The sequence below is a fragment of the Scyliorhinus canicula genome, chromosome 13, assembly GCF_902713615.1.
Source record: "Scyliorhinus canicula chromosome 13, sScyCan1.1, whole genome shotgun sequence".
Taxonomy (NCBI): domain Eukaryota; kingdom Metazoa; phylum Chordata; class Chondrichthyes; order Carcharhiniformes; family Scyliorhinidae; genus Scyliorhinus; species Scyliorhinus canicula.
This window is the reverse complement of record NC_052158.1, coordinates 12,343,958-12,416,046: the sequence shown is the minus strand read 5'-3', so window position 1 is coordinate 12,416,046 and position 72,089 is coordinate 12,343,958. Positions and strand designations below refer to the sequence as shown.

Below are 72,089 nucleotides of genomic sequence, written 5' to 3'. Positions count from 1 at the left end.
ACCGAGAGAGTGACTGTGCAGAGCCCCCGGATCGGGACGGAATGGGATTCGGAGGCCAGAGAGATTCTTTGGTTGGCGGGGTGGACCGCACGGGAGCAGCACCTTACCTGTCCAGGTGGATGAAGCTTTTGGTGCTCCCAGAGTCCAAAGGCAAGAGGCCGTTGATTTTCACCGTAGTCGAAGCAGTGGCCAGGTTGTGTGGACGAGACTGGTCGAGCTTCATCAAGGCGAGCTGCGGTTGATCGTCACTGGTGTCAGAAGACAGAGTGTGGGGGGCCCCGATCGTGGAATGTCATCAGCGTCCATGCCCCGTGGGGAAGACAAGATGGCGGCGACTGAAGATCCTGTGGGGGACAAAATGGCAACGCGCATGGGCCGCATGTTGCTGAACAAGATGGCGGCGCCCATGGGCTGCACAAGGACTGAGGGGGGAGGATGGCGGCTCCCACTGGCCGCGCATGGCCCTGGGGGTGAAGATGGCGGCGCCTACTGGCCGGTCGTGGCCGCGCATGGTCCCGGACGAAGATGGCGGCACCCATTGTGCGTGTGTCAGGAGGCGATCGCGGCGACTGCGCAGGTCTGGCACACTGCGGCAAAATGGCCCTTTTTGCTGCAAGTCTTGCAAATGGTTGTGCAAGCCGGGCAGCATTGGCGAGGGTGCTTCTGTTGGCCGCATAAGTAACATCGGGGACCCCTGGGGTGCGCGGGTTGGCATGTGGCGCAGGTGTAATGGCTGGGTAAGGCCTCAGCTGGGGCAGCCGTTTGCGGGGTCCACAAGGGATAGGAGGGGTGGGCCGTGCAGCCAGATGGGTAGGCCTGAGCGTTACGTGAGGCGACCGTCATGAGAGATCGCTAGCTTTTTAAGTCTCCGCTAGGTCGAGCGTGGCCCCTTCAAGCAGTCTTTGGCAGATGAGGTCCGACCCAATCCCCTTTACAAAAGCATCGTGCATGAGGAGATTAGAATGTTCGGTGGCCGTGACGGCCTGACAGTCACAGTCCCGGATGAGTGGGATTAGGGCCCGCCAGAAGTCTTCAATGGACTCACCAGTGAGTTGAGAGCGAGCGACAAGTACGTGTCTGGCGAAGAGGGAGTTAGCTTTCTGTGTATAGTACTCTTTGAGGACGGCCATGGCGTCCGCGTAGGTCGGGGCATCCTGGATCAGCGGAAACATGCTGGAGCTCAATCTGGAGTATAGGATCTGTATCTTCTGAGCCAAGTCGGTGTGTTGGTCGCTGAGTTTATGTAAGCCTCGAAGTAAGCTAGCCAGTGATTAAAGTCTCTTCTGGCATCGGTCGATTGTGGATGCAGCTGCAGGCGATCAGGTTTGATTCGGAGGTCTATCTTGTAGAAAATCTTACTGCAATAATTTGATGCACGATCAATTGTACAATGACTCAGATTGGGTACAACTGTGGCTTTATTGCAGTAAGATGTGTAGCCTCCCACAGCAGCTGGCAAAATGGCTGCTGAATAGAGGACATGCATATTTATACTCTCTTCCTGGGCGGAGACAGCAGGCAGGGACTACCGGCGAACCTGTAGTACAGGTCCTACCTTACATCATCTAATACAGGTGTAACAGTGGTTTACCATAAGGACCATCGCTGGTTTAATGAGGATGGCGTAACAGGAGCAGGAATGGACATCCCTAAAAATGTTGTCAATGTGTTGAAGCAACAATAAATGAGATAGGAGGAGTCTCAAATGAATGGATTGGATTAAAGTTCTGCAGTATCAGTTATGAATGGACTGGATTGAAGTGGATTTTGTTTATTGTCACGTGTACCAAGGTACAGTGAAAAGTGTTTTTCTGCAAGCAGCTCAACAGAACATTAAGTACATGAGAAAAAAGGAAATAAAAGAAAATACATAATAGGGCAACACAAGATATACAATGTAACTACATAAACACTGGCACTGAATGAAGCATACAGGGTGTAGTGTTAATGAGGTCAGTCCAGAAGAGGGTCATTTAGGAGTCTGGTGACAGTGGGGAAGAAGCTATTTGAGTCTGTTCGTGCGTGTTTTCAGACTTTTGTAAGTCCTGCCTGATGGAAGAAGTTGGAAGAGTGAGTAAGCTGTGTGGGAGGGGTCTTTGATTGTGCTGCCCAGTTTCCCCAGACAGCAGGAGATGTAGATGGAGTCAATGGATGGGAGGCAGGTTCATGAGATGGACTGGGCAGTGTTCACGACTCTGAAGTTTCTTGCGTTCTTGGGCCGAGCAGTTGCCGTACCAGGCTGTGATGCAGCCAGATAGGATGCTTTCTATGGTGCATCTGTAAAAACTGGTGAGAATTAATGTGGACATGCCGAATTTCCTTAGTTTCCTGAGGAAGTATAGGCTCTGTTGTACTTTCTTGGTGGTAGCTTTGACGTGGGTGGACCAGGACAGGTTGTGGACAATTAGACAACTGGAGGAGGAGGCCCCAAAACCACCCCCACCCTAAATTACACAGGGAGCCCAGCCCATCAATGCAAAGGCAAGGCTGACGCAAGTATTATCAACCAGAAGTGATGAATTGACGATGCATCTCACCTTCATCCCAATGACCAAGCATCACAGATGCCAGTCTACAGACAATTCAACTCACTGCACGTGATCAAGAAACAGCATATTGGATACAGAAAAGGCAACAGACCCTATTGCAGAGTCAAAAAAGCTATTCAACTGTAGTGTTCCTCACTCCCCAACTGACCAGATGACACTCAGGATTTCAGTTCAAGAACTTTATTTGGGCTATAACGAGGGAGCTAAACATCCACCAGGTGACTTCTCAGCTCTCCGACCAGAGAAAATACAGCGCAAATATACTTTTTTGCTTATCTTCCAAATAATTAACATATACCAATCAAAGTAATACATTTGTTTAGAAGTTATCCAAGTCCACTAACAACTAATAATGAGAATTACATAATGCATAACACATGAATTTAATTTACCAATCATATTCTGGGCACATACTTAATTATAATATCACCATGCACATATTTGTCTCTCCTTATTTAGTAACTGCTAGAAATAAGTACGGTAAAAATATACCTAACCGGTGATGTACCTTACTGTCTTCCCATTGTTCCTTGTGTTAATGGACAGTCATGGCCTGCAGCTGCATAATGACTAATTTATGTTTTTGTGTGCAATCTGTGTGAATACAGTCTCCCTATAATTAATATATTAATGGTACTTGAATGGTCTTTGTAGGCAGTCTGGGCTGAAGCAACTGGTTTCTCATCACGTTATTCTGTCATTGAGAATTTAGTAGCTGTGAGTTTGTGTGATTTTAGCTTGTATGATTTTTTTTAAAACTGACTTTCAACCCTTTCAGACCCCAACAAATTCCTGGCAGTAATACCGAAGACTTGCGCTTCAGAACTAGCCATGCTGCGCAGCATGTGGCGCAGTGGTTAGCACTGGGACTGTGGCGCTGAGGACACGGGTTCAAATGCCACCCCTGGGACACTGTCCATGTGGAGTTTGCACATTCTCCCCATGCCTGCATGGGTTTCACCCCCTCATCCCAAAAGATGTGCAGGTTAGATGGATTGGCCATGCTAAATTGCCCCTTAATTGGAAAAAAATAATTGGGTACTCTAAATGTATTTAAAAAAAGAACTAACCATGCCATTAGCTAAGCTGTTCCAGTACAGCTGCAGCACTGGCATCTCCTCAACAATGTACAATATAGCCTATGCATGTCCTGTCCACAAAAAGCAGGAAGAATCTAATCTGCTCAGCTACCATCCCATCAGTCCACTCCTAATCCTCAACAAAGTGATGGAAGGTGTTGTTAATGATGCTATCCAGTGACACGTTCTCAACAATAACCTGCTCTCTGATGCTCACTTTGGGTTCTGCTGCCGCACTCAGCTCCTGACCTCATTACCCCCATATCCAAACATGAAGAAAATTCAACCAAATTCAAAGGTGAGGTGACAGTGACTGTACTGGATATCAGGCAGCAATTGCCCGAATATGGCATCAAGAAAGCAGCAAAACTGAAGTCAATGGGAATTGGAGAAGATCCGTCAATGGCTGGAGTCATACCTATTATGAAAGAAGATGGTTGGGTTTGTTGGAGGTCAATAATCTCAGTTTCAGAACACCATTGCTGTTTCTCCAGGTAGGTGGTGGTGGTGGCCACTTTGAAGATTTGGAGTCAGTTTAGGCAATATTTTAAGCTGGGGGCCAGGTCAGGGATGATGCTGATTCGGGGGAATCTTGGGTTTGAGTCGGGGAGGATGGATGCGAGGTTTCGGAGATTGGACGAGAGCGGGGTTAAGGAAATGAAGGATCTGTTTCTTGGGGGACGATTCACAAGCTTGGAGGAGCTGGGAGAGAAGTACGGGTTGTCACAGGGAGAAGGGTTTAGATATCTGCAGGTTTGAGATTTTATCAGGAGGGTTTTCCCAACCTCCCTGATGGCGCCGGCCTCCTTGCTGTTGGAGGCGGTACTGTCAGCAGAGGTTTGGAGAAGGGGTTGTATCAGCAATTTACTGGAGGATCCTGGAAGAGGACAGGGTGTCCATGGAGGGGGTTAGGTGAAGTGGGAGGAAGTGCTGGGGGTTGGCCATGGACGAGAGGCTGTGGTGTGAGGTGCTGTGAAGGGTGACAGCCTCAACCTCGTGCGTGAGGTTGGGGCTGATACAAAGCAAAGATAAACCGGTTGTTTCAGGGGGGTGGGGGATGTCTGAGAGTGATGAGGGAGGGGCCCCACGAATCATGTTCATATGCTTTGGTCCTACCTGACGCTGGAAAGGTATTGGCGGGAGGTATTTAGCACCATCTCGGAGGTTGTGAATATTGATGTGGAGCCATGTTGCAGGTGGGTGCGGGGTCAGACGTTATAGCCTTCGCCTCGCTGATCACTCATAGGCGGGTCTTGTTGGGGTGGAGGTCAGCTTCTCTGACCTGTGCCTCAGTGTGACAGGGGAACCTGCTGCAATTTGTGACATTGAAAAATAACCAGGTATTGTGGCAGCACATTCATTTAACCGCCTGTACTCGACCCGCCAGTGACAGAGGGAGACCATCCCACCTTGCCAGATCAGCTTTTACCCTCCCCACCAAACTAGAAATGTTGTAAATTCTGGATTTTATTAAAAGAATTTAACTTCCACTATGATGGGATTTTAACCCGTGTCCGCAGAATGTCAAGTCTGGGATTACTGGTCTAGTGATGTTATTACTATACCGCCTCTTCCCCCATAATAGTCCCTCCTTTTAAACCTGAGTACAATCACTCTAGATCAGTTTTCCACTTCATAGAGAAAGAGGCCCTTCAGCCCATCTGTGCCAGCCATCAAGCACCTATTACTCTAATCCTATTTTACAGCACTTGGTCCATAGCCTCATATGCCATGGGAAAATACAGAAACTTTCTTTCTGTCTTAGTTTACCGAGTCTCCCAGCAGTTAATTTTACATTTGTACAAACATGTACGACAAATATGCATTGCTCAAACAGTCTCTTTGGCCTTATCTGATTTGTTGATAAGGAGGTCCCTTGTACGTCACACTTGGGAGAGCTCGCAAGAGACCCAGATCCTTGATTTGCTCTTGCATTTTGACTGGGCGCGATAAGTATATGATAATCGCAGGTTAACAATACCAGCACCAAATTGCAGCCCTGAAAAATAACAAACAGTTATTATCCATGGGTGTATTGAGATGTTGCTCAAGTGCTCCCATTATTTTCTTCCTACATCCATTACACCCCTTCCCCCACCACCCTGATTTTCCAGATTTAGCTGAGATCATGGTTTATTCAGTGTCTGAGGGAATTTTGTTCTGCACTATGATGCTAGACGACATCATGTCTCAAGGTCCATCTTTATAACATGGGTCAGTTCAATTCAGCAATAGTAGCTCAACAAGGAGGGATGAAGGGTCCATATTCACAGAGGGCCACAATTGCAAGCCTGCCAACATAACAATGTTCAGTTGTCCTGGATGCCACTTCATCACAGGCATGATGCAATTTGGGTTCCTTTATTCCACGCAAATCAAGATGCCATAATATTTATTTCTATCAGATCATGTTGAAATACCCAGGTATCTATGATCAATAAACACCCTGCAAGGTCTGATACTAACTACGTTTCATTGATTTAATAGAGAGCTAAATGGTACAACTTTGGAAGGGGGAGGGTGCAAGAACAGAGAACATGGAAATCTTTTGAAGTCATTGCTTCTCGGTCTTTTGGCTAAGGTGAGCGTGAGGTCAGGTGTAATGGCTGGATCTGGTATGTCTCTCTTGTGGGGATCATGAATTGGATTCAATTTGAATTGTTTTTTGGACCAGACATGGAGCTGGATTAGGGGTTTGCCACTGTCCGCACTGTGAGCTCTGGCATTGTAACTCTGATAAAGTAATTTTAAAAAAAGAAATCTTTGAAGTCAACAGGACAGATTAACAATACCAGTTAATATATCACAGTGTGGGTGGGGAGGCAAGGAAGGCCTAAGCTTTATAAATGGACAAACAGCCAAGATGTTGTGTTAGACCGATATAAAACATTATTTTGGTCTGAACTAGAGTTCCATGCCCCATTCTGGGCACTGCACTTCAGAAAGGATTGGAGAAGGTAGAGGAGGAATTTACCAGAATGGTTCCAGGGATGAGGAAATGACTGGAGAAGCAGTTCATCTTACAGTTAAGAAGGCTAAAAGGAGATGTGGCAGTGGTAATTAAAAATTTGAAGGGTTTAGATAGAGCATGGAAAGAGAAACTGCATCCTGTGGTTGATGGATCAATAACTAGAGGGCATATAGTTAATGGCAGGATGAGTAGATACATTTTTTCACAATGAGTGGTTAGTATTTAGATCTGACTGCCTCATCAGGTGGTAGATACAGATCCAATAGTACCTCAAAAAATAAATGGGATAAAATCTTGAAGGGGAAAGGGAAAAGGGAAGGGTGGAGAGAGTGGAACTAACTGTACTGACTGCCAAAAGGCCAAACACAGACTTTGTGGGCCCAATTTCCTCCTTCAGAGATGTACCACTTTATGATTCCAAAGATATTCCTTTAGCATTTGCCCCATCCAAATTAAATTTGATTCTACTGTCCATCGGGGCTGTTTAGCACAGGGCTAAATCGCTGGCTTGTAAAGCAGACCAAGGCAGGCCAGCAGCACGGTTCAATTCCCATACCAGCCTCCCCAAACAGGTGCCGGAATGTGGCGACTAGGGGCTTTACACAGTAACTTCATTTGAAGCCTACTTGTGACAATAAGCGATTTTCTTTTCATTTCATCTTGAGAGCCATGTGGTTCTCTTACCAGAGGAAGAATTATCCTTCTTGACCCATGACCTTATCATTGGTACAGGTGAATCAAAACCCATAAAAAAGTCATCTCCCATTTTATGAGGTGCTTTTAAAGTCAGTCATTCGGCCGTTCTCGATATTGTTGGCATTCTCTCTTGCAATTGGTCAAGTCTACTGAGTTAGACAGATTTTTTTGACCTACAAGGGAGTCAAGAGTTATGGGAGAGAGCAAACAGGAAAGTGGAGTTAAAATCACAATCAGATCAGCCATGATCTTTTTGAATGGCGGCTGGACCAAATCATCGAATAGAATAGAATCATAGAATTGCGACAGTGCAGAAGGAGGCCATTTGGCCCATCGAGTCTACACCGACCCTCAGAAAGAGTATTCCACCCAAGCTCACTTCCACACCTTACTTACAAATCTTTTTTTTGAAACCGAGGGGCAATTTAGCAGAGCCAATCCACCTAATCCGCACTTCTTTGGACGGTGGAAGGAAAATGGAGCACCCGGAGGAAACACATGCAGACGTAGGGAGAAAGTGCCACCTCCACACAGATAGCCACCCAGGGTTTAACTGACCCCATGTGCAATTCATTGCCGTCTGGACCAGTCTATGGTTCCTCCCCCTTCCCCGTTGTATGTGGTCTCATCCCCCCCCCCCCCCCTCCTCCATTGAACCCGGGTCCCTGGCACTGTAAATCAGTAGTGCTAACCACTGTGCCACCGATAAGATCCGGGTTCAATTCTGGCCTTGGGTGACTGTGGAATTTCCACTGGGTGCCCCAGTCTCCTCCCACAGTCCAAAGATTAGGTGAATTGGCCATGCTAAATCTCCACAGTAATCACATATCCCCAGCAGAATAACATATCCCCAGATTAATCACATATCCCAAGAGTAATCACATATTCCCACAGTATTCTCATATATCCAGAGTAATCACATATACGCAGAGCAATTGCATATCCCCAGAATATTCACATATACCCAGAGTAATCACATATCCCGAGTAATACACATTTCCCAGAATACTCAAGTATTCCCAGATTAATCACACATACGAAAGAGCACCCTACCTAGGCCCACTCCCTGGTCCTATCCCTGTAAACCGATAACCCGATAACCCTGCCAAACCTTTGGACACTTGGACAATTTAGTATGGCCAATCCATCTAACCCGCACATCTTTCGACTATGAATGGAAACTGGAACACCCGGAGGAAATCCACGCAGACACAGGGAGAACATACAAACTTCTCAGTCATCCAAGGTCAGAATTGAACCCAGGTCCCTGGTCCTGGGGACAGCAGTGCTAACCACTGTGGTCCCATGCCACCTCCTCCTGTTCCTATTATGATTTTATTACTCCACAAATTATACATGCAACTGATCCCTTTCAGGCATCATTTCAAATGTTCTCTTGGATGAATGCATTCATTTTATTGTGGCGTCCATGATTGTTCGGTCTGTCATCGAGAACAGCATCTATTTGATCTCCTGGCATCTGGTTCTCCTTTCGCAACAATCCACTTGTTAAAGCTTTGCATCGCTCTCAGCTAAGGACTCAATGTCCATTATCTTGGTTCTAATACTCTGTCATTTGGCTACTTTCAACCCCCCCACCTCACGCCATCCCCTACCCCTCTTCCCAACCCTGTTTTTTAAGCTGTGGAAAGAAGGTAGAGCAGCAGACTGGTTAACCTCGTTTATTGTACTGGGGCTGGAGATCACATTCAATCCCGCAGTTTCTGGAGCACAAATCAACTGTCTTTAAAAGCTACAAAGGTCGGATGGCAAATATTTCTTGGCACGACACACCACTAAAATCAGGGGAGGCAGTGGAGTGGTGGTATTGTCGCTCGACTAGTAATCCAGATACCCAGAGTCATGTTCTGGAGACCCTGGTTCGAATCCGGCCATGGCAGATAGTAAAATCTGAATTCAATAAAAAGAAATCTGGAATTAAAAGTCTAAAGGTGATCTTGAAACCATTGTCAATTGTTGTAAAAACCCATCTGGTTCACCAATGTCCTTCAGGGAAAGAAATCTGCCATCCTGACCCAGTCTGGCCTACACGTGACTCCCGATCTACAGCAATGTGGTTGACACTCAAATGCCCTCAGGGATGGGCAATAAATGCTGGCCCAGTCAGCAATGCCCACATCCCATGAAATAATAAATGACAAGTCACTGGAACAATTTCATATCATATCTCATTATATCAATATTGTCCAGTTTCTCTAGCTATTATTCATCTAGTGGGTCTTATTTCCACAGCTTAAGTCATCAATGCATAATGGGGTAACAGGGATTATGTTTGTTCAGGACAGCACAGCGGTTAGCACTGCTGCCTCATAGCGCCAAGGTCCCAGGTTCGACCCCGGCTCACTGTCCGTGTGGAATCTACACATTCTTTCCGTGTTTGCGTGGGTTTTGCCACCACAACCCAAAGATGTGCAGGCTTGGTGGATTGGCCACGCTAAAATTGCCCCTTAATTGGAAAAAATGAACTGGGTACTCTAAATTTATAGAAAGAAAAAAAAAAAGTTTGTTCTGTTGGAAGGCGGCTTGGTGGTGCAGTGTTTAGCACTGTTACCTCATGTTGCTGAGGACCCGGGTTTGATCTTGCCTCCAAGTCACTGTCCGTGTGGAGTTTGCACATTCTCTCCGTGTGTGTGAGTCTCAGCTTCACAATGCAAAAGATGTGCAGGGTAGGTGGATTGGCCACATTAAATTGCCCCTTTATTGGAAAAATTTGGGGGAAAAAAAGTTTGTTCTGTTGGTATTACAGGTGTGAATAAACATGCCCTTTTTCAGTCATCAGAAACTGATGTTAACCTGGTCTGTGAACTGGGGTCTCCTGCTGTCTCCTCAGAACTTCCACTTGGTCCCCCACCTCAGCCTCTTTTCCAGAATGCGGGCGGTGGCTGTAATTTGTCTGATGTTTCCAGTGAGGTTCTTGCTGAACCTACAAAAAGGCAACTACATTTAACACATGTCCATTTGGCACTTTGTAACTGGTCCTAGTGTGAATGTGAATCTAATTCACTTGTTTCTCAGTCCGGAAGAAACAATCTCGAACACGTCCGTACTTCAGAATATTCTTTATTGCGATCGGGGCCGCTCTCTAGGTATTCCAAAGAACCACCTCTCTGAGAGTGCCAAAGTCTTGCTCAAAGCACCTTTCCTTTATATGTTTTTTAAGGGGTTGTCTCTTACATTCACTTGAGCTGGCCCCAATACAGATTACAGCTTGTTTTTATCAAATGTCCAGTACATGACATGATTAATTTGTTATTGTCATATATTTTCAATACATAATCTTACAGACATTGAGATAGACATTTTGCGGTTATCTAGTGGCACAAAAGGTATAGCAATTTTAGCAAAACACCAGGTGTCCAGCCATGATTTATAAATGGCTCTTACATTGGTTATCACAATAATTCCAATACATGATTTTACAAACCTTGAAGTTATCTATTGGCATATGATAATGTAGCAGCTCTAGCCTAACTAGTAGCTTAATTGGTAAATGGTAGTTATAATTGCAAGCGGCCTCCATTTTTCATATCTCATCATCCGGCCATTCGCCTTGTTTCTCAAGGTTGTGTGGCTTATAGTCGCACTCCCTTACTTTGAACATCCTGCAATGGCTTCAATAACATATTCTTACATATTCGTTTAATTTGTGATGTCCCACCTGGTTCTTTCTGTTTCTGGCTATTAACCCTTACTTCACATACTTCCCTGCTTCACATTCTCACTCCCCCCTTTGATCATTCCATGATCACACAGCCCTCAGAAACTTATCCTTGAGAGTCTGAAGAATGCCTCCGGGAAATCTAGCTCTACATCCTCATACACATTCTCGGCACGTGCTAAGTCCTGCGGGTCTAATGGGGAAAGCCGCTGCATCATCTGTGGCATCACAGAAGCACCTAAACGATTACAAAAGCATTTAACACAGGTTATAATAATACACAGCAAAATGCAAAAAGCGATAAAGATAATAAATCCATGAAACTAGACCACAGCCATCCCCAGTCGTCTGAGGAGGACTGACGGAGTCTCTCTACCCCATCCCGAATGTGGTCCACTAGGTGAGTAATGTTCTCCGAGCTATCAGGGATATAAGTACAGCACTCGGAACCCACCACAGCACATGTACCTCCCTTGCTGGCGAGGAGGTAGTCTAGAGCCATGCGATTCTGTAAGGCAACCGTCCGAACAGCTACTAACTCTGCGCTGAGCTCACTGAGTCCTTCTGCAGTATCATTGGCCACCTGCTCCAATATATCCCGGAGCTGGGTGACTTTTTGGAGAGATCTAATACTGCCGAACTGTGGCCAAAGGACAGTAGCTATTGCCTCCCAAGGCACAATGGCCCTAGTGGATCGGGCATGGGGATGGTCGGATAGGTCTGTATAATGGGCAATACCAGGGACTACAAAGCCCATATAGCAAGAACCCGACCAATTTTCCGGCAACCAGGGATATGCTTTATGTCCGCATACAAAATAGGTATCATTGTACGAGCTCAAGTTCCCCTTGGCATCCGTCATCATGATTCTAGTCAGTTCCCCCCTCCAGTGGCCGCCACTAGTCTGGTTCTTCACTGCTGACCAATTAAAGGTGAACAAGCCCTTTTGTGTAAGATTAGTTATGGGTGGTTGCCAAATCAGGGCCTGGTTACATTGGCTAGTACCTACTGGGTAGGTCCCATTGGCATGATCCTTTTTAAAACATATACTGCCTTTTGGAAACTTAGCATACTTAGGAAGGATCAGGTAGGGCGGCTGATGGGTTGCATTAAATTTTGGCCACCACCCTTGAAACCTGTTCATATTGAACCCGGCCGATTGCCAATCTTTCATATCTTGTGTATCATTATCAGAATCGGTATGATTACGTCGCAAAGCCCATTCTGCAACTTCCTCGATCAAATAGGAAAGAGGGACCAAGGGAATACCCCCATGGGCATGGCTGGGAACATGCGTACATACCCAACAAGAGGAGATATTCAATTTCTTTGCATAAGTATAAGACATAAACAGGAATGAATTTGCAGTCACATGGTGCATTGCCCGCTTCCTCCTGGTAGGCGGGTGAGTATGAATAGTCTTATACTCAGGAACTCGTGGCTTGCCTTTCCCTCGTACACCGGTAATCCCACCGGCAAGCGTAGCGATCGCAGGTCAGGGATCCGCGGGTAGTCAGCAACCGAGGCTTCTGCTCATCTTGATGAATGGTGGTACAGGTATCCACCGGAGTTGCCGTCCATAAGATCTCATCTGTGGTGCTGTTAACACAGCTAAAAGTGTCCTTACGACAAAGGTGCAGAATTCATCCGCCGGGTCTACATCGTCGGTCTCGAGTGGTCGCACACAGTAGTGTGCTGGCGAGGATCGCGAGTACAAAAGGCAGCCTCATCCTGTAGTCGAACGATCAGCCACATATACCTAGAACTTGAAATGAGAGTTAGTGATCACGCAAATTTTATAAGTTTACAATGGTGCATGTGAATCCATGCATTACGTCCTTCAATTTTGACTGCTGTGGAGGTGGTTAGGAGAACTTGAAATGGTCCCTCCCAACGTGGTTCCAACCCCTTCCGTGTCCAATTGCGGATCATCACATGATCTCCCGGTTGTACAATATCGGAGCTAGCTAAGGGTGGCACTTCCTCTTGCGTGGCACGTACTCGCAAGTGGAGACTCTTTAATACTTTAGTCAAGGCTATTATATAATTAGCCATTTCTGTAGTCATGTGGTGGAACTGAATGTCTCGGGATGTATGACAGTCCAAGGGGGTGCGAAGGGGTCTTCCGTACAAGATTTCAGCGGGGCTCAATCGAGTCTTTCCCGCAGGGGTGGTTCTGATCTGGAAAAGTGCAACAGGTAAAAGTTTGAGCCAGGTGGCTCCAGTCTCTGCTTGCAGCTTAGCAAGTTTGGTTTTTAAAGTCTGGTTAGCTCTTTCCACGATCCCAGCTGCCTGGGGTCTGTAGGCGCAGTGTAACTGCTGTTTAATTCCTAGTTGAGTGCAGAATTCTTTATTAATCTGTCCCACAAAGTGAGGTCCATTATCAGAGCTTAAACGATATGGAAGTCCGAATCTTGGTACAATTTCACGCATAAGAACTTTTACAAAACTTTTACTACAGTTGAAGCCTTATTATCTACAGTAGGATAGGCCTCTATCCATTTACTAAACATATCAACAATCACTAATACATGCTTATAACACTGGCATCTTTCTAACTGAATGTAGTCCAGTTGCAGGGTCTCAAAGGGACCCTCGGGCAATGGTGTTTTTCCCTGCTCACAGGGGACAGCCTTCCCAGGGTTATACTGCTGACATATCAAGCAGCGACTGCTAACTCGTTGGGCTATCTCCTGCAGTCTGGGATGCCACCAGGTTTTTAACAATATATCACCTGTAGCGCGAGCACCACAGTGAGTTGCAAAGTGTACACATTCGGCCACCCAGGCTGCCAAAGCATCGGGCATACATGTCTGCCCTGCTGGGGTGACCCACAGCTTACTTTCTTTATCATATGTACATCCCAATTCTTCCCATAACTTTATATCGCTAGCAGGAGCGTCCTCCTGTAGCTGGATTACATCAGTAATGGTCGGCATAGGTTTTTTTAGAGGGAGACTTGTCTTTTGAGCTTTTAGTCTGGCTCATCATTGTAGGCGCTACCATGGCCTTTGACTTTGAGGCTTCTTTTGCTTGGTGGTCGGCCTGCCTATTTCCTTCATCTACTGGAGTTTTTCCTTTCGTATGGGCAGTACACTTTATCACTGCTACCTTTTCTGGGAGCATAAGAGCTTGGAGTAACTGGGTTACTAGCTGTTGATGGGGAATTGGGGTGCCAGCGGATGTTAAGAATCCTCTGTTCTTCCATAATTGTCTGAAATCATGACTCCAAAAGCATATCTGGAGTCTGTATAAATATTTACTTTTTGCCTGCTCCTAGTGCGCATGCGCGTATTAGTGCGAACAATTCTGCTTGCTGTGCTGAAAACGGAGTTTCAAATGCTGCTGATTCTACTGTCTCCCCACCCTGGTTGATTATAGCATATCCTGATAACCGCTCCCCCCTTTCACCGATGGAAGCACTTCCATCTGTGAACATGGTTAGGTCTGGGTCGTTAAGAGGGTGAAAATTCAAAACTTAAGATTTGTAAGTTCCAATTAAAATGCATCTTCAGCTGTGTGGACTGTTCATTACTTTATCAGAATTTAAAAGACCAGAGTTCACAGGCAAACCCGCATGGGAGTGTCAAGACATCTTCTGGATTACACACAAAAGCTTGTTGAAAGGGTTAATTGTCTTGCAGAGACAAAAAGGGGCGTATAGTGGGTGGATAAATTGGAATGATGCCATTCGCATCTCTAAACTTGTTTTTAATTTTTCACTCAAATGGCTGGGAGTAAAAGTTGGAGTGCTGCCAAATTCCCGTTATCAAGTTTTTCAAGGAACACAATATGTTATTGAAACTCATGGACATATTTCATTTACCCATCTGTTGTTTATAAGTCATTCTGCAATCTCATAATTAAAACATCTGAGTTGTGAGACAGTTTTGTTTCACCCTACTGAAGACTATCTGTGTCAGGGAAGTTCCAACCCTGAACCAATGAAACACGGCTTGATCACACCTGTCACATGCACTTCAACCATCCCATCCTCCGCTGAACACCACAAAACCAATACATTCCTATTCCTACACACGTGATCTCGCACCCTGACCAAAATTCTCTGTGTATCAAAATTACCCTTCAGTGACAATGCGCAGACAACCCGAAGCTTTCAAATAATCACAGCTCGTAAAAAGTCAAGGTCTGAAGTCAAAGTCTGAAGTCAAAGTCTGAATACAAAGACAGTGAATAGTTCAGAACAATGTTTAAATGCCTAAAACTCTCTCTCTCTCTGTCTCTGGAACTCTTGTCGCTCTTTCTCTTTATCTAACTACCCCTGCCCTTCTCTGTCTCTCCCTGACTCGCTCTCTTTCGCTCTCTCAACTTTCGCTGTCTCTATCAGTCTCTCTCTCTCTCTCTACGTAACTCTCTCTACGTAACTCTGTCTGTCTCTCTTTCTCTAAAATGGAACAAAATTAAAATACTGAAAACTTTATCTGTGTCATTCCATTTAAGTCAATTTCCACTGATTAATTTTAGAGGCATTAGCTTTTCTTAGAGATGTATATTTCTTTGTGCAGATGACCTGCTTGCTGAAATGGTTAAATTTTTGTACAGAATCAAAAGTGTTGGAGAACTTGGCATGGTGCCATCTCCGTCTACTATGTGACCTTAGACATTACCCGTCCTTTCTTTCAATTTTCAATGCTCGTTGTTTAACCGGTTTTTGGGAAGAGACATTACTGGATGTTTATTTTTCTTTTATTTCAAATGAGTTGAATTACTGCTGAATTTATCTGGATGGCTTGAATCGATCTGAAGTTATTCTCGACATGTATCCATTCTTAAGTTTCCAACCGTAACCTTGTATTGATTTTCCTCCCCATTTTTTCGTTTTGGGAGGGGGGGGGTTAGTCATCCTCAGATATTCCTGAACAAAACTAATTGAGTGTTTTAGCCCCTTTCTGATCTTTTGGACTTCACTTAATTTGATTTTTTTTTCTCTCCTTGAGACATTCCGGGACAGTTGTTAGCCGTAATTGTTGGCAGTTTTGTGAGGTCTTTACACTATCTTTACCCACTTGATTGCTTTGTTTAAAGGAGTTAGAGCTCAATACCTTTTAACCAGCCTGTCTTCCAAATGGTGTGAAGGTTGAATTTATCATTTGTGCTTCTAACTTTATTTGTCTTATCTTTACTTCTGTGTATCTCACCATTTTTCTCTGTTCCACAGAAATCACAACCATCTTTGATCATTGTTTTTTTTTACCAGTGTATTTTGCTCTTCAAAAACCAAAAAAAAATTTTTTAAACTGACTTTTTTACTAATTTGGCCTTGATACTAGATTTATTGGATGTTACCTCACCGTCTGTCCGCCTTGCCAAGTGATTCTAATTTTAGGCGGTCAAAGGTTTGACTACTCGCCTTGTCCACCGGCTCGAGCGGTGTCCAGCTCAGCAAATCCTTCCAGACTTACACTAAATGTTAGGGGTGAAAATATTCACACGAAGGCCTGAATATCAGTAACAAAGCAGTTTACTATGTCAGAATTCTGGGAGATAAGATTTGGGAACTCCGCAGTCCCGGACAGCACCTTATCTCACTTAAGCTTAAACTCACATGGATTAATAAACAGATTGAAGGCGGATAGCCTAATGACTTGGATCTTTTCCCATATGTGCCTTCCTTTTTTTAAGACCTTGGCTGTTTTAACTATTCATTTTTCTGTCAATTTTATACCCAATTTTAATGCATTAGTTTTCCCCCAGTGGCCATTTTTCTTCTAAATTTTTATACAATTCTCCTGACAATTGTCTCAGTTGCTTGGAATATTCCGGATATTGTTTACACAAGGTTTGAAGCGCGCTTCCACTATCAGAGGTTGTATCTAACGTATTACCCATCTCTACACTATTGGCAGTTAATGATCTTTGCGATTATTGTTAATTTGGTGAAATGGTCCTGGACCACTTTATTCAATCTTGAATTTAAACGGAGTTATCCTGCTCCGTTGCCCAATTCAGGCAGGCTCATCCGTGCCTGCAAGCCTATCTAACTACAAGGTTATAACGTCCTTGTTATAGTTTTAACTTAGGGTTGATCACGCACCCTCTAAAGCCTCTTATCGCGGGGGCACTTTTAAACAAAAGCAAGGATCATGATAATGCCGAAACCTCTGTTGTGGCTATTAACTACCAGGGCTACCACCCTTCCTTACGACACTAGTCCCTGACTGTGTCCATGGCTATAACTGTAGGGGCCAACTCCCTCCCTTAAACGGGTTCGCCGGACTGACCTGGATTTCGTAGGAGCGTCCCTGAGCACTGGCAGCGGGGCTGAATCGCGAACGGTACAGCGGAGGGGAATACCAAAGTGGCAAAAATTCTACTCACAGTGGTGGCCCAATTCCTCCTTCGCTCCCGAACTCGACCAGTCGCTTACGCCGTCAGCCTCAGCGGAGACTCTTTGAAATCCCACTTCTGACACCAAATGTGAATGTGAATCTAATTCACTTGTTTCTCAGTCCGGAAGAAACAATCTCGAACACGTCCGTACTTCAGAATATTCTTTATTGCGATCGGGGCCGCTCTCTAGGTATTCCAAAGAACCACCTCTCTGAGAGTGCCAAAGTCTTGCTCAAAGCACCTTTCCTTTATATGTTTTTTAAGGGGTTGTCTCTTACATTCACTTGAGCTGGCCCCAATACAGATTACAGCTTGTTTTTATCAAATGTCCAGTACATGACATGATTAATTTGTTATTGTCATATATTTTCAATACATAATCTTACAGACATTGAGATAGACATTTTGCGGTTATCTAGTGGCACAAAAGGTATAGCAATTTTAGCAAAACACCAGGTGTCCAGCCATGATTTATAAATGGCTCTTACATTGGTTATCACAATAATTCCAATACATGATTTTACAAACCTTGAAGTTATCTATTGGCATATGATAATGTAGCAGCTCTAGCCTAACTAGTAGCTTAATTGGTAAATGGTAGTTATAATTGCAAGCGGCCTCCATTTTTCATATCTCATCATCCGGCCATTCGCCTTGTTTCTCAAGGTTGTGTGGCTTATAGTCGCACTCCCTTACTTTGAACATCCTGCAATGGCTTCAATAACATATTCTTACATATTCGTTTAATTTGTGATGTCCCACCTGGTTCTTTCTGTTTCTGGCTATTAACCCTTACTTCACATACTTCCCTGCTTCACATTCTCACTAGCCTTAGAACATAGAATGATACAGCGCAGTACAGGCCCTTCAGCCCACGATGTTGCACCAACATGGGAAGTCAAAAACTAAAGGCCATCTAACCTACACTATTCCATTATCATCCATATGCTTATCCAATAAACTTTTAAATGCCCTCAATGTTGGCGAGTTCACTACTGTTGCAGGTAGGGCATTCCACGGCCTCACCACTCTGTAAAAAACCTACCTCTGACCTATATCTATTACCCCTCAATTTAAGGCTATGTCCCCTCGTGCTAGCCACCGTGCTAGCCACCTCGTGCTAGCCTTTGCTGTGTTGCAAGCAGGGTGGCTAAACCAGATATTGTACCAGCTATCATAGGCCATGGTAAAACAGAACTCTGACTGATTGAGGTTGGAGGTATTAGTGATGGTGTAAGATAGGGTATATGGAGAGGTACTGCTCATGTGTCCCTGGCTGATAGTCACTGTCCAAGCTTATTCACCCAGGCAGTCATCAGAAAAATCACTGCTGTTACTGCCGCCATGCATTCTCACACCATTTCTAAACCTCAGTATCAGAGTATACATTACATATTTACAGAGCCTTTCTTTAGATTTTTTCTTGATACAGTCAAGGGATTGTCAGGTTGCAAACATACTCAATGGAGGAAAGCCACTTTCCATGTCATATATCATGTTCAAGGGTCAGGATGTGGCCATCACCCTTCTGTAATTTCCAGTATTATAATGCACCTGCTGCCTAATGTTGGAAATATAAAGGGTTTGCGTAATTACTATGAGTTAGAAAGTGAGTTAGGCTTGTGAACGTTGCCCTCTTTGCAGTACTTTTCCATAACCCTTAGCTTACACACCTGGCCTATCTTTTCTAGATGTGTTTTGTGTGAGATGAAGTCACTGCAGTTGCTACGCCCAAGCTGTTTTCTATTTTTTAAAAATCTTTTACTTTCTCATTAGCTGGCAGACAAAATGTGTCCAGCCAGCTGTAGCTGTATTGTATCAGACCATAAGAGAGGAGCAGAATTAGGTCACTCGGCCCATCGAGTCTGCTCCGTATTGTGTATAAATGCATGTTATTGAAGCTGCTGTTTGAGAGATTTTGCAGTTTGAATCTTTTCTTTACATCTTGAAATAAAGATTTTCTTGCTTTGAGCAACTTTGGACTCAGAGTGACATTGTCCCACAACACAACCTGTAATAATCCACAGGAGGCAGGAGTCCCGTCACCACACCAATATTTATTGCCTATAACTAGATACAGGAGCAGCTCCATCAATGCTGCTAGCATTCCAGTCAACTGAAGACTGCTCACAAAGCCTACACAGGTGTTTATATGGGCCCCCTCAATGAGCTATCATTGAGGGAGCTCATACTCCAATTGGCCAACCAATAATGCTAATTGGAGGTCATTACACCCCTCCCCCCCAAGGTCCAAGGAATTCCTGCCAGCTGGCATTCCTCTGAGCTTCTTACTGCTCCTCATGTACGGGTCTGTCCCCTCTGTGTCGTCCGCCGGGTCGTTCTCCGACGTGGGCAGGGTGTACCTTATAGGTACCCGTCTTTTTCTTGAAGACCTTGGAAGTTGTTATTCCTCCTCCTTGGGGAGAGGTGTCGCGGCGGCCTCGTCGAACGTGTCCATCTCCGACTCTGAATGACAGGGCCTGGAGAAATTGCTCGGGGCTGGGGTGTGGGTATCTTTTCCATCTGGGCTATCTCAGCTTGAGGCGGTCCTGCTTCGCCTGCCTCTAGGTGTGGTTCCGCTGCCCCTATTTGGTCTAGGTGTTTCTTCAGCACCGTACCTCCTATCGAAACTTCATAGGATATGGGCCCTATTTGGGACTCTCCCATGCCTTTGACCCACGTTGGTCCATTCCCATAATTCTTGACCCAAACCGGTGCCCCCACCTGGAAATGTCTCTGCTGCCGACTATTATCATGCCCCTTGCATTGGGCCTCCTGTTGTTTCTCCACTTTCTCCGTTAAATTTGGGAAAAGGATACTCAACAGGAGGCCCAACTCAGGGGGCATGATAATAGTCGGCAGCAGAGACATTTCCAGGTGGGGGCACCAGTTTGTTTCAAGGTGCTCTTTCACCAATTCCGTTAATTCTTGGAAAGAATTCATGTCCGGCACATCGGGATAAGTTACACTACGTATAATGGCAAAAGCTGAGGGCCCGCACGCCAACAGTAGGATAACCCGTCTCCTTTCGTCCGTAATTATATCATTGGCCCGGAAGAAGTAACACATTCTCTCCACATACTGGGACCAGTCCTCAATAGTCGGGTCGAATGCATCTAACCTCCCAAAAAACGGCATTTTTGAAATAGCAAGGCTTACCCTCCGAGTGCAGCAGCTGGTCTCCGCAAAGTTCTTTGTTTACCTCATCGCCACTGTAATAATCCGCAGGAGTCCTGTCACCACACCAATATTTCTTGCCAATAACTAGATACAAGAGCAGCTCCAAACAGTGCTGCTAGCATTCCAGTCAACGTAAGAATGCTCACAAAGCCTACAGAGGTGCTTATATGGGCCCCCTCAATGAGCTATCATTGAGGGAGCTCATACTCCAATTGGCCAACCAATAATGCTAATTGGAGGTCATTACACAACCTCTGAGATCTTTTAGCTCTGGTCCCTTGTGGGCTCTTAATTGATGGATGTAGACCCACCATTTGTACTTTGGCTCACTTTGAATGGAAATTATAGCTGCTCTTATGTGTTGGATAATAACCTCAGGGTGAACAAAATGGCTTAAGCTGGGCAGGTCTCCTGCAGCTAAGCTGATATTTTCACCTTACATACACGACATTATTCAGGTCTTTAAATCTGGGCTGCCAATTGCCCGAAGATGGGTCGATGTTTCACCTGGTCTCCTGAGTTGCATCTGGTGGTGATGCGTTGTGGGGTTATGTGAAAGGATTTGCTCACCTGAACCCAGGGTTCTGGCCACCACAACCTACAATGGTGTCAAAAGCTGTCCCTCACTGAAACGAGTTGGCAGTGAGGGGATTTACATCTAATCAACTACCTGCATATTAGTTCCCTCTAAGTGGACACCCTTCTTCAGATTATTATTCTTATATCTTTCTTAAGTGTACAAGGGTAGAGATGGCTGTTAGGGCAGTGATATACTTCTCCTGTTGGATGAGGGAGGTCAGGGAGTTTTCTAGCGTCCCTGACGACTATGTCTGCGGGAAGTGTTACCAGCTGCATCAAACCATGTAGTTTGGTTGGAGCATCAGCTGGACATATTGCAGAGCATACAGGGGGAAGAGAGTGTGAGACACTAGCTTCAGCGAGGTGGTCGCACCACATGTTCAGACAGGCACATGGGTGACAGCCACGAGAGGCAGGCAGGTAAGGCAGGGTCCACCTGTGGCGATTACCATCGCAAACAGGTATACCGTTTTGGGAACTATTCGGGGGAATAGCCTCTCAGGGGAATATACCAGCAGCAGCCAGGCCTGTGGCATGACAACTGGTTGTGCTGTAGAGCAGAGTTGGGCTAAGTCCAAGTGAGCGATAGTGGTAGGAGATTCAATAGTCAGGGGCACAGACAGGCGTTTCTGTGGCCACAAATGGGACTTTAGGATGGTGTATTGCCTCCCTGGTGCCAGGGTCCTGGGTGTCTCTAAATGGCTACAGGGCATCCTGAAATAGGAGGGTAAACAGAGAGATGTCATTGTCCACATTGGTACTAATGACATAGGCAGGAAAAGGGAAGAGGTCCTTCAAAGACAATTCAGGGAGTTAGTTCGGGAGCAAAGAAGCAGGACCTGTAGGTTAGCAATCACAGGCTTACTCCCCGTGCCACGTGTTAGTGAGGCTTGGAACAGGATCTAGAATAGCAGGCCAGTAGATGTAGAGACTGGGGAAAAAACAGAGACTGAGATAAACATAGGGCAGAGTAAGAGCAGGTAGAGGGAAGCTGCAGGGCTCAGCGGGACTGGAGATCTGGAGTGCATTTGCTTCAATGCAAGAAGTATAACAGGTAAAACAGATGAATTGAGAGCCTGATTGCTGGATGTAACTATGATGTAATTGCAATTACAGAGACATAGTTAAAGGAGGGACAGGGCTGGCAGCTTAACATTCTGGGGTATCGTTGTTTTAGACAGAAGGGGAAACAAAAGAGATCGGGAAGTTGCATTGCTGATTAGGGAGCAGATAACAGCTGTGTTGAGGGAGAACACATCGGAGGGATTATGGGTGGAGCTCAGGAATAAGAAGGGTGAAATCACAAAGTTAGGAGTGCACTATAGACTTCCCAACAGCCTGCAGGAGACAGAGGAGCAGTTGTGTAGTCAGATACTGAAAAGGTGTGAAAAAATCAGGGTAGATGATGGGTAACTTTAACTTTCCCATATTGACTGGGAATCCCTTATATCAGGGGCTCGGGTGGAGGGCAATTTGTTTGATGTGTCCAGGAGGGCTTTTTGATACAGTAGGTTGCCAATCCAACCAGGGAGGGGGCCATACTACACTTAGAATTGGGGAATGAGCCAGGCCAGGTGATTGATGTTTCAGCGGGGGAGCATTTTGGGCTTAGCGACCATTATTCCATAAGTTTTCGGGTATCCATGGATAAGGACAAGAGTGGCCCTTGGGTGAAGATGCTTAATTGGACGAGGGACAATTACATCCAAATTAGACAGGAACTGGGGAATGTGGATTTGGAGCATCCATTTGAGGGCAAATCTACGTCTGACATGTGAGAGGCTTATAAAGGCCAGTTAATTGAAGTGTAGGACAGGCAAAAATGAAAGATAGAAATGGCAGGATTCGATGGCAGCATGGTGGCGCAGAGGTTAGCCTGGTTGCCTCACGGCGTGAAGATCCCAGGTTCGATCCCAGCCCTGGGTCACTGTCCATGTGGAGTTTGCACATTCTCCCTATGTTTGCTTGGGTTTCATCCCCACAACCCAAAGATGTACAGGGTAGGTGGATTGGCCACGCTAAATTGACATTTAATTTGAAAAAATTAATTGGGTACTCTGTTATGTGAGAGTATCTTTAAGAAATGGGTGTTTATCAAATAACTGAAGTGGATGTACCTTTAAGGAATGGGTTTATCAAATAGCTGCAGTGATATCAGAGTGTGGGTGGAGCTGGGCTGTCTGTCTACTTTACTTTTGTTTTGGGCTGGCAGCTACAGGGTGTGTTTGGTTTTGTTTTGCAGATTGGGAGCTGCATCCAGAGAAACAAGGTGTAATTCTGCTGTAAATGGCAGAACCCTTAGGAACATTAACATTGAGGGGCTGTTTAGCTCACTGGGCTAAATCGCAGGCTTTAAAAGCAGACCAAGGCAAGCCAGCAGCACGGTTCGATTCCCGTACCAGCCTCCCCGGACAGGCGCCAGAATGTGGCGACTAGGGGCTTTTCACAGTAACTTCATTGAAGCCTACTCGTGACAATAAGCGTCTTTCTTTCTATTTATTTTTATATTTATAATCTCTATTGTCACAAGTAGGCTTACATTAATCCTGCAATGAAGTTACTGTGAAAAGTCCCTAGTCACCACATTCCGGCGCCTCTTTGGGTACACGGAGGGAGAATTCAGAATGTCCAATTCACCTAACAGCACCTCTTTCGGGACTTATGGGAGGAAACCCACATTGAAACAGGGAAAACATGCAGACTCAACACTGACAGTGACCCAAGCTGGGAATCGAACATGGGACCCTGGAGGTGTGAAGCAACAGTGCTACCATGCTTCCGTGCAGGTCCACAGTTCCCTAAAAGTGGCAACACAGGTGGGCAAGGTGATTAAGAAGGCATATGGCACGCATCCTTTCGTCAGCCGGGACATTGAATATAGGAGTTCGGAAATCATGTTGCAGCTATGTAAAATCTTGATTCGGCCACATTTGGAGTATTCGGAGCAGTTCTGTTTTCGTTAGAGAGAAGAAGGTTAAGAGGTGACTTAATTGAGACATACAAGATGATCAGAGGATTAGATAGGGTGGACAGTGAGAGCCTTTTTCCTCAGATGGTGATGTCTAGCACAAGGGGACATAGCTTTAAATTGAGGGGAGATAGATATAGGACAGACGTCAGAGGTAGGTTCTTTACTGAGAGAGTAGGAAGGGCGTGGAATGCCCTGCCTGCAGCAGTAGTGGACTCGCCAACACAAACGCATTCAAATGGTCATTGGATAGGCATATGGACGATAAGGGAATAGTGTAGATGGGCTTTAGAGGGGTTTCACAGGTCGGCGTAACATCGAGGGCCGAAGGGCCTGTACTGCGCTGTAATGTTCTATGTTCTGGTCCCCACATTACCAGAAAGACGTGGAAGGTATGGAGAGAGTACAAAGAAGGTTCACCAGTATGTTGCCTAGTCTCGAGGGTGTTGGCTATGAGGAGAGATTGAATAAACTAGGATTGTTTTCACTGGAAAGACGAAGGCTGAGGGGAAACCTGACTGAGGTCTACAAAATTATGAGAGGTATAGACAGGGTGGATAGTCAGAAGCTTTTTCCAAGGGTAGAAGTGGCAATTATAAGGGGGCACAGGTTCAAGGTGAGAGGGAGAAAGTTAAGGGAGATGTGCAAGGGTACGTTCTTCACAGAGACTATGAACGCACTGCACATCTCCCTTAAACTTTTTCCCTCTCACCTTGAACGATAAGGGCAGAATAAAATTGTCATGTAAACGATGACACTTCTATAGCTGATGGGGTGCTGTACCTTCAGTTGAGATGTTAAACTGAAGCCTCACCTACCCTCACAGGTTTATGTAAGAGATCCCACTCCTTAGAAGAGCAGGGAAGTTTTCATCATTAAAAGAAAAAAATCAGGCCATTATCTAATTTCTGCCTGTGGGAGTCACTGTGTGCAATCTGTTTGCCACATTTTCCTATGTTACCCCAGTGGTTACACTTCAAAGATACTTTATTGAATGTAAAGCGCTTGGGATGTCCTGAGGTTGTGAAACCAATGACTGCCCCTGGCAGACATAAAACCTGAGATTTGTTTCATACGTCTACAAATGACTTGCTGAAGACCCCATTGCAGCATCGAAAGATTTTCTGGCCTTGACTGAACATTAACTCTCTTTCTCTCTACATATGCTGCCTGCCTTGTTGAGTCTTTCAGGCATTTTCTGCTTCTATTCTATGTGGGCAGCACAGTAGCATGGTGGTTAGCATAAATGCTTCACAGCTCCAGGGTCCCAGGTTCGATTCCCGGCTGGGTCACTGTCTGTGCGGAGTCTGCACGTCCTCCCCGTGTGTGCGTGGGTTTCCTCCGGGTGCTCCGGTTTCCTCCCACAGTCCAAAGATGTGCGGGTTAGGTGGATTGGCCATGCTAAATTGCCCATAGTGTCCTAAAAAGTAAGGTTGGGGGGTTGTTGGGTTACGGGTGGATACGTGGGTTTGAGTAGGGTGATCATGGCTCGGCACAACATTGAGGGCCGAAGGGCCTGTACTGTTCTATGTATTTCAGATTGCCAGCATCCACAGTATTTTGCTTTTGTAACACCTTACAAAGTAACTGATTGTCTGTGAAGCCTGACCTAGGGGTACAGTATAACAGCAATATTTTTTCCACCTTTTGGACTCCCATTTCCAAGTTGCTTTAAGTGTCCTTATTCTCTGTAGAAATTAGGAGACAAGAGGCAGGATCACTGAGTGAAGCCAAGGCTTGAAATATGCTCTTTCCCAGTGGCAATTCATAAGAGATGTCCATAGCACTTCTATTTGACATTGAGACAAATGAACTGTTATCAACTTGGCCATTGGCTTCAGATTTTCCAAGATTGCTGAGTGGATGGGCAAGCCACAAGTTTCATCATATGTTGAGCTCCTTTCTTTTCTCTGCATTGTTTCTTCCTCCGATCATGGTGGTGTGCCATTTGATGGAGCTGCTGCTGGGTTTCTGACTGCATTTCTGCTTCCCTGCTTCTGATCTTTGTCCATCTAGCCCCCGCCAGTGTGGAGGAGAGAAGCTTGCCCGCAGGGTCTGCTCTTTATGGGTCTGGCCCTAGTGGCCACTAACAGGTCCAAGCAGGGCATGGTGGAGGGGGTCGCTCTTTGCAGCTGTCAGTGTCCTTTCCCTGGTTACGCCCATGGGGGTCCCCTGAGAAAAGGGGTGCCCATCTGAGGGCACAGTTGGCTCCATGGGAAACATTTCCATTTGATTGATTTGGCTTTCTTTCGTTTCACTCCTAAGTTGTACATCTTTTCATGGGCAGCTGGATTCCTGACAGGTAACTCAGTCATGCTGACAGGGTTAAAAAAAAAGAAGCAGGCCGCTGGTCGCCCAACCAAGGCCCCTCTCTAAGGAAGTGACGTCGCCGCGTTCGGATGTTGGGGTCCGTGATGGTTGGTGGGTGCGGAGGGGAGTTCGCGAGGGTTTTTGACTCTTCAACCGTCATTCACGCGGGCACGGCGGAAGTCAGCCGCCGGCAGATCGGGGCCGCGGGCAGGGCGGATTTCACGGCCTCTTCCTAAACCCTGAATACCGACCAGGAGGATGTCATTATTACTGAGTGGAAAGGGGGGATTGCTGCCAAGGGGAATGTGGGAGGGAGTGTCTGATTGTTGCTGAGGGAATTGGGGGATTATTACTGAGGGGTAAAGGGGAATTATTACTGAGGGGAAAGGGGAAATTGTTACTGAGGGGGAAAGGGGGGAATTGTTACTGAGGGGGAAAGGAGGGAATTGTTACTGAGGGGGAAAGGGGGGAATTGTTGCTGCGGGGGAAAGGGGGGTTTGTTGCTGAGGGTCAAAGGGGGAATTGTTGCTGGGGAAAGGGATGATTATTACTGAGGGGTGAAAGGAGATTATTACTGGGGGATTGTTACTGAGGGGAAGGGTGAATTATTACTATGGGGAAGAGATTATTACTGAGGAGTGAGAGGTGGCCTATTACTTTGGCTGGTGGTTATTACTGAGGGAAAATGGGTATTATGGAGGGGGAAATTAGAGAGGAGTGAGGGACTTTATTTCTGAGATGAAAGAGTGAATATTAGTGGGAGGATTGTTACTAGGGAGGGGGGGGAGAGAAATTATCACTGCGAAGGTGGATTATTTCTATAAGGAGCCGTTGAGGAGTATGACTGAGTGAGACATACATGATTGTTGCTGAGGGTAGTAGATTATTATGGAGGGGAGAGTGAGGGTAATTACTGAGTGGTATGGGGGATTGTTACGGAAGTATGTGAGGATTATTTTTGAAGCAATAATTATTCCTGATGGGAGAGGGAATAAAAACTGAACAGAAAAGGTGAATCATATGTACTGAGGAGGTGGGGAATATTTTTTTGGGGAGTTGCTGGTGGATTATTATTGAGGAGAGGGAGAATTATCACTTGAGTGTGAGCTACACTGAAGTGAGGGGAGGGCTATAAACTGATGGGAGTGCAATTATTCATACAAAGGGTTCAAGGAGATTATGACTGAGGGGAGAGGGATTATTCTTGACCACATTCACTGTAAGGAGTGACAGGAGGATTGAAGACTGTGGGAGAGGGGCAAATTGTGAAGGAAATGATTGGTGATGGGATGGTAACATTACATGTGGAGGAGGCACATATGTTTTGGATGACTCACATATTGGAGGTTTAGAAGTGTCCTTCAGGGTGGAGTATTACCCAACATGAAAAACATCATTTTTGTTTCAAATTTTAGAGTTTTCGCTGTACTTTCCTGAAGCAAAATTTCTTTTAGTTTTAGAAGCAAGACATTTTTCATAAGACTGTGCTTACTTTTTGAATGTGGGCTCCTTCTAAATATTAATGCCATTTAAAAAAAATTAATGTAGCACCCTTATAGCAGCCAATCATGGTTTCTGCATTCTACTGATCTTGTACAGTGGTGGATATAATGGCAGCTATATACTTGCTGCTGATGGATATTAACTTGTTGAGAAAGGAATTGTAGAGCAAGGAAAAAATCCAATTCCTCATTACTGCTTGCGTAAGTATTGATCATGTTATTCCACTTTGTTGAAACCATATGACAAATTAAGCTATATCATTAAGAGTTGGTGCTTCTGAACGAAAATGAGTTTGCTTTCAGTATTTCAATTATGTTTCAAGATCAAATGGCTTTTGGCGGCAAAGGGATTACGTTTCCGTTGTCCAGTCAAAATATGTCACTAATAGGCAGCAAACGTTTATTCTGGTTTTGACACCCAGTGGGATAATTGAGCGCCTCTTGGATCAGGGAAGCATGGTTTGAAACACTTTCCTTAACGAGTGTGAGGTTAGGCATTTCAGAAATGCAAACAAGGTAAAGGGATGCACGATAAATGGTTGGATCCTGAGAAGTGTAGAAAATCAGAGTAACCTTGCAGTGCATGTCCAGAGATCCTTAAAGATAGCAGGACAAGTTGATCAGATGGTTGAGAATGCGTGGATACTTGCGTTTATTAGCTGAACTAACGAATATAAGCAGGGCGGTTATGTTCGAATTGTGCATATCCTGATCACCGTATTGCAGGAAGTATTGCACTGGAGAAGGTACAGAGGGGGTTTGGAAGGATGTAGCTAGGAATGACGAATTTAAATTATGAGGGGAGGTTGGATGGTAGGGGTTTGGAACTTGCTACCTGAAAAGGTAGTAGATGTGGAAATGTTCATTCAATTTAAGAATACTTGGATATGGACTTGAGATGTCATAACCAAGAGCCAGAGTGGGATTTAGGCTGGAGAGCTCTTTATCAGCTGTCACAAACGTGATGGCTGGTTTGGTCCCCTGTGCTGTGTAAATTTGCTGTATTTGGACATCGTATGCTACTGTTCATCTTTTTTTAAAAAATCTTTTCATTGGCATTTTCCAAATTCTGTACATTGCTGTTCGTTTTCATTTATTATACAGTGCAAAAAGGCTTTTTCTTATGTTTCTCTATTTACAAATTGGTGCCTTCTAATTCCGCGTGCAGAAGGAGGCCATTCGGCCCATCGAGTCTCCACCGACCTACTTAAGCCCTCACTTCCTCCCTATAACCCGTAACCCAATAACCCTTCCTTACCTTTTTGGACACTAAGGGCAATTTAGCATGGCCAATCCACCTAACCTGCATGTCTTTGGACTGTGGGAGGAAACGGGAGCACCCGGAGGAAACCCACGCAGACATGGGGAGAACGTGCAGACTCCTCTCAGACAGTGACCCAGTGGGGAATCAAATCTAGGATCCTGGCGCTGTGAAGTCACAGTGCTAGCCACTTGTGCTACCGTGCTGCCTTAGGTCAACAAGTTGCCCCATGCAGTAAGGAAGCCTTCTTCCGACCCTAGGACGGTGTGTTTTATTTTCTCCAGCTGGAGAAATTTTGAAAGGTCTGCCGGCCAGTCTGCAGCTGTGGGTGATTCTGCTGATCACCAGCCAAGCAGGATTCACCGGTGTGCGATTAGGGATGCAAAAGCTAGGGCATCGGCCCTCTTCCCCATGTGTAGCTCTGGCTACTCTGATACCCTGAAGATTGCCACATTTGGGCATGGCTTCACCCTCACCCCTACAATCTTGGACATTGCCTCGGAGAAGATTGTCCAGAACCCAACAAGCCCAGAACATGTGAGTGTGGTTGGCCAGGCCTCTGTGGTATTGTTCACATTTGTCCTCCACCTCTGGGAAGAACCTGCTCATTTGGGTTCTGGTCAGGTGTGCTCTGTGCACCACTTTGAACTGTATGAGGCTGAGCATTGTGCAGGAGGAGATGGTGTTGGCCCTACTCAGTGCTTTGCTCCAGAGTCCCCACCCCACTTCTGTCCCCAGTTCGTCCTCCCATTTCCATCTGATCTCGTCCAGTGTTGTTCGGACTCTGTCCAGTAGCTATCAATATATTTTCCCATGGAGTTCCCCTTCCTTACTGTCCGTGTTCATCAGGTACTCTAATAGTGTAGTCTTCGGGGCCCAGGGGATTCCTACTGTCTCTTTGCGGAGGAAGTGTTTTATTTGTAGGTGTCTCATTTCCTGTCCTGTCAGCAATTCCCATTCCTCTGTCAGTTTGTTCAGTATCGCTAGCCTGTGTCCTATGAAAAGTTCCTAACTGTCAGCGTTCCCCTGTCCTGTCACCGTTTTTTGAAGTTGTGTCTAGCATAGCTGGTAGGAATCTGTGGTTACTGCAGAGGGGGCCATGGGGGACATCTTTGATCTTAGCACGAAGTGCTGTCTTATTTGGCCCCACGTTTTCAGTGTGGCTGCTACCACTGGGCTAGATGTGTTTTTCGTCGACTGGGATGAGAGTGCTGCCATGGCTAGGGCCCGGAGGGTCATCCCTCTGCAGGAGGCTTCCTACATTTGTACCCACTCCGAATTGGGTTGGTGCACTCGCCCCCTGACTCTTTCCGCTGTTGCTGCCCAGTGGTTTGGAGGTTTTTTGTGCAGTTTTGGCAGTACCAGGCCTCCCTTAATTTTCCTTCTTTGCAGCATTGATTTGGGGACTTGGATCGGTATGGGCATAAACAGGACGAGGAATCTCGGCAGCACATTCATTTTGATCGTCTGCACTCTCCCCGCCAGGGAGAATGGGAGCGCGTAGACATTTTGCAGGTACTTTTTTACTTCCTCCCCCAGACTGGTCAGGTTCCACTTGTGGATCTGTATCCAGTCTCTGGTTATTTGGATCCCCAGGTATTGGAATCTGTTTTGGGCTATTTTGAACGGGAACCCCTCAAGCTCAATCCCTCCCCCGTTTGGGTTCACTGAAAATGCCTCACTTTTGCCCAGGTTGAGTTTGTAATGTGAGAAGGTTCCGACCTCTTTCAGGATCCACATGATTGCTTTCAGTCCTTTCTGTGGCTTTGAGACGTACAGGAGCAGGTCATCTGCATGGAGCGAAACTTTGTGCCCTCTGACTCCTCTTTGGATGTCCTTCCAGCTTTTCATGTCCTGCAAGACTCTCGCCAGAGATTCAATTGCTTGTGCAAACAGAAGAGTAGGGACAATGGGCATCCCTGCCTTGTGCCCCTTTGTAGCTGGAAATATTCAGAATTGGTGGTATTAGCTCCGGATTTTCGGCGGGAGCAGGGGCCTGTCGGGAAGGTGAGTACCTGTATAGAGTGTAAACCTTTAAATTCACTTAATTTCCAGCAGGAGCGGCCTCCGAATTTTCCGCTGGAGCAGGGGCCTGTTGGGAAGGTGAGCATAAACCTTTAAATTCACTTACTTTACAGCAGGAGTCTCCGGATTTTCGGCGGGACCTGTCGGGAAGGTGAGTACATATATATAAGTTGGGCGGTTGCTAAACCCGAGACACTACACTTGTAGTGTCCCCCACCCTTCCACCTCCTCTAATCTAAGAGGTTGAGGGAATATCGGGTAAGCTCTTCCTTCCTTTTTCTTGTTTTTATCTAGACGGGAAGGCAGTACAATGCTCCTCCTGCAGAATGTTTGAGGTGAGGGACACCGTCAGTGTCCCTGCTGATTTCAATCTTTGGGAAGTGCACTCAACTCCAGCTCCTCAGAAACCGTGTTAGGGAACTGGAGCTGGATGAACTTCAGATCATTCGGGAGGCAGAGGTGGTCATAGAAAGAAGCTTCAGGGAGGTAGGTACGCCAAAGAATAAAGATGGATGGGTAACGGTGAGAGGGGCTGGGGGGAAGCAGTCAGTACAGGGATCCACTGTGGTCGTTCCCCTCAGTAACAGGTATACCGCTTAGGATACTGTTTGGGGGGGGAGGGAAACGACTGACCAGGGGTCAGCCATGGGGTACAGGTCTCTGGCACAGAGTCTGTCCCTGTTGCTCAGAAGGGAAGGGGGGAGAGGAGAAGAACATTAGTCATTGGAGACTCCATAGTTAGGGGGATAGACAGGAGATTCTGTGGGAACGAGACTCGCGGTTGGTGTGTTGCCTCCCAGGTGCCAGGGTCCGCGATGTCTCGGATCCTTAAGGGGGAATGGGAGAAGCCCCAAGTCGTGGTCCACATAGGTACCAACGGCATAGGTGGAGCTAGGGTGGAAACTTAGATCCAGGACAAGCAGAGTTATTATCTCTGGGTTACCCATGCCATGTGCTAGCGAGTTGAGGAATAGGGAGGGAGAGCAGTTAAACAAGTGGCCGCAGGGATGGTACAGGAAGGAGGGTTTCAGATTCCTGGATAATTGGGGCTCGTTCTGGGGTAGGTGGGACCTCTACAAACGGGATGGTCTACACCTGGACCAGAGGGGTACTAATATACTTGGGGGGGGGGGGGGGTTGCTAATGCTCTTCGGGAGGGTTTAAACTAGTTCAGGGGATTGGGATCCTGAATTGTAGCTCCAGTACACAAGAGGTTGAGAGTAGTGAGGTCATGAGTAAGGTTTCAAAGTTGCAGGAGTGTAACGGCAGGAAGGAAGGTGGTTTACAGTGCGTCTACTTCAATGCCAGGAGCATCCGGAATAAGGTGGGTGAGCTTGCAGCATGGGTTGGTACCTGGGACTTCGATGTTTGGCCATTTCGGAGACATGGATAGAGCAGGGAGAGGAATGGTTGTTGCAGGTGCCGGGGTTTAGATATTTCAGTAAGCTCAGGGTAGGTGGTAAGAGAGGTGGAGGAGTGGCATTGTTAGTCAAGAACAGTATTACGGTGGCTGAAATGACATTTGATGAGGACTCGATTACTGAGGTAGTATGGGCTGAGTTTAGAAACAGGAAAGGAGAGGTCACCATGTTAGCGGTTTTCTATAGGCCTCCAAAAAGTTCCAGAGATGTAGAGGAAAGGATTGCAAAGATGATTCTGGATAGGAGCGAAAGTAACAGGGTAGTTGTTATGGGGGACTTTAACTTTCCAAATATTGACTGGGAACACTATAGTTCGAGTACTTTAGATGGGTCTGTTTTTGTCCAATGTGTGCAGGAGGGTTTCCTGACACAGTATGTAGATAGGCCAACGAGAGGCGAGGCCATGTTAGATTTGGTACTCGGTAATGAACCAGGACAGGTGTTTGATTTGGAGGTAGGTGAGCACTTTGGTGATAGTGACCATAATTTTATTACTTTTACTTTAGTGATGGAAAAGGATAGGTATATACCGCAAGGCAAGAGTCATATCTGGGGGGAAGGCAATTATGATGCGATGAGGCAAGACTTGGGATGTATCGGCTGGAGAGGAAAACTGCAGGGGATGGGCACAATGGAAATGTGGAGCATGTTCAAGGAACAGCTACTGCGTGTCCTTGATAAGTATGTACCTGTCAGGCAGGAAGGAAGTGGTCGAGCGAGGGAACCATGGTTTACTAAAGCAGTTGAAACACTTGTCAAGAGGAAGAAGGAGGCTTATGTAATGATGAGACATGATGGTTCAGTTAGGGCCCTTAAGAGTTACAAGTTAGCTAGGAAGGATCTAAAGAGAGAGCTAAGAAGAGCCAGGAGGAGACATGAGAAGTCTTTGGCAGATAGGATCAAGGATAACCCTGAAGCTTTCTATAGATATGTCAGGAATAAAAGAATGACTAGGGTAAGAGTAGGGCCAGTCAAGGACAGTAGTGGGAAGTTGTGCGTGGAGTCCGAGGAGATAGAAGAGGTGCTAAATTAGTATTTTTCGTCAGTATTCACACAGGAAAAAGACAATGTTGTCGAGGACAATACTGAGATACAGGCTACTAGACTGAAAGGGCTTGAGGTAAATAAGGAGGAGATGTTAGCGATTCTGGAAAGTGTAAAGATAGATAAGTCCCCTGGGCCGGATGGGATTTATCCTAAGATTTTGTGGGAAGATAGGGAGGAGATTGTGGAGCCTTTGGCTTTGATTTTTAAGTCATTTTTGTCTTCAGGAATAGTGCCAGAAGACTGGAGGATAGCAAATGTTGTCCCCTTGTTCAAGAAGTGGAGTAGAGATAACCCTGGTGAGCCGTACTTCTGTTGTGGACAAAATCTTGGAAAGGTTTATAAGAGAGAGGATGTATAATCATCTGGAAAGGAATAATTTGTTTCGAGATAGTCAACATGGTTTTGTGAAGGGTAGGTTATGCCTCACAAACCTTATTGAGTTCTTTGAGAAGGTGACCAAACAGGTGGATGAGGGTAAAGTAGTTGATGTGTATATGGATTTCAGTAAAGCGTTTGATAAGGTTCCCCACGGTATGCTATTGCAGAAAATACGGAGGCATGGGATTCAGGGTGATTTAGCAGTTTGGATCAGAAATTGGCCAGCTGGAAGAAGACAAAGGGTGGTGGTTGATGGGAAATGTTTTGACTGATGTCCAGTTACTAGTGGTGTACCACAAGGATCTGTTTTGGGACACTGCTTTTTATCATTTTTATAAATGACCTGGAGGAGGGCGTAGAAGGATGGGTGAGTAAATTTGCAGATGACTCTAAAGTCAGTGGAGTTGTGGACCGTGCAGAAGGATGTTACAAGTTACAGAGGGATATAGATAAGCTGCAGAGCTGGGCTGACAGGTGGCAAATGGAGTTTAATGCAGAAAAGTGAGGTGATTCATTTTGGAAAGAATAATAGGAAGGCAGAGTATTGGGCTAATGGTAAGATTCTTGGTAGTGTGGACAAGCAGAGAGATCTCGGTGTCCATGTACATAGATCCCTGAAAGTTGCCACCCAGGTTGAGAGTGTTGTTAAGAAGGCGTACGGTATGTTAGCTTTTATTGGTAGAGGAATTGCGTTTCGGAGCCATGAGGTCATGTTGCAGTTGTACATAACTCTGGTGAGGCCGCATTTGGAGTTTTGTGTGCATTTCTGGATGCCGCATTATAGGAAGGATGTGGAAACATTGGAAAGGGTGCAGAGGAGATTTACCAGGATGTTACCTGGTATGGAGGGAAGATCTTGTGAGGAAAGGCTGAGGAACTTGAGGCTGTTTTCATTAGAGAGAGGAAGGTTAAGAGTTGACTTAATTGAGGCATACAAGATGATCAGAAGATTAGATAGGATGGACAGTGAGAGCCTTTTTCCTTGGATGGTGATGTCTAGCACGAGGGGACATAGCTTTAAATTGAGGGGAGATAGATATAGGACAGACGTCAGAGGTAGGTTCTTTACTGAGAGAGTAGTAAGGGCATGGAATGCCCTGCCTGCAACAGTAGTGGACTCGCCAACACTAAGGGCATTGAAATAGTAATTGGATAGGCATATGAACGATGAGGGAATAGTGTAGATGGGCTTTAGAGGGATCTCACAGGTTGGCGCTACATTGAGGGCCGAACAGCCTGTACTGCGCTGTAATGTTCTATGTTCTATGAACGCCTGTCTTGGGAGCATTGTACAGGAGTCTCATGCAGGCGGTGAATGCTGCTCCTAGCCCAAACCATTTCAATACCTCAAGAAGGGCAGCAGGGTAGCATGGTGGTTAGCATAAATGCTTCACAGCTCCAGGGTCCCAGGTTCGATTCCCGGCTGGGTCACTGTCTGTGTGGAGTCTGCACGTCCTCCCCCTGTGTGCGTGGGTTTTCTCCGGGTGCTCCGGTTTCCTCCCACAGTCCAAAGATGTGCGGGTTAGGTGGATTGGCCATGCAAAATTGCCCGTAGTGTCCTAATAAAAGTAAGGTTAAGGGGGGGGTTGTTGGGTTACGGGTATAGGGTGGATATGTGGGTTTGAGTAGGGTGATCATGGCTCGGCACAACATTGAGGGCCGAAGAGCCTGTTCTGTGCTGTACTGTTCTATGTTCTATTTGATGGTTTCTCCCAGATCTATTGGAGCCTCCAGCCCCCCCCCCCCCCCCCCCCCCCCCCCCAAACTAGTATTTCCAGTCCATCGAGGACCTGTTTCATCCCCGCATCTCTGTCGGTGGGGGGGGGGGGGGGGGGGGGGGGGTTCGAAGGTATACACCTCTCGGTAGAAGATCTCGAATGCTGGGTTAACCTCTTATTCTGCTACCAGTCTGACTCTGCTGTCTTTTACCTGCGCTATTTCCCTCTCGTGGCTGCCTGCTTTCACAGCTGGTGAGCCATGAGGCGGCCATCCTTTTCTCCATGTTAGTAAAAGTTCATCCGTGTTGGTACGCTGCTTTCCTGGTGGATAGTAGGTTAAAGTCTATTTGTAACTTTTTCTTCTCTACCAGAAGCTCTACGGTAGAGGCATCAGAGTACTTTCTGTTAATCTCCAAAATGGAGTCGATCAGTTGTTTCCTGGTCTCGCTCTCTTCCTGCCTTGTACGTGCCTTATAGGCTACAATTCCCCCTCTGATCACAGCCTTCAGTGCCTCCCAGAACGTGGAGGGCGAGACCTCACTTTTCTGGTTGTTACTCACGTAGTCACCTATGGCCTGTGATATTTTCTGGCAGAAGGCTTTGTCGGCCAGGAGGTCCGTGTCCAGCCTCCATGTGGGGCCCTTGGCACGGCACGTCTCCAACCTCACATCCACGTAGTGTGAAGTGCAGTCGCAGATGACTATCGCGGAGTATTCTGCTTCTATAATTCCTGGAAGCACCGATTTTTCCCACTGCTAAGAAGTCGATGCGTGTGTATACCTTGTGCACCTCTGAGGGGAATGAGAATTCCTTTTCTCCCGGGTGTAGGAATCTCCACATGTCCGCTATCCCATCTGTTCCATAATTGCTCCCAGTTGCTTAGCCGTTTTGGGGCTCGATCGATCGATCAGCAGCTCCTGTACACAGTTAGTCGGCGCCCATTATCAGTCGGTGTGTATCAATGTCGGGGATTTCCGTGTTGCTCGTTCTGGGTGAGTGTGCTTAACACTCAATTTGGCTCTGTTTCCTTCGTTAGCTTTGGAGTCGCCAGGTATCGTTAAGATACCGCCACAAACTTCAAGGTCAAGTTCAAAGCAATAAAACCATACACCAATTAGTAAGTTCAAACAACTGAGTTATTATAATACAATTATAATACTACCCGTGCACACGCTAAGAGGATTAAACTATTCCTACCGCTAAATAAACAAATACTTATCTCGAAGGGAACTGCCGGATCAGGGGACAAGGCCTCTTGCTCTGCTCTGGTCTGCAGACTTCAGGTTGGTACGGGTTAAAAGGGGTCAGGAGTGTCTATCTCTGGTACCGATCGTTGTGAGACTTACTTGCTGGCGGCTGCTGTCCCAAACCTCGCCTCTCTCTCGTTCAAGGTCTTCTTTAGCAAAAGCTGGTTGAGGTGCTGGTCCAGAGAGGAGGGCTGGTCAAGAAGGGCTAACTAAGTGTGGGACCTGTCTTTTATAGGTCCCAGGGCTCCGCGCCCTTTTGGGCGGACCCTTTTCCTGCTGGGAATCGATTGGGTCTCTTCCCAGTCGATATGTGTGAATCCCCCCAATACTGAGGCTGTTCCTTGGCTACTGGGCGGGCTTTCAGGTGCTTTGTTTTCGGACCCCGCTGGTGCCGGGGTGTCTGGTTTCTCATACACTGTTGCAATCACTTCCCTATTTGTGTCCATTGTCTCTGGGATCGTTCCATTACTATGTTAACTATCCCGGAGATTGCCTCATTAGTATGCGGAATGTTCGTTTCGGTACTGTCTGCTCTCTTAGAAGACAGAATACACATTTGCTTCATGCAGCCTGCTGGTGCTGCAAACATTGTCCATTTTACCCTGCAAGCTTTGCGTTCCTCCATTTTGTATTTGGGGAATGGCCAACTTCGGTGGCTACATCCGCCAATGTCTTTTATAAAGTTTGTCTCGTCCCAGTTGGGAGCGTACACATTACCATGACCCTTCCAGGACACCGCTGACCATGACATACTGTCCCCCTGGGTCCATAACCGTCCTAGTCTCTGTAAACCTCGTCCTCTTGCTGATCAGGATGGCTATTCCCCTAGCCCTCGTCCCGTAGCATGAATGGTACGTTTGTCCTACCCTGTCCTTCCTTACCAGTAATCTGTTCTTCTCCCTCAGGTGTGTCTGCTGGAGGTATACTATGTCAGCCTTCATGCTTCTTAGAATTTGCTTTGTTTGGCCCCTTGTCCCGCACTGTAACCAATTACTGTTTGTCGATATACCATTTGTCAATGTTCTCTGTTGATTATTCTTTTGTCTACTATGTATGTACCGTCCCTCGGCCGCAGAAAAATACTTTTCACTGTATTTCGGTACATGTGACAATAAATCAAGTCAAATCAGGTGCGCAAAGACTCTGGATCTTTTCACTGGGCCGTTAAGTCCCACAGCACTCCAGGTGACTATCCTGGTGGAGGGGCTTTTGTCCACCCATTCCTGCGGGATCATCCATACTTAACTGGTGGACGTTTCCCTGCATTCCGGTGTTTCCCTTTGTTAGGGGGCCGATCTCGCCATGGTGCTGAAGGAGTGCTCTTTCCTCTGGTACGTTACCCAGAGTCTGGCCAGGAACGACGTGCCGAATCTCACGCCGCTCTTGTGGAGTGCCGATTTTTCCTTATTAAATTTGGCCCTCTTTTTTGCAATTTCTGCCCAAATGTCCTGATGTACCCTAATTCTGTGCCCTTCCAATGAGCACTTCTTCATCTGTCGGGCCCACCTCAGGACCTTTTCCCAGTCCTGTTCTGGTGCAGCTTAGCGATGATCGCGCTCGGCTGCTCCCCAGTTTTGGATTTTGGCCCAGGCAACCTGTGTACCCTGTTGTGTTCTGGGGGGCTTGGGAAGCTGTCCCCCCCTCCGACTAGGGTGCCCAGCATTTAGGGGATGTAGTCCATTGGATCTCTGCCACAGTTCGGGGGTGGTGGAGGGATGCCCACATCCTGTAAAGGAATTCACAAAATCCTCTGCAGGCGATCGGAGGCCCCCAGGTAGTTGCCCTCTGGGCAGGGAGGCACCTGGGCACTGCTGGTGCCACCCAGGCATGGCAGTGCTTACCTGGCAATACCACCATGGCGGTGCCAGACTGGCACTGCCAAGGTATCTGAGTGGCACTGCCAGGGTGCTCTGCTGGCAGTGTCAAGGTACCAGTGGTAGGGTGTGGGTGAACATAAAACATACAATGCAGAAGGAGGCCATTTGGCCCATCGAGTCTGCACCGACCCACTTAAGCCCTATCCCAATAACACCTCCTAATCTTTTTTGGTCACCTAAGGGCAATTTATCATGGCCAATCCACCTAACCTGCACGTCTTTGGACTGTGCAGCACCTGGAGGAAACCCACGCAGACATGGGGAGAACGTGCAGACTCGGCACAGACAGTGACCAGCGGGGAATCAAACCTGGGACCCTAGCGCTGTAAAGCCACAGTGCTATCCACAGTGCTTTCCACTTGTGCTACCGTGCTGCCCAAAGTGGGCGCAAAGACTCCCTTGTTGGTGAGTTGGGGCTTTGAGCAGGATTTGGGAGTCGTGTCGGGGGGAGGGGGCTGGTAGGTGGTAGAGAGATCGGGATGCCATTTAAAAATGGCGTCCCAATCTCTTTCTGCACTGAGGAGTTCCTGCGAACGGAACTCCTCAGTGCAGGAAATGGGACTAAGCACAGCCTCAGCAGGGTGTTCCCTGCTTAGGCCCTGGATTGCAACAAAATCCTGATAGATAGCATGGTGTTTCTCAGCATAGTGAGCGCCGCGGAACACCCGGCTAAATGTGCTCGTCACAGGACTCTGTTGCAATTTGGTTAGATTGCGCCCAGAGTTAACATTTTAATAATAAATTCTGTATGACACTCCTTCAATTCCATCCTGGAAATCATCTCTGCAACCTTTCAAGAACCCTCATGTCCTTCCTAAGATGATGACCATGGTTCGATTCAATACTATAGCTGTGGCTGAACTAGAGTTTTACAAATGGTCAACAGCACCTCCCTCAAGTCTTTATGAATCCCAAGCTTTGCTACCTACTCGCTCAGTATGTCCTGCCTCCTTCAAAGATCTGTGCACAAGAATTTCTCTTGCCCCCACTATGTTCCTTTAGAACTATATCTGCACCTACTCTGTACCACCTCTCCCTATCCTGCATCAATTTGTGCTTCTCTGTATTAAATTCCATCTACCATTGGGGCAGCAGGGTAGCATGGTGGTTAGCATAAATGCTTCACAGCTCCAGGGTCCCAGGTTCGATTCCCGGCTGGGTCACTGTCTGTGTGGAGTCTGCACGTCCTCCCCCTGTGTGCGTGGGTTTCCTCCGGGTGCTCCGGTTTCCTCCCACAGTCCAAAGATGTGCGGGTTAGGTGGATTGGCCATGCTAAATTGCCCGTAGTGTCCTAATAAAAGTAAGGTTAAGGGGGGGGTTGTTGGGTTACGGGTATAGGGTGGATATGTGGGTTTGAGTAGGGTGATCATGGCTCGGCACAACATTGAGGGCCGAAGGGCCTGTTCTGTGCTGTACTGTTCTATGTTCTATTTGTCAGCCCATTTTGTTTGTCTTTTCCGCATCGTCCTCACTGTGAGCCTTACCCCAGGATTGCTCTCAACGGTAAATTCTGAAATCTTTCTCCTTCATTTGAATATACAGGTTCCATAGAATCCCTATGGTGCAGAAGGACGCAAAAAGATCCATCAAGTCTGCACTGATCCTCGGAAAGGGCACTCTATCTCAGCTCTCTCCCCACCCAAACCCAAAACTCCGCGCATTGGTGGTGGCCAATATACCTAACCTGCACATCTATTGACTGTGGAAGGAAACCAGAGCACCCGGAGGGAACCTCTGCAGGCACTGGGAGAATGAAACTTCACACAGACAATCACCCAAGGCTATAATTGAACCTGAGTCCCTGTTGTTGTGGGACAGCAATGCTGACTACTATGCCACCGTGCAACAATAGAAAAGGTGGTTCTAGTACTGATCCATTGGGAACATCACTGTCCATCATGCTCCAACTTGTAAAACAACTACATACTACAATTACATAAGTGAAATATCTCAGATGCTGGAACTCTGAACTCAAAAGAGAAAATGCTGGGAATACTCAGCAGGTCGGTGGCATCTGTGGGAAAGAAATTGAGCTACCTGTTCGGGTCTGTGACCTCTAATGATTAATGTGCCGCATGCTGTGAAATTAAGTTGTACAGGTTACATTCTTTGTAATGAGCGTGCTGTTACCACAGTGGCTATTGGTCCTTAAGGACATTTAACCTCAACTGGAATTCCTCTCTTGAATGTGAGACACTTGTTGACCCTTGGTCTCTGTATTCTGACAAGAGGTCAAACAGTCTTATATCAAACAAACACTGTACATTGAACTTATGATTCAATATGATTTATTCACTAAACATGCATCAAATACACTATGTATTCAAATCTTATCACAAATTGCCTCACTGGTCGCAATTTGCCTCGAGTCAGCTTCAGACATAAGTAGATATTACCCCTTTGAACTGAATTGGCCAAATTCTTCTTGGAGGTCTGTTCTGTTCTCTGAGCCTTCACTTAGGGTGCTGCATGTGCGAGGTTGGTCCTAGGCTGTCACTGAAGCAAAAGCCTTTGATGCTTGATATTATACTCTTCTGACCTGTGTCATACGTGGGTCAAATTCGTGATCCATCTCGAACTGTAGAATGATGCCTTTCTTCCAACCACAGGTCCATTTTCCAGACATTGTCCTTCAATATTCAGTCATTGTGGTCACAACTCAAGTTCTGCTTTGCATTTTGCAAACTTTCGATCTGTGCATTGCAAGCTCTCCTTTAAATAGGTAATTGATCTAAAGGTCCTTGAATATGTTCAAGTTGACCAAAACTTTCAATCATGCCTGCAATCGGTCATTTATCACAAACAGGGCCTTATCGCTACGTTTTGATCTGTTAAACAGCAGTATTTTGGATCACAATTAAGTGTCCAGTTCTTCAGCCAAGTTCATGTTCATAAATGGGCATACATCATACTTCTGTCCAAGCTATGCTACACACTTTAGTATTTTAACAATTCATTTTTCATAAGCTTGACAATTCTCACACAGATACATGTTTAACATTGGTTATGCAAATTTTAGGATAAGTCCTGAAGTGATTATCTCTAAACTGACATTATTCATAGTCAATTACAGCATACATCACATTTATTCCCATAGCGAGCTTATACATCAAATTTTGGAATGGCATCTTCTTTTAGGTCATCATCCGTGTCTACCATTCTTGTTTCCGTGCAAACAGTTCCATTTCCAATTTCTTTTCCATCTTAATTCTCCAACGTTTAAACATCATCAAAGTATAAGTTTGATATACTAGTATGAAAATCATTACAATGATAGTAACACGAGAAATAATCTTTATCCAAGGATGAATCTGTATATTTGTACCCCAGTTCCAAATGTCATCCCATCAAATTGTTTCTTTAATAATCTTTATCTTTCACTCAGTTTCTTTGGCATGTTGGATAACTCTAATGAATGTTTGGTGGGCTCTCTCCAACTGTTCTTTAATCCAATGTAGATCCTCAGGTAACAACTGGATATTGATTTCGTATTTCTCAAAATACTGTCCCAAATTCCCCTTAATTGTATTGGTGGCATTAATAGTAATTTTTTCAATTTCAACCTGTCAGTAATTCAGATAGCTGTTAGAACGTACATCAAATTGAGCAACTGCTCTTATTTACAGTCTCATTCTGTCAAATGTTCAGAGAGGTCCCAATCTAAGTCCTCTTTATATTTTCTTGTCAGCTGTCTGCCGCATTTCCTTTCCCAAACTGGAGATGGGGTTCTTTGTTTTCTGGATTTTATATTAATTTGAGGTTGTACAATGCCAGCTGCAAAGCTTGATGCTTCTCCCCCTGCTGCCACTGCTGGAGGCTGAGGCACAGTTTCACAAGCATCAGTAAGTACATGGTATGCGTGATTACTTTGGCTACCAAATGCTTTCATTTGGTTCACGTGGTACGATCTGGTCTTCCCGGAATCCATTAGTACTTTATACATTGAGGGGCTTACTTTGTCAACCATGGTGTACGGGCCATGATATTTTGGGGATTAGAAGGTTCCGGGTTGGTATATCTGTTACGTGACCTTTTGATCTACGTCATATTCCACAGGTTTTACCTTTCCATCAAAATAGGTTTGCTGCCTTTTCTTTTGTCCCATTTTTGTGGCTGTGGTTAAGTTGGCCGCTTGTATGTTGTCTATTAGTTGTTGTACAACTTTTTCACGACTGACAGCTGCCAGTCCAGGTTCCGATAGGTCCAATCCCAAGAGTGCTTCAATCCCCCTCATGGGTTGTCCCATCGTTAGGACATGTGGTATGAATCCAGTGGAGCTGGATACAGTATTTCTTGCTAACATTGGTACAAAGGGTAGCACCAAAAATGAAATGAAAATCCCCTTATTGTCACGAGTAGGCTTCAATGAAGTTACTGTGAAAAGCCCCGAGTAGCCACATTCCGGCGCCTGTTCGGGGAGGCTGGTACAGGAATTGAACCGTGCTGCTGGCCTGCCTCGGTCTGCTTTAAAAGCCAGTGATTTAGCCCAGTGTGCTAAACCAGCACTTTCCATGTTGAGTTATTTTGCAGGACTGTTTTCTGAATCATTTTTAGGGTTCTGATCTTTCCACTGTCCTGCTGGATTGTGGGTGATAGGCTAAATTAAACCTTTGATTGATTCCTAATAATGCCATTACGTTCTGCATTATTTGAGATGTAAAGTGAGTACCCTGGTCAGATTCAATACTATGGATCCCCGCTGTGCTCTTGGCTTTATTTGTTCTGGTGAGGAAGGATTCTACTCATTTGCTAAATGTGTTGAGTGCCACTAGGATGTAGTTGTACCTCCCTTTGCAGGGTGGCAAAGGTCCTACATAATCGATCTGTAATTCCCTTTCCCCTTTCTTTGCATAGTGGTCTGGATTGTTTTGTGCACACGCTATAGAATTTTCTATGTAATGTCACACCTTTGGCATAATTTAGCCACAAACATAAGTTTCCAATTCTGTCAGTGGTTGTATCAATTCCTTGATGTCTGTGCCCATCATGACACTGGTAAATGATTTGGTTTCTTCCTTTTAATACCAGGCCATTCCTAATTTCTAATTTGTTTTTCAAATTCTTGTAGGTGTCAGACATATTGCTTTCTTTGAGGTAATCTCTTTATCTTCGCCTTGGGCTGCTTCAAGATCCTCGATCTTGATTAGGTTAGTGGCCATTGCACCAATTTGTTCTGTTCGTTTGAGAGTAGCGAATTGCCAGGATCCCATTATGGGCACCCTGTTTTGCTAACTCATCTGCTCTTACATTGCCGGCAGGAGAAGGCCTGTGATGGGCCTTTACCTTAATGATGCAAGGGCAGCACAGCGGCGCAGTGGTTAGCACTGCTGCCTCAGCACATTCCATGTTGAGTTATTTTGCAGTACTGTTTTCTGAATTATTTTTAGGGTTCTGATCGTTCTTTCCACTGTCCTGCTGGATTGTGGGTGATAGGCTAAATGAAACCTTTGATTGATTCTTAATAGTGCCATTACGTTCTGCATTATTTGAGATGTAAAGTGAGTACCCTGGTCAGATTCAATACTACGCAGGTTCGATCCCGGCCTGGGTCACTGTCCATGTGGAGTTGCACATTCTCCTCCTGTTTGTGTGCATTTCACTCCGACAACCCAAAGATCTGAAGGGTAGGTTAATTTGCCACGCTAAATTGCCCCTCAATGGAAAAAAATGAATTGGATACTCTAAATTTATTTTCTTTTAAATGACACGTTGGGCTTGTGAGAAGATGTATTTAAGGAGTGGGGCAGAGGGCAAAGCTTTACCATATGCAGATATGAAGCCTCTGGCTTCCTACAGGGATAGGAAATCTGTTGGGCTGTTGCACATACAAATACTATCTGAATAGATGTCTACTGGGGTTGGAAAATCCTAATGGAAACTTACAACGTAAGCCACAGCTGCCAGTTCAGCTGTTTGTGTGCTTATAGCACTGGGCAGTTTAAGTGTGAATTTATGTATTACATTGCCTTTTGAATCTTCAACATAGATGCCACATCCTGTTTTACAATTTGAATTATAGTGGGGAGCCACACAAGTGCCAAATTTCAAGAGCAAAAGATCCCAAGGGCCCTTTGTGCCAAAACAAAATGGGGTAGGTGGCAAGGTAAAATCCACCCACCAAAAAAGCTCTAAGACAAACTATAAAACTGGCTGCCATCCTCCACCATAGAGGAACTATTGACAAAACATTTTAATTTATTGGTTTGGGTGTCTTTTGTCATTTGTTTTGGTGCTTGTTTGGTATGTTTTAGTGCATGTCCTTTGATCTGACATCTCCTGGGCGTTAACCCATAATTGTCCAATTGTGCAAATTCTTTCACTGTATTCCCCGGCAGTTATTTCTTTGGGGGCCTCTTCCCGAGTTTCCCATGTATCATACACCACAATTTACAGGGTCGAATGATGAACCACATTTCTTCATAAATGTTATACTTGTATAGCAAAGGGAACATTGCAAGGGATTCCCCATCGGCCCCCTAGCAACAGTCCACCAAAGGTTTACACAAAGAGCTGGTTGATAACATACCATGTTTTCTAATTAAATTATAATGCTTGTGCTTCAAATCCTTTCTGAGCGTTGCCGGTGAATCCACTTAGTATTATAGTTATTTTAGTTTTCCAAGATGGATCAATCCCATGGGCTACATTTAGGTTAGAGCGGGAACCGCCGGTGTCTCATAAAAATTCGACAGGGAGCCTTTCTACCTCGCCATCGACGAGTGGAACATAGAACATAGAATAGTACAGCACAGAACAGGCCCTTCGGCCCTCGATGTTGTGCTGAGCCTTGTCCGAAACCAAGATCAAGCTATCCCACTCCCTGTCATTCTGTTGTGCTCCACGTGCCTATCCAATAACCGCTTGAAAGTTCCCAAAGTGTCTGATTCCACTATCACAGCAGGCCATCCATTCCACACCCTAACCACTCGGAGTAAAGAACCTACCTTGGATATCCCCCCTATATCTCCCACCATGAATCTTAAAGTTATGCCCCCTTGTAACAGCTATATCCACCCGAGGAAATAGTCTCTGAATGTCCACTCTATCTATCCCCTCATTATCTTATAAACCTTTATTAAGTCGCTTCTCATCCTCCTCCGCTCCAAAGAGAAAAGCCCTAGCTCCCTCAACCTTTACTCATAAGACCTATCCTGCAAACTAGGCAGCATCCTGGTAAATCTCCTTTGCACCCTTTCCAATGCTTCCACATCCTTCCTATAGTGTGGTCACCAGAACTGGATATCCTACACTATTCCACTTGGTGTTACAGACCCAAACAAGAAAGGCCTGTGAGCATTGTGCACTATTCCTTGGTCCAGAGGAGCCAGGGTAATAGTCACTGGAGTACAGAGGTGCCATTGGCTGACCATTTCTGGATGGTCCATCCAGGAGCAATTATGGTTTTCTGTTCTGTGCCCCTCGTGGTGGATTGTTGCTAGGAGATGATGGACAATCCCTTGTATCGTGCCCTTTGCCACCACAAATATGACACTGATCACGAGGACTGGTTCCCCTTTGTCCCATGGTCCTTGGTGTCCTCTTCCTCTGTGGTCCAAAGTTGTCTGCCTCTGACCATTCTACTGTTACATGGAGATGGGGGGTTCCCTAGGGGGTCCTTGTTGGTAACCTCCTCTTCCTCATACCTCATTTCTCCAAATGGGGCCTTGGTTCTGGAGGGTATTTTGTCTCGTTTGTTTTCCAAGATCTTGTTTTGACCCTTCTTCAAAGTATCCAGGCTTCATTATACGTTGGATCTGTGGGGTCAAATAATTCCATCAAATTTCTTAATCCCCCAACACCAGATCCATTCGCCTATTGTCCTCTGTAATTGTTGCTCTGGCACCCAAATGTATATGTACCTCCCCAGTTCTTCCTCCTCCTCCTCCCCCCCCCCCCCCCCACCCACCCACACACAAAAACAGATGCCTACTTATAAATTAAAAATAATGTTGCCAATTGTACAGAGTTGCTGTTGTTGAGCTAGTGCATAATGCCCTATCGTTATATATTTTTTGTTTGTTTGTGTGTGCTCAGTTCTTCTATTATTGTGTACATAACGGTAAATATACTTTGTTCAAAAACCCAATAAAAACATTCATTTTTTTAAAAAATGTCTTTATCCCTCTGAAGAATGGGTTACTTGGGTCCCTGACCACTGACCAAGATGCCCATCTAAGTTGTATCTGAGTAAATTTGATCCGTAGACCGCATTAAAATGAACCCACAACCTATTAGCAAACGCTACAAGTTGTTCTCCCTTTCTTTGTCTACACTTGTTTAAATTACCTACAGGATCACCCCTATCACTTCCGATAGCTTGTAGGATACTGCACTCATTTAATTTAAGGTAGTCATTTTCAAACAGAGGGGTGCAACCCGCGGGTGGGTGTCAGACGGGTCATGGGGCCAAGGGTCGCAGTGTTCCCAATCACTCTTCTATACGCTGCGGTGTTGCCAGTTGCGCAAAGTAGGCCCAATGGCATGACAATCTTTTAAAAATACTGGCTGCGACCGACTCAGAAAGCTGGCCGTCCCGCACATGTGTGCTCCCTCAGCAGTGCGCAGGCCAGCCCAGCGAGGCAGAACGTCTCCTCCTGACGCCAGGACCATTTGATTTTTTTTTTTAATTGCAAGAATTTTCCTGCCTGGAGTGGTGGCAGAGAGCAAGTCACGGATGCTGATGTAACGGTTTCTGGGCGCGAGAGAAATTATTCCATTTTGCAGCTGCCAGCAGTGCTGGTGTGAACTTCAGGGCCTCTGCTGAACAACCCATGAAGAAGAAGCTGAAAACAGGAACAAAACAGGATAAAGATGATTACTTGAGATGTGGGTTTATTGATTGTATCACTGCAAACCGGGGTTCAAAGTTCATTTGTGTTATATGCAGGGAAGCACGGGCGAATGAAAGTTTAAAACCCTCAAAATGTCAGGCATTTGAAGGCTAAACATGGCGAGTTCGAGGACAAATCTCTTGATTATTTTCATCGGCTGAAGTCATTATCAGAAATGTAACACTGAATGACAAAGTGGAGTTTGCACATTCTTCCCATGTCTGCCTGGGTTTCCCCCGGGTGCTCCGATTTCCTCTCACAGTCCACAGATGCAGTGGGTTTTGGTCTGTCAGTCCCTGGTGGGTGGTCCCCAACCTATTTCAGCATTATATCGACCAGCTTCTTTTTCGAGGTCACACTGGTTAATATTATGCTCATACTGACGACCCTCCTTTTTACCAAAGGTGCATATCATCCCTCTATGTATTTGTAACTGGAATTTTAATTTATCAATTTCCCTTCGACATTTAGAATGGTCTGCAGCATCATGTCTATTCTGAACGATATTCGAACGCAGCACAGTGATTACTGCACTTAAATTTTTGTTCTGATCTGTCAATTTAGCTATTTGCTTCTGATCTACTGCTTTTCCACTAAGTGCTCTAGCCTTTACCGGGAAAGCCCTTTCACACTGCTTGAAACTGTGCCATATTTAATATATCATTTTGTCGTTTGTGGTTTTGTTCCGTTGTCAATTTTTAAAAAGTCTCCCTTATCTTGCTTCAGTTTTTCTATTTCTTGTCTTAATCTATCACGTTCATCATTGCACTCCCTCAGCTGTCGCAAACAGTGATCGGTTTCACTAACTTTCCTTTTCTATTTCCTAAACCATCTCTGGAAGCGCCTGGATCTGGCAGTGATATTTCTGGAAATTTTGACCCATTTTTCTCTCAAGTACGTCCCTAGTACTGATTTCCAACTATAATCTGTCATTCTGATCACGAGCGTTTGTTTGACACGTTCCAAATTTAAGACGAGGGCCATGACTCGACTGACTTGCTTGTCCAACGTTCAGAATTTAAAACAAGATAAGTAAAGATTCGCTTGCTCAATTTGAACAAATTTAGACACCCGTCACTCATATACTCAATGTATACCTTGGCTTAGGGCATTTGCCCTCTTAACTTCCAGCTCAGGCTGAGTTCACAAGATAAGTTGGTTCTGGAGTAAAAAAAAGAGTACTTCTTTAAGAGCCCACCCAGAAAGAGATGCCAAAACACTGTTGAAAAGTGTGAGATGAACAGACTGTAACAGTCTCTGACAAAAGTTGACAGACAACTGCTGTGCCAAAGACGAGCGTGAAGAGTGGCTACTTGGAAGTGGTGAAATAAGGCTTCTGGTATCTTTTTTAAATGTGTACATCAAGAGCCAGATAAAATCAGGTTGTGAACTTTATTTTGAATGCTCATTCTAATTTTTGGTATTTTATTTTCCAAAAATAAATTTGCAGATGACTATTAAATGGTCGATTTCTATACGCAACTTCGGCGCCATCACTTCAGTCAGATTTATATGAACCAATTGCACCTCAGTGAGATGGGAATGGTCATTCAAGTGGAGGAATAATGGCTGAAAACCAATTGAGTGAGACCTTGGAGGTCACCAATCACCGTGATGGGCCAGAAGCTAGAAATCCACATGCTCCCATGAAAGAGTGGACTGATCCTGCGCCTTTCACGTGGGCATGCCCAGATGGTTTCTTTGTGAAGAAAATTCTACAGCAAGGTAGTGGCCTTGATAAACCCAAAGAAGGCTGTAAGTGTCAAGTCTGTGTGGAAGTAGAACCCTCCTGCAATTTTGATGCAGGGACGCATTTCCAACATGGGATTAATCAAACGATTGAGATGATTCTTGGGGAAAGTGATACCCAGTTTACAGAAATTATTGAGAAATGTGTTGAAACAATGCTGCTGGGAGAGCAGTGTGAGGTACTCCTGGCTCCAGGGTTGATGGAGAAGTTCACAGACGGTGGGAATAGACTGAAATTGTATGTGAAACTGGAGGAGTTTACCCTCCACTGTGATTCCTGGCAAATGGGATTTGAGGAAAAGTGGCAGGTGGCCATGTACCACAAAGTCAAGGGCACCGAGCATTTTAAAAGTGGGAATCTCTTTGGAGCTGCACGGCGGTACGCAAAATCCCTGAGGCTGCTGGTGACGGTGAAATATGACCTCCCTCTCGAGAAAGGAGAAGAGTACAACCGGGCTAGAAGGGATTTGTATTCGAACCTGGCTGCCTGCCAGTTAAAACAGAAGCAGTTCAGACATGTCATCCAGAACTGTTCAAAGGCACTGGAGATCGACCCTGACTCAGTGAAGTGCCTGTACCGAAGGGGGCAGGCCTACGCCTCCATTAATGAGTTTGAAAAAGCCAGAGATGATTGTAGGAGAGTGCTGCTATTGGAGCCGGGAAACACAGCTGCTGCACATCATCTCCGGATCCTTAATGAGCAGGTCAAAGCACAAAATGAAAAAATAGGCAAGGCAATGAGTAAGCTGTTCATCTGAGAGTGTGTATACAGCTAGATAACTAATCGACTTGCAGCAACATTTTTTTTTCGTTGACAAAATAGCAATTGATAATAAGAAAATGCCATATCATCTCCTAACTATGTGTTAAAGGATGCTTCAGTATTGTACTCTACCGTGGAGTTATAACCATGATAAAATGGTATCGCAAGAGATCCAGGTAGCTCATTCCATGACTTTATTTGTGACTATAATGTCAAATTACTTGCAAATAATCCAGGTGGTTCTGAATGTATTGAAATCTGGGTGCGTTCCTGTGACTGGATACCTGAAGGTCTGCCGTGAAGTTTAGCTGCTAATCATAAGTAGTCATTCATTGTATGCTTAATTCACCACGGGCAACCCTGAGGCTAACCAGAGTTTGATTTCTGTTTGATGAGGGAAGTTTGCATATTGCCAAGAGCTTGGAAATTTCTGGTTCCTGATTTTGTGAAAACCACATGTGGCACCTGTTATGTTTTACGTAAACTCTTAAATAAACTGCCAAATTTGCTGTGAAGCTACCGCCTTCAAATTTCCTGTGAAGCTACCCCTTTGTAGATTGTTAATTCATGCAGACCAGAAAATATTTTGCTGCTAAAGTACACATGTCAAATTTGTACAGTTGCAATTTTAACTAAATACTGGTTGAGTTTGATTTGAGGAAAATTATAGAATTTACAGTGCAGAAGGAGGCCATTTGGCCCATTGAATCTGCACCAGCTCTTGGAAAGAGCACCCTACCCAAGATCCACACCTCCACCCTATCCCCATAACCCAGTAACCCCACCGAACACTAAGGGCAATTTAGCACGGCCAATCCACCTAACCTGCACGGAGCACCCGGAGGAAACCCACGCGCACACAGGGAGAATGTGCAGACTCCGCACAGACAGTGAACCAAGCCGGGAATCGAACCTGGGACCCTGGAGCTGTGAAGTAATTGTGCTATCCACAATGCTACCGTGCTGCCCTTAAAGTTGCTCTTATAGTTGGAGTTTGATGATGGGAATGTGTCTCGGACCCACATTTAATGTGAAACTTCTTTGAGAGAACTCATCATGGCAAACATGCTGATGGAGAGCAGGAGCATTAAGATGGTTCCTATCATTCCCTAGTCACTTAGGTGAACTCTTGTTTTCCTACTGCTCTGCTAATTCGCATATAGCACTCTATTGACAGCTGCACTCATATCGGATCCCCTTTTATCCAATTCTTTATTCCAATTTTATTTTTAATCTCCGTTTTACTCAAATCTTCAATCTTCCTTTTACTCCAGCACCTTGACAATTGGCTGTTGGATCACTGCTGTTTGTGAATGTAAAATGTCTGGAACCTTAAATCTCTGTCCTCCGCCACAGGTAACATTTACTCCTCTTAGAACCCCAGTGATGTTAAATACGAGGATATCCCGAAGGGTAACTTGGAATACCAATTCTTAGTGGTGTATATTGTCAATTTGGTATAATATGAGGAAGGATATGCAAACCAGTGAGGAAAAGTCTAGTCTATTAATAAAGAATATTTATTAACTTAAAGCACACAATAAAGATTACAATGCACTACAACAGTACAATTACTACAATAATGGCTATACACACAGTATCTCATGAAGTTAACCCATGTTCCCAGCTATCAACGTTCCAGAACTCAGAGATGTTCCTTTCCGAAACAACATCCAATATTGTATAATCTATGAGCTAAATCCAGCATATAGTTACCACTCACAAGTTATCTTCCAGTTTGGGAAAACCTTTCTTCAGTTCAGCTCAGCGTTTCTTTTTCAGTTTTTTTTTCATAGCAGCATTCAGCACCAACTTGTTTTCGGGGGAGCATGCTTAATAATAATCTTTATTGGTGTCACAAGTGGCTTACATTAACAATGCAATGAAGTTACTGTTAAAAAGCCCCTAGTCGTCATACTCCGGCACCTGTTCGGGTGCACTGAGGGAGAATTTAGAATGTTCAATTCACCTAACGCGGCTATAGTCGTACCTGCTTACTAGCTTTCCTGTCCTGTACTCAGTCACTCTGCTATAGATATAATTTTTCCCCCTTGACGTGATTCTGTCTTAATAACACCATAGGCTTTTAGCATATAGGTGAAAGTTATTTTCTTAGCTCCACTATTTCTATACATGATTGTTCATTCCCGAGTCACTAAGATAAACACTTGTTTTCCTACTGCTATGCTAATTCGCATATCACCCCCCCCCCCCCCCCCCCCCCGCTCCTTCTGACAGCTGCACTCATTGGTTCCCCTTTTATCCCATTTTATTTTTGATCTCAATTTTACTCAATTCTTGAATCTTCCATTTATTTATTTATTTATTTATAATTTCTTTCATAATCTTTATTGTCACAAGTAGGCTTACATTAACACTGCAATGAAGTTACTGTGAAAAGCCCCTAGTCACCACATTCCGGCACCTGTTTGGGTACACGGAAGAGAATTAAAAATGTCCAATTCACCTAACCAGTACGTCTTTGACAATCCTTATTTATCCTTGTTAAAATCCTTCCTCATTTTGAACATCTCCATCAAATACAATTTTATTCTGCTCTCTTCTAGGGAGAAATATACCCTCTTTCTCCAGGTAGCTAAAGCTTTATATCCATGGAATGAGGCTGAAGATGCAGCAGAACATTTACTCACACTTTTCAGGATTGACAAGTGGTGAATATGGGTAGGGTTTGGTGTTTAACGTATGACACATACAATGAGGCAGTAAAGGAAATCATTGAGGTTATTGCAGTTCTTCCCTTTACCTTCCCAAGCCTTGTGAAGTTATTGAAACAAAGATTTGTCCTCTTAAGTCAGCATTGTACTTTAAGATGTTCTGCTCGCACTTCAATTTTTTTTTCCAGTGAATATGGAGAATGTGTATAAAGGCTTCGCTGTTGGACCTGTTCCATTTCTTGTTGGCTGGATCTGCCAGGGAATAGTTCAACCAGGACGTGGCCCATCTCTGGTATTATAAAATCAGCAGAGGGTAAATCCTAGACCAGTGGTGGCCTGTGAAATTGCAAAGGGGCCATCGGGATCAACAAGAATTTTTAACATGGCCATCCGTGGTAATGGACAAAACCAACCTAAACCCTGTAGTTGCAGGAAGGATTTGGAATCACAGAAATGTACAGTGCAGAAGAGACCCTTCGGCCCATCAAGTCTGCACCGACAAATGAAAAACACCTTAATCCTAATTCCATTTGCAAGCACTTGGCCCATAACCTTGAATGTTATGTTGTACCAAGTGCTCATTTAAAAAAATATAAATTTAGAGTACCCAATTAATTTTTGCCAATTAAGGGGCAATTTAGTGTGGCCCAATCCACCTACCCCGCACACCTTTGGGTTGTGGGGGCGAAACCCACTGAAACACAGTGAGAATGTACAAACTCCACGCAGACACTGACCCAGGGCTGGGATCAAACCTGGGACCTCGGCGCCGTGATGGAGCAGTGCTAACCACTGTGCCACCGTGCTGCCCCAGGTGCTCATTTTCTTAAGGATATGAGGCAATCCGCCTCCATCACCCTCCCAGGCAATGCATTCCAGGCAGTGTGGGTAAAAAGGTTTTTCCTCAAATTCCTACCATAATCTCCTGACCCTCACCTTGAACTTGTGTCCTTTAGTGACTGACCCTTAAAACTAAGGGGAATAGCTGCTCCGATCCACCCTGTCCATGCTCCTCATAATCTTGTACACCTCGATCTGGTCGGCCTTTAGTCTTCTCTGCTCCAGCGAAAACAACCCAAGCCTATCCAACCTCTCTCCATAACTTTAAATGTTCCATCCCAGGCAAGATCCTGTGAGTCTCCTCTGTTTCCTCTCCAGTGCAATTACATCCATCAGCATGTGGTTGCCAGAATTGCACACTGTACTCGAGCTGTGGCCTCACCAGAATTCTATACACTCCAATATGACCTCCCGGGTTTTGTAATCTATGCCGCGATTGATAAAGAGTCTCGTATGCCTTTTTAACCACCCTATTAACCTGCCCTCCCACCTTCAGTGCCTATGGACAAACACATCAAGGTCCTTTTGTTTCTCAGAACGTCCCAGTGTCATGCCATTCATTGAATACTTCCTTTTCAAATTACTCTTTCCAAAGTATATTACCTCACACTTGTCAGGGTTAAATTCCATCTACCACTTATCTGCCCATTTGACCATCCTATCTATACTTGCAAACCAAGACAATCAACCTCACTGTTAACCATCTGTCCAATCTGTGTCATCCGCAAACTTAACTGATCCTACCCCCACATAGTCATCAATGTCTTTATATAAATGATAAATAATAGGGGACCCAGCACAGATCTCTGTGATACACCACTGGACACTGGCTTCCAGTTACCAAACTAGCCATCTGTCATCACCCTCTGTTTCCTACAACTAATATTATGGGCCAGGGTTTAGAGAACAGCAAAGTATACCATGGAGTTCACCTGACCCACAACAATTAATAGATTTTGGTTATGGGGAGCACAAGGGCCCACTTTACAAATGTGATACAACAGAGATGTAAAGTATTTTTAAACAAAACAATGTTTATTCTAGGAATCCAGTTAACATTTATAAACACACAGTAAACAGTTTATCAACTACCAACACAAATAATACCCACAGATACAATACTCTATAGGTAACCCTTAATAACTTTCCTAACAACATGCAGAAGCCAAAGACACTTTTAGTTTTGCATTCCTTACGGAAACAGGTATTACTTTGAAATCATCAAGTGATCTGGAGACATTCTTTAGCACACAGAGAGAGAGGCCAAAATACACTTGGTTCAAATGCAGCTCTCCAACTGAAAACAAAACGAAAACTCAGAGCCAAAAACAACTTCCAGCTCAAAACTAAAGTAAAAAGCAGCGCTAGAGCCCAGCTCCATCCAGACAATGACATCACTGCAGCCACTTGAGAAGACAAACATTTCTTAAAGTGACATTCCCATAACACTAAGCCAACTTTGAATCCACCTTGTCAAATTCCCCTGTATCCCATGTGTATTTTCTTTCTTCATAAATCTTCCATGTGGGAACTTATAAAGGCTTTGCTGAAATCCATATAAAGAACATCAACTGCACAACCCTCTCTACACACCTGGTCACCTCTCCCTGGTTATCCGCGTCCAATTGATACACTTATAGAATACCTTGGGATTTAACCTACTTTTACCAGCCAGTTTCACAAAGCCCCTTTGCTCTCCGAATTGTTTTCTTAAGTTCCTGCACTTTCTGTCTCTACTAATGCGTCAGCTCATTTGTTCCCCTTGTACCTGTTAAAGGCCTCCCTTTTCCTTCTCATCGTTTCCTGAATATCTCTGGCCATCCACGGTTTTCTTGGCTTGTTACTCCTTCCTATCAACCTAGACGGAACATGTTCCTTTTTGAATGCCCCACTGCTCTTCTGTAGATTTCCCAGTCTACCTTGGTTGATTCTGCCTTATTTTACTAAAATCCACTCTTCTCCAATCCAAAACCTTTTTTTGCAACTTGCTTATTTCTTTGTCCATAACAAGCTTAAATTGTACCAAGTTGTGGTTGCAATTACTAAAATGCCACCCCAACCGCCTGTCTGGCATAATTCCCCAGAATTAGGTCCAGCTTGGACCCTTGTTGGACCCTCTACATATTGACCTAAAATGTTCTCCTCTATACATTTGAAGAACTCCAGTCCATCTAAGCCCTTAACACTGTGACTATCCCAATTAGGAAATAATTGGTAAAGTTGAAATCACCTAATCTAATTACCCTATTGTTAATTTTGCACACCTCCACAAATGGCGCATATATTTGCTCCTCAATTTCCCGCTGACTATCTGAGGGTTTATAATAAACACCTAGCAATGTGGCTATCCCTTTTTTATTCCTCAACTCTACCCACAAAGCTTCATTTGATGCCCCGCCAAGATATCATCTCGCCTTACTGCAGTAACTGACTAATAATGGAATGGCTCCTCCTTTTTTACCCCTTCCTCTGTCTTGCTGAAGAGTCTATAATTTGGGATATCGAGCTGCCAATCCTACCCCTCCCTCAACCACATCTTCATGTTGGCTATTATATCATAATTCCATGTGTCAATCCTTGCCATTAAATTGCCCGGTTTACCTGTCATACCCCTGGCATTAAAGTAGAGGTCATCCAATCTTGTACTCCCTTGAAGCTTACTGCCGCCGCTGTATTCCCTCTGACCTGATTGTTTTCCTGTATTATGCTGTATCCCTATTCGGCAGTCTGTGTCTCCTACCGCTGCTGAATTAGTCTAAACTCCTTCCAACAGCACTAGAAAACCTGCCGGCTCTGGATCGCATGTAGACTGCCCCGCTTGTACGGGTCCCATCTTCCGCAGAAACTGTCCCAGTGATCCAGGAATCTAAATTTTCAGAGATCAGGGCCAAGTGGGACACGGGCCACACTTCCACCTGCACAGTTGTTGTGTTGAAAAATATAGGACCTGGTGCACCACCAGCAAAGCAGGAATGGGTGTGGTGGGGAAAATTAGTGAAATGGATCAGGCCTTTGCAGGAAACAGAATAGAATGAATCAGAATGCAAATTAATTGTAGAGTCTCTGAACTCTCAACCCTGGAACTCTCTTTAACAGCACTGTAGAGTGCAACTCCACCACACATCAGCAGTTCAAGGAGGCTTAGCCCCACCTTCTCGAGGCCAACTTGAGAGGCATCATAAAAGGTGGCCTTGCTAGATACACCCATATCTGTCAGAATGAATTACAGAGGAATAGATAATTGCAGTCACATCCATTGCACAAATGGAGAAAAGTGGCAGAATTGCATGGATGTTAGAAATTAACCCTTTTGGGTGAGAGAGTAGTGCAGTTATGACACACTTCAAAGAACATCTCTGAATTAGAGCTGGAGAATAAAACCGCATCGCCCTAACCTGAAACTGGAGGATCTCTGGAATGAAGCTGGATAGAATTAAAACCAGGAGTGCTCCACATATCTGAAAAGACAAGTTTATCGGGAACTGATAGGTTAATCTTTAACCCTATTTTCTCCTCAACTCAAAGGACACGGGCTGAAAACTTATTATGCAACTGAAAAGGTTAATATTGACCTGGAGCCGCAGTCATTAACAATCAATGTGTATTGGCAAACCAGATTAACTGCTTTGAGCTAACGATTCCTGATTGAATAAACTGAATTAATTAATTAACCACTCTGACAAATGTATAGTCTGTGACACAAATCTGGAATAATTCTTTTATTGATATATCACCGATGTCCTGCATTGACACCGCCATAAGGTTACACATTCATTCGTACCGAAAAAGCGCAGTAGATGTAAACCATCATGAAACAACAACATTTAAACACCCGGATGCACTTGCTGCTAAAATGTATCACAATCTGTGAGCTGCATAGGATTTTACTTGGAAATAGAAACTTTACATTGTGTCAGAGATTTAATGTCAATTAACCATGTAACTTCAACTCAGATTGTTTGCATTTATGTAATTGAACAGTAAGGTTGATCCTTTCATTAGCAACCCCGCAGTATCCACTCCTCTCCATCAGGATGGTTAACTGGAGTATCTGGCTATCCATATTAGTCTAGAGTCTATAGGTAAGGCGAGGGTGACTAAACGACATCAACATTTTCAGTTGAACTAAGACCAAGTATGTATTTGTATCAGGTAGATAAAGCCTGGTGACAGTGATTGTATTATTTGAAGAGGGTACTAAACCAATGGGTAGGGGGGATGTCTCTGGATATATTTTTGTGTGAAATTCCAGAAGACATTTGATAAGGCCTCAACTGTTTACCTCGTTTATTCATGACTTGGGTGCGATAGAAAGCCAGATATCCAAATTTGCTGGTGACAGAAATATAGGCGACATTGTAAGCAGTGATGGAAGCATAAAATCACAAATAGATTATTAGATTAAATGAATGGGAAAACTGGCAAATTGATTACAATGCAGATAAATGTGAGATCATCCCATTTTGAATCTGGAAAGGGTACTTCCTAAAATGGTGAAAAGTAACAACAGTGAATGTTGAGAGAGACTGCAGGGTCCAGGTATATAGATCACTGAGCGGAAGAGGTGGTGTAGTGGTAATGTAACTGGACTAATAATCTGGAGGTTCAGGTTTATACTTTGGGTACCTGGGTTCGATTCCTACCATGGCACCTGATGGAATTTAAATTAAACATTAAAAAAAAATCTGGAGATCAGTAATAGCATGAAACTAGAATTATCAAATCATTGAATTTACAGTGCAGAAGGAGGCCATTTGGCCTATCGAGTCTGCACCAGCCCTTGGAAAGAGCACCCTACCTAAGTCCATACCTCCACCCTATCCCCGTCACCCCACCTAACCATTTTTGGACACTAAGGGCGATTTAGCATAGCCAATCCACCTAACCTGCACATCTTTGGACTGTGGGAGGAAACCGGAGCACCCAGAGAAAACCCACGCAAACACGGGGAGACCGTGCAGACTCCGCACAGACAGTGGCCCAAGCCTGGAATTGAACCTGGGACCCTGGAGCTGTGAAGCAACTGTACTAATCACGATGCTACCGTGCTGCCCTTAATTGGACTACTATTATTGATGGTCATAAAAACTCACCAGGTTTACTGTCCTTTAGGAAAGAAAATCTGCCTTCCTTACACCATGACCTATATGTGACTCCAGACCCACAGCTATGTCGTTGGTTTTTATCTGCCCACTGAAGTGGGCGAGCAATCACTCAGTTATAGCAATAAGGGATGGGTAAAAAATGCTGGCCTAACCAGTGATTTTGCATCCCATGAACAAGTAAAAACAAATTGCCATTAGCCCCTACAGAAAGTAGTCCAAAAGAGTAATTGCCAGCTTTTATAGCTAGAGCACTAGAATAAAAGAACACAAAAGCTACATAAAGTCCTGGTTAGTCTACATCTGGAGTATTGTGAGCAGTTCTGGACTCCGTACTTTAGGAAGGATACATTAAGCAAGAATGATACTTGAAAGCTAAGGTTTAAATTATGAGAGATATTGTATTCCCTGAAAGTTACAAGGTTAAGTGATGATTTGATAAGGTTTTCAAGATAGTAAGGAGAACAGATAGGATTGATACAAACCACGCAAACACTGGGAGAATGTGGAAATTCCACATGGATAGTGACCCAGGATCAGACCCGGGTCCTCAACGCCGTGAGGCAGCAGTACTAACCACTGCGCCACCATGCTGCCCTGTGTGTGTCACTTATACCAACATATAATTGAGCTAGAAATTGAGATTATTCTTTAGATAGACCAAGGAATAAATTGTTTCAGATTTTAGATGTTGTATAATCCAGCACTAGGTGAAAAAGATTCATAAACTTGCATAAGCAAAAGGCATGGGCATTAGACAAATACTTTGCTTGCTAAAAGACACAACAAACAATTTGGAAATAATCATCTAGAAAGAATGAATGACTTGAAAAAATGTTAAGAAAAATACTACACGCGAATTAATGATATTAATAGGGACAAATCGCTTTGACCTGATGGCCTATACCCTCAGGTTTTCAAAGAGACAATAGCAGATAGTGGCTGCATTTGATTAAGGATTAGTCAATGGAAAAACCCAGAGTAGGAATAACATTTGTGGGATGACTGCTTGTAACTAATAGGGTAGAATAATGATCGGTACTTGGGTCTAAATTATTTATAATCTGTATTAATGGCTTGTGTGGAGTAAATATGTGTCTAGGTATGCCAATGATACAAAGTCAGGTGGGAGAGAGCAAGCATCGAGGAGGATGTACACAAAGACTGGAGGAATGGTGGGCAAAATGACAGATTTCATGCAATGTGGCAAAATATGAAGTTTTTCCTTTATGTGGAAAAAAACATTTTAAAACCTATTTTTGATAGGCTGGGAATTGTTTGTATTCAGAGAGACCTGGATGCCCTTTATGGATCATGGAATGTTAATAGCAAATAGGAAGGTAAATTGTGTGTTAGCTTTTGAGATATCGAAGTATGAGTAACAGTGCCTAATTACAATTAGAGAAGACATTGGTGAAGCCACACCTGGAGTACTCCTTACGTACAGAAGGAGCTACTTGCCATAGAGGTAAGTGAATTAAGTCTGCTCAGAGGATGAGGGGATTGTCGTATCAAAAGAGATTGAGCAGACCAGGCCTATATTCCCTGGAAGAATGGGAGGTGCCCTATTTTAAAGATGAAAAGAACCTAAGGAACTTCATAGAATTGACATGCAGAAGGAGGCCACTTGGCCCACAGAGTCTGCACTGGCTCTAGGAAACAGTTTAAGCCTATTTGTCCACCCTATCACCGTAACGCAGTAAACCCATCTAACCTTTTGGCCAGTCCACCTAACCTGCACATATTTGGACTATGGGAGGAAACCGGAGCACCCGGAGGAAACCCAATGCAGACAGTCACCCGAGGCCAGATTGAACCGAGGATCCTGGAGCTGTGAGGCAACAGTGCTAACCACTGTGCCACTGAGAACACAGGGTAATTTCTGAGGAAATGTTTCTGTAACTGAACATTGACTCTTAGATTCAGAATAAGGACCGAGATTAGAAAAACCTTCTTCAATTAAATGGTTGTGATTTTATTTTGTACAAATCTAATGCGCCCAATTAAAGGGGCAATTTTAGCATGACCAATCCACCTACGCTGCACACCTTTGGGTTGTGGGGGTGTGACCCATGCAGTCATGGGGAGAATGTGCAAACTCCACATGGGCAGTGACCCAGGGTCAGGATTGAACCTGGGTACTCAGCGCTGTGAGGTAGCAGTGCTAACAAATGTGCCACCGTGCTGCCATTAAATGGTTGTGAAGTATGGAGTTCTCGAACCCCAGGGAGTTGTAATTGTCAGTCATTGAATATATTCAAGACAGAGGTTGATAGATTAAGGATTCGGAGTTCAAGTAGAAGATCATCCATGATCTTGTTGAATGGCAAAGCAGACATGAAGGACCAAATGGCCTGCCTAATCCCTTCATAATAGCAATGTGGGTGTATATGCAGCCCTTCAAGAAAGTAGCTTACCATGATTTTCTCAAGGGCGTTTAGGGATGGACAACAAATGCCAGCCTAGCTAGTGACACCCACATCTAGTGAAAGAACAAATTATTATTTTTTTTTTAATGACTCCAGCCCCTTATTTATAAGATTACTCTTCATAGAGGCAGAAGAAATAAGGAAATGAAAACTGAATGTTCCTTAATAGGTACAAGGCAACAAAGCAAAACAGTTACTGAAGTGATTTTATACCTCCACTTGGTAAAAAACAATGGAACTATACCCTTTAATGTTACTGGCCTTTTATCTGGAGAATTTTCAATGCTCCTGGGTTTTTCTTGCCAAAATTCCATCCCGGATCAAAAATAGGAAAGATTCTTTCAGTAAAAGTATGGGTAAAAGTGTGGAGATGGGACATATTGTCTGCATTGTAAAATGACACCTGTCCACCCTCATAGTCCAGGTAAACTCCAATCTTCTGGGGTTTTACACTCAGGGTGAAGGTGGTCCATGAGGGGGATGTACTAGCAAAATATTCACTTCCATTTCCGAGCCCCATTGTCCAGTATCCGGTCTCAGGTTTTGGGTCTATTTCCCCTTTCCTCTTGGCCGACTCTCGGGTCACTCCCAGACCCCACTCAGTCTTGTTGCCCACCTCCACCTCCCAGTAATGTCTCCCTGATGTGAATCCCTCCGATCCCAGTACATAGGCCCAAGAATCAAACCTCTGCGATGTGTCAGGGAGTGTCTGCCTTTTGTCTCCAAGTCTCACACTGGTCCAGTCCTCAGACAGGAAGAGTTGGGGATTCGCTGTGTTAGGATCTAGGATTAGAGAAGCTGGAACTGGGGAAAAGTTAAAATAACATAGTCAGTGATTCCGTTCTTGTTTTGCTCTTTATTAAAACTCTTATCTCCCAGCCTCTGTAATATTTCCTTTATTTTGAAATTCCTATCTTTCAAATTTGTTCAAGACATTCCTGCTCTCAGTCTGTGTACTCTCCTCCAGCCTCATGAATCTCCAAAGTATGTGTTTTTCTAATTCTGGCTTCTTGAGGATCTGTGATTTTAATGATCCAACCATTGGTTATTATGCCCTCAACTTCAAACTGAAATTCAAACTGAAGCCTTGGAATTGCCTTCTTAAACCTCTCTACGTATTTTTCCACCTTTAAGACATTTTTAAAAACTACCTTTTTGACTAATCTTCAAACATCTCCCGTAAAATTGCCTTATGCATTCGAGGACGAGAGTATTTTGATAAGAGGTAGCAAATTTAAAACAGAGTTGAGGAGAAAGTACTTCTCCCAAAGTGTTGTGAATCTGTGGAATTTGCTACCCCAGAGTGTGGTGGATGCTGGGTCAGAGTAAATTTAAGGAGGAATTAGATTTTTAATTGGTAATGACTTGAAGGGTTATGGAAAACGGGCAGGACAGTGGCGTTAAGGCCAGGATGACATCAGCCATGATCCAATAATGGAGCAGACTTGACGGGCTAATTGGCCTAATTCTGCTCCTATATCTTATGAACTCATGTGCCTTGGTGTCAAATATTGCATTATTAAGCTCCTGTGACCAACCTTAGGATATTTAATTATCTATTGGCTCAAGGTACAAGTTGCCATCTGATAGCAGGCTGTGGCAGAGTGGCTACAGTAGCTCCAGACTGAGAGACCCTCTGCTCCGGAACCAAAGGGTCAAAGGGAAGAGGTTGCAGGAAGGTCTACATACAGCACATCAGACACACTACCCTCATTGACCCTCTCCATTTGAGTTTTCTGTATCACAAATTTCTGTCACAAATTTGCTCTATTCTCATGCTGAGAGCTTTGCAGAGTTTTAAATAGGAAAACAGGATGATCTTTACCTGGACAAATGTTTGCTATCATTTCTTTCCACACAGTGTACTGTAGAGGGCCTTTGAATATTCCCAGTAACACAGAAGCTGGTACCACCGACTGTGCAACACCATGAGCATTAATCCTGTGAAGATAAAGCCTTCGATAAAATTTCATCACTTTGTGGCTGATTACTAAGTTGACTTAAGTATGAACACAGTGAATACATACCTTTTGTCTTTGGAAACCTCCTCTTGAAGTAGAAGAGAATCATGGGTCTGAGGAATGATATGGGAGAGGATAATCAGAAGATGGTGACACAGCCAATATGTCATTTACTTGTCTCTGTCAAATGACTACACAAATTAGACAAGGATAACGCAGCACAAATTAGCAAAACAAAGAGGTGACATGGTAAGAGTAGTGGAGACTGATATTCTCAAAAGTTAAAAGTTTTATCTGGCTTCATTTCTCCCTCTTGTTTAATGGGTGATGGGCTAACGGGCTCTCGGAACTGACACACATCTGTTACTCCAGGATTTCAGTTCCCAGCTCAGTTTGATATGAGGGGTAGGAGGAGTGACCAGCACTCCAATGCTTAGGTAGTGATCAGAGCAAACAATTGAGTAATATCATGTATAAATTTCAGCACCAGTACAATGCCAAGTGTGTAGGAATATGTCTCAGCCATTGGCTGATCGAACTAAACAGCAAGTTCTCTTATTTGTTTGTAATAGTAAGAAGTCTTACAACACCAGGTTAAAGTCCAACAGGTTTGTTTCAGATTACTAGCTTATGGAGCGCTGCTCCTTCCTCAGGTGAAGCAGCACACCCCCGAAAACTAGTGATTTGAAACAAACCTGTTGGATTTTAACCTGCTGTTGTAAGACTTCTTACTGTGCTCACCCCAGTCCAACACCAGCATCTCCATATCATTGTTTGTAATAGGCAGGGTACAGACCATACTCCACCAGCCACGCTTGCAAAAGTCTACTTTTCGATGTGATTCCGCGATTTGCCAACAATTACTGAACAATCCTGAGTGCACTAATATCTGCACTAACAACCAATTTAAGATATCTTAATCAGCTGAACTCCTAATGTGGCACACTAGCTGGAAGCAAGATACATTTTTACAGACACCCTCTGAATATAGAAGAGGATTGGGTGTGTAAACAGCATTGGGAAGTATTACAAAAATGCTGAAAACCATAGGAGTCGCCTGTGCAGAGCACTGAGAATAAAGTGAAAGATACATTTTCAGGTATGACAGGTGAAGCGGAGGAGCTCATGACAGCTAAGATTTTTCTATTTCATCTAAAAAATGATCTTCAGAGTCACAAGAGGCTTACATTAACACAGCAATGAAGTTCTATATATTCTATTGTATAAATAGTAGTTAGTTATAATTGAGAACTAACTATCTTCAAAAAGCTAAATGTATTTTTTTATGCTTTCATGGGATGCAGGCATTTCTGGCAAGGCCAACATTTGTTGCACATCCCTGGTTCCTCCAACTGAGTGGCTTGCTGGACCATTTCAGAGGGCAGTTAACAGTGAACTAAATTGATGTGGTTATGGAATCATATGTACGCCAAGTCAGGTAACCATGGTAGACTTCATTCCCTAAGGGACATTAGTGAACCAGATGGGTTTTTGTAATCAACAACAGTTGTTATGATCACCATCATTGAAACTATCATTTGTTCCAGATTTACTAATTGAATTTAAGTTCCATGAGCTCCTATAGTGGGATTTCACAGAATCACAGAATTGATACTGTGCAGGAGGAGACCATTTAGCCCATTGTGTGCGTATCAGCTCTCCGAATATGGAAGTACCAGTACGAGTAACATTCCCCTACCTTGTCCCCCTAACTCTGCACATTCTTCATTTTCAGATAACAGTCTTTTGAACCTGCCAATTGAACTTGCCTCCACCACACTCTCAGGCAGTGCATTCCAAAATTTAACCACTCCCTATTTTAAAGTTTCTCCATGAATCACTTTTGGTTCTTTTACCAATTACTTTAAAAGCATGTTGTCTTGTACTTAATCCTTTCATAATTGGGAACAATTTCTCCCTATCTACTCTCTCCAGACCACTCATGATTTTGAATAACTCTATCAAATCATTGAATAGCTCCATCAAATAAATTTGACCTCAACAAATCATTAAATACTTCTATCAAATCTCTTTTCAGCCATCTTCTCTCTGAGGAAAGGGAAAATGCTGGAAAATCTCAGCAAGTCTGGCAGCATCTGTAGGGAGAGAAAAGAGCTAACGTTTCGAGTCTGATAACTCTTTGTCAAAAGCTTTGACAAAGAGTCATCAGACTCGAAACGTTAGCTCTTTTCTCTCCCTACAGATGCTGCCAGACTTGCTGAGATTTTCCAGCATTTTCCCTTTCGTTTCAGATTCCAGCATCTGCAGTAATTTGCTTTTATTCTCTGAGGAAAACAGTCCTAACTTTTCCAATTATAACTGAAGCTCCTCGACCCTGGAACCATTCTTGTGAATCTTTTGTGCACTCTCTAATGCCTTCACATCCTTCTTAAAGTGCAGCACACAGAACTGGGTGCAATACTTGAGCTGAAGCTGAACTAGTGGCTCATACAAATTCAACATGACTTCCCTGCTCTTGTACTCTATGCCCCAGGATACTGTACACTTTATTAACTGCTTGCTCAACCTGTCCTGCCACCTTCAATGGTTTCTGCACATATAAACCCAGGTCCCTCGACTTCTGCACCTCGTTTAGAATTGTACTATTTATTTTATTATTAGTGTGATCTTCCGGCAGTTCACGTCGGCAGGATCTTCTGTTCCGTCCGACTGTACCTCTGCGCTGCAGGAAACGGGAAAATCCCATTGAGAGGGGCTGGACCAGAATATCCTGCCGCCAGCCGGGTTGGGGGGGGGGGGGGGGGGGTTGCCCCCCGCCACTGAGAAACATGCCAAGGGGAGGCTAGTGAATCTCGCCCCGTCTCTCCATGTGCTTCTTGGCAAAATGAATTTATTCATATTTCTCTGCATTGAACATCAACTGTCACTGTTCTGCCTAATCCATCGACTTGTCTAAATCCCTTTCAGGTTCCACACTATCCCCCTCACAGTCCACAATGCTTCCAAGTTTTGTATCATCCGCCAACATTGAAATTGTACTCTGCACACCAAGGTCTATATTATGAATATATATCACGAAAAGCGAGGAATCAAAAAAGTTAAGTATATACTAGGTCTATATATAGGTTACTATATATAGCATGTAGTATAGTATAGTATACATACTATATATATATATAGGTTACTATATACTAACTGATTGGAAAGCAAATAAAATGTACTTCCTAATTATCAAGACCACTGGATTTCTAAAAACATCTAAACAAATGGATACATATATTGGGTAAGATGGAAATAACAAAGTAAGCAGGGGATAGTAACAACAAAAGGCTTCAAATTTGTATTAAATGTAAAAATATGGAAACTAAATATCAAATACGAAATTAATCATGAGGCATTGAAGATTAACCGAAATAAAAATTCTAAATGTAAAAAAGGCTCAACAGTAACTTCCAAAATGCAACTGGATACATAATTTTGAAGGAAATTAATTTGCAGAGCTATGGAGAGTACGGGTGTGGTCTTCACTAAATATCTCTGACCTTGTACAGTGACTGTTGACAATTATATTAACTTAAGGTTACTTTAAATTAAATGACCCCTTACCTTCAGAAATAGGATGGTGTCTTGCTCCTCCAACTGTCTCTGTAACTTTGCTAGCTCTCGTTCAACCCGAACTAACTCCTGGTGGATTCCACGGAGATTTTTCTCCATAATTTTCAAAATTCTCTCCTCTTCTCCCCTGAGATCTCTGAGTAAACGCTGCTCTTTCTCAGTGAGAATCTGGTGCATTTTACTGAACTCGGATGTGATGTGGGTCTGCAGACTGCTCGACTGTTCCTACCAAATGAAATGTGAAATATAATTAATGTCCCGCGATAAAGGGAACAAAACTACCCGAGATCCCAGAAATTCAGCACAGGGAGTCCTTACTTTAAATTCAGATATCAGTTGCTTCTGCCGACATCCGGTGTTCTGAACCGAGCCTTTTCTCCGTGTGGCCGATTCTAAAAATGGCTTCAGCTGATCCTGGAATTGGGAGACAAACTCAATGAATCAAAACTTCGAACAAGAAAGTAGTGAATTAAGAAAAATGGCCTGAAGTGAAACTTCCCCATTTTACCCTGTACGTCTCGACAGCCTCGTCAATCGGGAGGAAGTTGTGAGATTTGTGTTCCCGCGAATCTCTACAAATGTAACAGATCAATTTCTTGTCGGTTTCGCAAAACAGCTTCAGTTCTTCCCCATGTTTCTCACAGTGAAGTTTACTTGCTTTCTCTTTCGAGCATAGCTTCAAATTTCGGGCTTTCTCGACCAGGTTTGTTAAGGCCCTGTTTGCCCTGAGAGTCCTATCCTGCATTCTCGATCGACATTCCGGGCAGGTGTATGTTCTGATCTGGTTCCAGTACCCTGTGATACAGGAGCGGCAGAAGTTGTGCCCACACTCCAATATTACCGGATCAGTAAAAAAATCAAGGCAAACGGGGCAATTTAATTCATCGGCCCAATTCTCCGTCTTTCTGGAAGCCATGTCCGCAGTGAAGATTTCCCAATTGCAATCGGTTTCAGTTTCGCTGTTTGTGAGCTCGACGGGCCTGTTTCAGCTGCTGCACAAAACAGCACCATGTGCGCCGCACAATGGGGAATTAGGAGGTGGGCGTGGGACTGGCAGTGAGGAATCGGTCTTCTGGCAGATGGGGTGAACGACCGAAAGGGGGGTGGTGGAGGGGCGGAAAGCGGGAACCCCAAGAAACTTCAAATAGGTTTGAATCCTCATTTGGAAAGATTTAACAAACATACATAATCTTATGTAACAAGCAGCAAAATATCATATAGCCCACTATATTCGGGGAACCCGTCAGTTACAGGAAGAATTCCGATAATCCACTCCACACAAAGAAACCGCCAGTTACAGTGAGGTTTCAGATAACCCATTATAGACAGGAACTCGTCAATTACAGTGAAATTTCAGATAACCCACACTACAGAAAGAACCGTCAGTTACAGTGATATTTCACTTAACCCACTCTGCGCAGTGAATCCGTCAGTTCCAGTGAAATTTCAGATAAACCACTCTCAAAGTGGACCGGCCAGTTACAGTGAGATTTCAGATAACCCATTATAGACAGGAACCCGTCAGTTACAGTGGGATTTCAGATAACCCACTCTACAGAATGAACCCGTCAGTTACAGTGGGATTACAGACAACCCTCTCTACAGAAATAACCGTCAGTTACAGTGAGATTTCAGGTAATCCACTCCTGCACAGAATCCGTCAGTTACAGTGAGATTTCAGATAACCCACTCTGCACAGTGAATTCGTCAGTTACAGTGAGATTTCAGATAACCCACTCTGCACAGTGAATCCGTCAGTTACAGTGAAATTTCAGATAAGCCACTCTACACAGTGAACCTGCCAGTTACAGTGAGATTTCAGATAACCCACTCTGCACAGTGAATCCGTCAGTTACAGTGAAATTTCAGATAAGCCACTCTACACAGTGAACCTGCCAGTTACAGTGAAATTTCAGATAACCAATTATAGACATGAACCCGTCAGTTACAGTGGGATTTCAGTTAACCCACTTTACACAGGGAACCCGTCAGTTAGAGTGAGATTTCAGATAATCCACTCTGCACAGTGAATCCGTCATTTACAGTGAGATTTCAGATCACCCACTCTACAGTGAACCCGTCAGTTACAGTGAGATTTCAGATAGCCCACTCTACAGTCAATCCGTCAGTTACAGTGAAATTTTAGATAACCCACTCTACACAGTCAATCCGTCAGTTACAGTGGGATTTCAGATAACCCACTCTACACAGTGAACCCGTCAGTTACAGTGAGATTTCAGATAACCCACTGTACACAGTGTACCCGCCAGTTACAGTGAGGTCTCAGATAACTCACTCTACACAGTGAATATGTCAGTTACAGTGAGATTTCAGATAACCCATTATAGACAGGAACCCGTCAGTTACAGTGAGATTTCAGATAACCCACTCTACACAGGGAACCCGTCAGTTACAGTGAGATTTCAGATAACCCACTCTACACAGTCAATCCGTCAGTTATAGTGAGATTTCAGATAACCCACTCTACACAGTGAACCGGTCAGTTACAGTGAGATTTCAGATAATCCACTCTACACAGTGAACCGGTCAGTTACAGTGAGATTTCAGATAACCCATTATAGACAGGAACCCGTCAGTTACAGTGAGATTTCAGTTAACCCACTCTACACAGGGAACCCGTCAGTTACAGTGATATTTCAGATAACCTACTCTACACAGGGAACCCGTCAGTTACAGAGAAATGCCAGATAACCCACTCTACACCGGGAACATGTCAATTACAGTTAAATTTCAGATAATTCACTACACAGTGAACCCGTCAGTAATAGTGACAGTTCAGATAATCCATTATAGACAGGAACCCGTCAGTTACAGTGAGATTTCAGATAATCCGCTCTGCACAGTGAATCCGTCAGTTACAGTGGGATTTCAGATAACCCACTCTACACAATGAACCCGTCAGTTACAGTGGGATTACAGACAACCCTCTCTACAGAAAGAACCGTCAGTTACAGTGAGATTTCAGGTAATCCACTCCTGCACAGAATCCGTCAGTTACAGTGAGATTTCAGATAACCCACTCTGCACAGTGAATCCATCAGTTACAGTGAGATTTCAGATAACCCACTCTGCACAGTGAATCCGTCGGTTACAGTGAAATTTCAGATAAACCACTCTACACAGTGAACCTGCCAGTTACAGTGAAATTTCAGATAGCCCACTCTACAGTCAATCCGTCAGTTACAGTGAAATTTTAGATAACCCACTCTACACAGTCAATCCGTCAGTTACAGTGGGATTTCAGATAACCCACTCTACACAGTGAACCCGTCAGTTACAGTGAGATTTCAGATAACCCACTGTACACAGTGTACCCGCCAGTTACAGTGAGGTCTCAGATAACTCACTCTACACAGTGAATTCGTCAGTTACAGTGAGATTTCAGATAACCCACTCTGCACAGTGAATTCGTCAGTTACAGTGAGATTTCAGATAACCCACTCTGCACAGTGAATCCGTCAGTTACAGTGAAATTTCAGATAAGCCACTCTACACAGTGAACCTGCCAGTTACAGTGAGATTTCAGATAACCCACTCTGCACAGTGAATCCGTCAGTTACAGTGAAATTTCAGATAAGCCACTCTACACAGTGAACCTGCCAGTTACAGTGAAATTTCAGATAACCAATTATAGACAAGAACCCGTCAGTTACAGTGGGATTTCAGTTAACCCACTTTACACAGGGAACCCGTCAGTTAGAGTGAGATTTCAGATAATCCACTCTGCACAGTGAATCCGTCATTTACAGTGAGATTTCAGATCACCCACTCTACAGTGAACCCGTCAGTTACAGTGAGATTTCAGATAGCCCACTCTACAGTCAATCCGTCAGTTACAGTGAAATTTTAGATAACCCACTCTACACAGTCAATCCGTCAGTTACAGTGAGATTTCAGATAACCCACTCTACACAGTGAACCCGTCAGTTACAGTGAGATTTCAGATAACCCACTGTACACAGTGTACCCGCCAGTTACAGTGAGGTCTCAGATAACTCACTCTACACAGTGAATATGTCAGTTACAGTGAGATTTCAGATAACCCATTATAGACAGGAACCCGTCAGTTACAGTGAGATTTCAGATAACCCACTCTACACAGGGAACCCGTCAGTTACAGTGAGATTTCAGATAACCCACTCTACACAGTCAATCCATCAGTTATAGTGAGATTTCAGATAACCCACTCTACACAGTGAACCGGTCAGTTACAGTGAGATTTCAGATAATCCACTCTACACAGTGAACCGGTCAGTTACAGTGAGATTTCAGATAACCCATTATAGACAGGAACCCGTCAGTTACAGTGAGATTTCAGTTAACCCACTCTACACAGGGAACCCGTCAGTTACAGTGATATTTCAGATAACCTACTCTACACAGGGAACCCGTCAGTTACAGAGAAATGCCAGATAACCCACTCTACACCGGGAACATGTCAATTACAGTTAAATTTCAGATAATTCACTACACAGTGAACCCGTCAGTAATAGTGACAGTTCAGATAATCCATTATAGACAGGAACCCGTCAGTTACAGTGAGATTTCAGATAATCCGCTCTGCACAGTGAATCCGTCAGTTACAGTGGGATTTCAGATAACCCACTCTACACAATGAACCCGTCAGTTACAGTGGGATTACAGACAACCCTCTCTACAGAAAGAACCGTCAGTTACAGTGAGATTTCAGGTAATCCACTCCTGCACAGAATCCGTCAGTTACAGTGAGATTTCAGATAACCCACTCTGCACAGTGAATCCATCAGTTACAGTGAGATTTCAGATAACCCACTCTGCACAGTGAATCCGTCGGTTACAGTGAAATTTCAGATAAACCACTCTACACAGTGAACCTGCCAGTTACAGTGAAATTTCAGATAGCCCACTCTACAGTCAATCCGTCAGTTACAGTGAAATTTTAGATAACCCACTCTACACAGTCAATCCGTCAGTTACAGTGGGATTTCAGATAACCCACTCTACACAGTGAACCCGTCAGTTACAGTGAGATTTCAGATAACCCACTGTACACAGTGTACCCGCCAGTTACAGTGAGGTCTCAGATAACTCACTCTACACAGTGAATATGTCAGTTACAGTGAGATTTCAGATAACCCACTCTGCACAGTGAATTCGTCAGTTACAGTGAGATTTCAGATAACCCACTCTGCACAGTGAATCCGTCAGTTACAGTGAAATTTCAGATAAGCCACTCTACACAGTGAACCTGCCAGTTACAGTGAGATTTCAGATAACCCACTCTGCACAGTGAATCCGTCAGTTACAGTGAAATTTCAGATAAGC

The 72,089-nt window shown here is 44.5% G+C and overlaps 2 protein-coding genes across 5 annotated transcripts; one reads left to right on the top strand and one right to left on the bottom strand.

Annotated features, from left to right (window-relative positions):
- The first annotated feature begins 26,883 nt into the window (after positions 1-26,883).
- Positions 26,884-50,696, top strand: LOC119975451 (FK506-binding protein-like). Of its 4 annotated transcripts, none has more exons than XM_038815122.1 (3): positions 26,896-28,065; positions 43,907-43,985; positions 49,120-50,696. In XM_038815122.1, the coding sequence occupies exon 3, from the start codon at positions 49,235-49,237 to the stop codon at positions 50,174-50,176; it is 942 nt and encodes a 313-aa protein (XP_038671050.1). In that variant the 5' UTR covers positions 26,896-28,065; positions 43,907-43,985; positions 49,120-49,234; the 3' UTR covers positions 50,177-50,696. The 4 variants fall into 4 exon arrangements, 3 of the variants coding, with proteins under 3 accessions (XP_038671050.1, XP_038671049.1, XP_038671048.1); XM_038815121.1 differs by lacking the exon at positions 43,907-43,985 and adding an exon at positions 28,489-28,491; XR_005462767.1 differs by lacking the exons at positions 43,907-43,985; positions 49,120-50,696 and adding an exon at positions 40,381-41,171 and having other exon boundaries at positions 26,884-28,065.
- A 6,704-nt stretch (positions 50,697-57,400) lies between these two features.
- Positions 57,401-67,790, bottom strand: LOC119975450 (zinc-binding protein A33-like). Its single transcript, XM_038815119.1, has 6 exons — positions 67,273-67,790; positions 67,083-67,178; positions 66,756-66,989; positions 63,255-63,301; positions 63,053-63,168; positions 57,401-62,031 (listed from the first exon to the last, which is right to left on the bottom strand). Exons 1-6 carry the CDS (start codon positions 67,678-67,680, stop codon positions 61,481-61,483), a joined length of 1,452 nt encoding a protein of 483 aa, XP_038671047.1. The 5' UTR covers positions 67,681-67,790; the 3' UTR covers positions 57,401-61,480.
- Between the last annotated feature and the right edge of the window lie 4,299 nt (positions 67,791-72,089).

What these genes read in the sequence shown, in the direction of transcription:
- LOC119975451 (XM_038815120.1), top strand. Translation starts at nt 49,235, where the DNA reads ATGGCTGAAAACCAATTGAGTGAGACCTTGGAGGTCACCAATCACCGT.
- LOC119975450 (XM_038815119.1), bottom strand. Translation starts at nt 67,680, where the DNA reads ATGGCTTCCAGAAAGACGGAGAATTGGGCCGATGAATTAAATTGCCCC. An exon ending in AGGCTGTCGAGACGTACAGG is followed by an intron (nt 67,179 to 67,272) that starts GTAAAATGGGGA and finishes TCCCAATTCCAG; the next exon opens with GATCAGCTGAAGCCATTTTT. An exon ending in AACTGATATCTGAATTTAAA is followed by an intron (nt 66,990 to 67,082) that starts GTAAGGACTCCC and finishes TTCATTTGGTAG; the next exon opens with GAACAGTCGAGCAGTCTGCA.